Source organism: Anolis sagrei, chromosome 2 (assembly GCF_037176765.1).
Source record: "Anolis sagrei isolate rAnoSag1 chromosome 2, rAnoSag1.mat, whole genome shotgun sequence".
In the NCBI taxonomy this organism is placed as follows: Eukaryota; Metazoa; Chordata; class Lepidosauria; order Squamata; family Dactyloidae; genus Anolis; species Anolis sagrei.
In genome coordinates, this window is record NC_090022.1 from 235,588,053 (window position 1) to 235,660,141 (window position 72,089).

A 72,089-nucleotide genomic window follows, 5' to 3' on the forward strand; every position below is an offset into this window, starting at 1 on the left:
GCAAAACAACTGAGCATGCGCATTGGCGCCCAGTCGCAAGTTCCCTGGGCGCGCACACAGCCTTTCGGCCAACATTCCCCCTGTGGAAGCCATGCCCACTCCAAGCACCGCCGCGCCGCTTCCCGCACACACACCCCCCCCTGCTGCACGCACACACACAACCCCATGCTCCATTACTCCCCCCGCCGCCGCACACACACACGCAACCCCACGCTCCATCACTCCCCTGCTGCCGCACACACACACGCAACCCCACGCTCCATCACTCCCCCGGCAGCCGCACACACACACGCAACCCCACGCTCCATCACTCCCCCCGCCGTGGCACACACACATGCAACCCCACTCCCCCTGCCGCGGCACACACACACACAACCCCACGCTCCATCACTCCCCCCGCCGCCGCACACACACACGCAACCCCACGCTCCATCACTCCCCCCGCCGCGGCACACACACACGCAACCCCACTCCCCCCGCCGCAGCACACACACACGCAACCCCACTCCCCCCGCCACGGCACACACACACGCAACCCCACGCTGCATCACTCCCCCCACCGCCGCACACACACAAGCAACCCCACTCCCCCCGCCGCCGCACACACACACGCAACCCCACGCTCCATCAGCAGCTCAGCAGTTTAAGCCACTGTGCCACCAGACTTTCTTAACTCAAGACATGTGGTAGACATACAGCTGGCAGCGGTTTTCCTCCTAGAAGCCTCCCAGAAACAATGACATAATTAGTGGATGTTCCATATCATTACCACCACTGCTGTTCAACCAAAATTGCGAAGAGTGATAGGAAATTTCTACCGGGCCATGAATCTAGATGATCTTCAGCCAGTCACGACCAGTCTAATGTACCTTGTTGAGATTAAAAATGAGAGAAGAGTACCTTGCGGGAGCCCCCTGGAAAAAGAGATATTACAAGAAGACAGCAAAATTCTATAAACTTTTGGTTGCCCCCCCCCCCCCCCCCAATTGAAGCACTGGATAGTGCCCTTATTTCTATTCTTGATATGTCATTTCTGACTTATCATGGCCCAAAGAAGAACCTATCATGGATTTTTCTTGGCAAGATTTGTTCAGTGATTGTTTGCTTTTGCCTTCCTCTGTAGTTGGAGAGTCAATCTTGTTCAAAGTTACCCAGTAGGGATTTGAATTCTGGCCTCCAAAGTTGTTTAAACTATACTGGTGCCCTACTTTTTATTACTCCATACTTAATGAGAGAGAGTGGATACCACAGAAGAGACAGGCAATTGCTATCCAACGTTAAGGAGAATATGATAAAATAAGTAGGACACAAATACTGGATCAAATATATATATTTATTTAAAAAATAATAAGTCTCAAATATAGCACTGGAGTCCACATAGCAGCAACCAAAAAAAGGCACAAGAGTGTAGAAACAACAAAGATATAATTGAATGTCTTCAAAGCAGCCGATGACAGAAATTTGGAGCACAACATTGGGACAATTCAGATTACATAAATCACAACATGCCAAGTTTTTCTGAAGGTTGGAAGAAGGACAGAAGATAAAAAACGGACATACTGTAACTCCTGTAAAATGAACGGCTGCAGCTTACCTGTATCCACCAGTATATCTTTACTATTAGAAACTAGTGCTTTCCGAGCAGGATTTTGGAGCCTTTTGATTTCTTGAAATGAAACATAATCATTTACAATTTGAGATGTTCGGAGATACTGTCAAGCAAATATGCACAATACAAAGATCAGGACCAAATGAACTTGTTTAGCAATTTATGTACTATAAAAGGGCCCCTACTTCATCACAGTAGACAATAAATCCACTTAAAATCCAGTTTCTGCCTCCTGCAGAATTTTGGGGGTTTGTAGTTTAGTGAGGCTCTTAAAGGCTCCTCCCTAAACAACAAACCCCAGAATTCCGCAGGAGGTAGCAACCAGATTTAAAGTGGATTTATTCTCTAGTGTAATGAGGCCCCAAGATTCATACACTTGTTCAATGTGTATGCTTTAGTACAGACAAATCACACATGCTGACTTTGCCCCCTTTTTCAGTGCAGAAATCCCTGTGTGCATTTGGTGCTGCTCAATCCAATAATTAATGAGAGCTCCACCTCTCTCTTGTAAGCTCCATAGCTGCACAACATTAGTGATACGGGCATCAGTACAAAAGTTAAACATATAGGCAAATCAAAAGAAAGGTCCACATATTGTATGAGGCAGTGCCATGTGACATTTGATGTAAATATGACAAGCTACTTAAGAACTGCTTCTGAGAATTTCAAAAATGAAATTATCTTTTTAAAAAGTTAGTGTATAAATTCCCACATACCCAGTGTAATAAACGTTATGTAAGTATATAATTCAAAAGAAGGATCCCACAATAGCATTTAATTATCCAGCTCAACGATACCAGGACCTTTTGTGTATGTGGAAAAGATATTTTTAATATTTTCATTAAGAAAAGTTAAATTAAGAATATTCTTTAAGTTTTCATATTTTTTTCATGCTCATTAGCATTATACAATCAACTTTCAAAAAATAGCTTGTTTTAGAGAACTATGGAAAGGAATAAGGCCCTTTGATGAACGGAAGCAAAAAGAATGTAAAATACCAGTGTAACAATGATCTCCAGTTTAAACAATGCATAAAAATAGAGCTGAGTTCTGTACATACAGTCTGTGTTTAGTATTTCCATATTTGTGATTTTGTTTTAAATTCTGGAATGACTCAGGGAAATTGGAGGCCTCAGTTCCATTCGATGATGCCGAAGAACCTTTGGAGTGCAAGCCAACTTATTGCACAGTAGAAAACAGGAGCAGCAAACATCCAACTCTGCAGGCCTCAGTTCAGCACAAACTCGGCAGCTTCCCTGATCAGTGAGGCAGCTTTGTCCAGTTCCTCTTCTGTTTGTTCTACTGTCACTACAACTCGAATGCTGGTAGGGGCAAAAAAAAATAAAAAAAAAATCAAGTAGTAGTAGTAGTAGTAGTAGTAGTGGTAGTAGTAATAATCTTCTCTCTCCAAAGGGACTCACAATACTAAGTAACACCTTATTACAATATATATCAGGCACGAGCACACTTTGACCCTCCAAGTGTGTTGGGACTTTAATTCCCAGAAATCCCAGCCAACTTACCAGCTGTTAGGAATTGTGGGAGGGCCAAACGTTTCCCATGCCTGATATATATGCTGGTGAGGGTTGTTTTGGTGTGCTATAATAAAGACATAAGACCTGGAATATGCTCTATATTGGGGCTTCTTAAAGTTTTCCACTTGCAACCCTTTTCGGCCCAAGAAATTTGTACGTGACCCCAGTATGTAAATCTGTAATATAGGTATAAAAACCAAACATTTACTGATAACAAAGCTTGCTACACAGGCTGGTTAACCTTTTCATGAAGAATCTTCTGCAGAGTTCGTTGTAAACACTACACAACAGATTCATGTCCAAAACTGCCATTAGGAGATGTTCAGAAAACTTTTACTGTTGCCAAATTTTTGGAACCCCAACACTGAGCTAAAGGGACCCCATTTGGGGTTGGTACCCACAGTTTAAGTAGTGCTCCTTCTTTGGAGGCTTTTAAACAGAGGCTCTGAATGTGATTTTCCTGCTTCTTGGCAGGGGATTAGACTGGATGGCCCATGAGATCTTTTCCAATTCTATGCTCTATACAAGATTATCTATGAAGCTTTCGATTTGAAAATTCAATTGGTGCAGAATATTGCAGCCAAGCTTTTGATTTCTTCACAGTATTACTGTATTGGATACATAGGGAGGGCTTAACTTTCCTGTGGTTATTTTCCTGTCTATGCCCCTAATAAGTCACTTCCTGTTGTTTCCCCCTTGTTTTTAAGTATGTGTCATTTGTAAGTCAAATGTTTGTAACTTGGGGGCTGCTTGTATTAGATTATGAGCAGCTGAGTTCAGCTTCATTGTATGACATGCTGTTTGATGTTCTGCTTTGTCTCTCAAGTAGATGAAATTCCGTTATTTTATCAATATGTCTTTAAGGACATTATTTTTTAAAATAGTCTGATGGAGTGAACATTGATTCTCACTACATTAGTTTTATATATATATATTATTTTTAGTGTATTTTATCAGGGTTTTGTATTTTATGATTTTTTGCTATTTTGTTTATTAAGTTATAGTTGGTTGTTATATACTGTCTAATATGCCTTCTCTTGTAAACTGTTTGCCATATTCGTTGGAAACCGCCCTGAGTCTCTTTGAGGAGATAGGGCAATCCATAAATAAAGTTGTTATTATTATTATATTGATTTTTAAAACAAGTATCATGTGAAGTAGTATGAAACACAAGTTTCATACAAACACGTGAAAGGCTGCCCTTTTGATTTCTTGCTCATAATTGGACTTTTGTTTGTTGTGCTGTCACAAAAGAATGACTCCTATGGTCAGAAATAAATATGGTACAGTAAAAGATATATTTTATTTTTATTGTAATAATTTAGTGGGCCCACAAATCAGCTTATTGTAGATCTTGCAGATTGAGGGACATGTCTTCCTTGACTGAGTCTATCCATCAGTAATGTGTTCTTCCTTCTTTTCCTATTTTCCTTGACCTTACTAAGCATTACTGTCTTTTTAATGAACCATGTCTTCTCATGGTATGTCAAAATACAGCAATCTCAGTTTAGCCATCTTGGCTTCTAGAGAGAGGTCAGGCTTGTTTTGTTCTAGGACCCATTCATTTGTCTTTTTAGTAAACCACTGTACTCTTAGAACTTTACTCCAGCAGCACATTTCACATGCATTTATTTTCTTCCTATCCTGCCTTATATGCCTAGTTTATGTCTCCCCTAACTATGTCTGTATTGCTTTTTATCAATCGAAACATATGGATTATAACAATTATAATTCTGACTTGCTTATTGGATTATGAGCAGGATGTTTTCATATCTAGGAAGTGCATCTATATCACAGCAATCTTAAGTAACACCTGTAACTGTACCATGGCTTAGAGAATGATACAATACCAATCTACATGGCAACCAGCCAACTTTCAAGAGAGCCTGTCTATTCAGTAGATCAATTTGTAATAATATAAATTGACCCAGTGGTTAAGATGGAGACTACAGTAAGCTATTCACCCTAGTCCACTGGAGCTGAGTAGAAAGCTAGTAGCAATAGTGGTTGATTATTGCTCAGACCATAGTTTATTTGCATACAAAACAAACTGATATTTTTTAAAAGTCTAATATAGAATAGAAAGATGAGGATCTACTAACCTGGGTGATGGGAGAAATTTTTCTTCTTTTTCCAGGTAGCGAGCCTGAGTTAATGCAATACCTCTATTCATACACTAGGAGAAGAGACATACAACCCAAAACACAATGAGTATCCAACACCATATACAACAGATTTGCCAGCTTTTATTCTTCCTTCACCAGTGCTCATTATTCCTTTCTTCAAAATAAGTCAAACCATTGACTCGATTTGCACCCAATGCTAAATCATAGTGTAACAGCTTCGGTTCATCTCTTCACTCTCCTCTGCTTCTACTTGCCACTAATTATGGTTTCTGATAATATTTGAGCTCAGAGAAAACTGGTTTCAGTTAACCCAGGCATGGGCAAACTTTTGCCTTCCAGGTGTTTTGGACTTCAACTCCCACAATTCCTAAGAGCTGATAAGCTGGCTGGAATTTCTAGGAGTTGAAGTCCAAAACACACAGAGAGCTTGCTCATGCCTGACATAACCACACTCTACTGAAGATGTCAGCAACTGTAAGCTCTCTGATGGTCTGAACTTCAATTCCCAGAATCTCTTATCATTGCCCGTGTTTAGGGCTTCTGGAAGTTCCTATTCAAAATCTCTGGAGGGCCAAGGGGTTAAGACCCATTCTCCTACTGAAACAGGTCAACTTCTGAATATATTGAATAATCCTAGTTTTCAATCCTCTAATTGAAACTGCATCAGAAGGAGAAGGGCAGCATGAGCCCATAAACATGAGGCTTGTGCATTTAATGTTAAATCTCTCCAATAGGCCACACTTTTTAACAAGTCACATCCCTGCTTTTCCTTAGCAAAACATTGCTTGAACTGAGAGCTTGTAGTTTACTGCAATCATGACCTTGCCAAGCTTGCTAACTTGAGGGACCTCCTATCAGCCTGCACGAGCCCTGAAATCATCAGGAGAGGCCCTTCTCTCTGTCCCACTACCTTCACAAGTATAGTTGGTGGGAATGAGTGAGTGCCATCTCAGTGGTGGCCCCATGGCTCTGGAACTCTCTCCCCACCGAGGTGCATTCAGACCCCTTATTATTGTTCTTTCTTTTCCAGGTTAAAATCTTTTTATGGAAGCAGGCCTTCCCCCACAACCCACAATAAGCAGGCTATCTCAGTTAGACAAGGCTCACATGGCCAAAGATTTGGAGCTTCAAGACTTTTTAGTAAATGTTTTTAGGACAACCTCAGTGGTCTGAGGCCCAGGGATTTTTAATGATAAATGTTGTTCTTTTTATGCTTATTTTATATAGTTTATGTAATGTGTTTATGCAATGTGTTGGTTTATATGTTTGGGTTGGAGGGATGTTATTGTGTTTCTGTATCATGTTTTTGTTTTTCACCATTTGTTCGCTGTTTTGTGTCCCACCCATGGGAGAAAAGCAGGATAATAAAGCTTAAAAACAGAAGCTACAGAGAGGGCATACAGAAACCAAAATGTGATTCAGGTATCAACATGTCCGAATGTATCTCCCTCTATGAACCATCAAAGAAGTTAAGATCTTCTGGGGAGGCCCTGCTCTCAGTCCTGCCTGCTTCCCAAGTGCAGTTCGTGGGGACGAGAGACAGGGCCTTCTCAGCGGTGGCGCCTCAGCTCTGGAACTCTCTCCCCAGTGAGATTAGATCAGCGCCCTCCCTCCTGGTCTTTAGAAAGAAAACAAAGACATGGTTATGAAACCAAGCTTTTGACCAGTGAAGTAAGTACAAGAAGCAAATATGGAATATGTGCAGTCGACATTGGGAATGGCCAGGTCTACGTACTCAGATCACATGTTTTTAATGTTTTTATTAGGTATTTTAATTCTTATATTTCAATTTTTGTATCTTGTGATGAATTGTCCCATTGATTTTATACTTTGTAATGGTGTTGATTGTAATTTGGTGTACGTTTGTAAGGCATTCAATTTTGCCACTATTTCTGTGTAAACCGCTTTAAGTCCCCCAGGGGTGAGAAAAGGAATATATAAATACTGTAAATAATAAAAAATCTAAAAGATGAACAGGGAATAGTGCTAAAACAGATCCTTTATTGTAAATTGAAAATTACTAGTTTCAAACACAGAACTATGTTAGTCTATTTTGATATAAAATACAGGAAGAGAGAAAAGAACCATTTCATACTATGTGAAAGACTAAACAAATTGTTTTTCAGATTAAAATCCACTCACATTTTATCCTTACCATTTTTAGTAATGATTGATATTTTCCTCTTACTAATTTAGTTAATATTGAGTACTTAGGACCAAAGTAGTTAATTAAGAGAATTAAATTCTCTAGTAGTATGCAGTAGTTCTTCATGGAGGAGAACTAATGGGAATTTTAACTATAAAACCTAACACTACTGGCACAACAGCCCCTCCACTGTACAGGGTGATTTCAAACCGTGGAATTTGTCATGTTTGAATTCACAATTTTGATCTTCAGAAAAATCATACAGTACACCCAGTACTGGGACAGTGTTTCTTCAAATTTCAAATCCAAATCACTGACAAGTGAAATCTCATCTTAGAGGCAAGTACCTTAGGCTTCCTCCCTTCTCCTTTAATACTATCACCCCTAAACAACATCTCCCCTCAGGATCAATTCAGTCTGCGGTTGGACAGTTGTGTTTTGAAGCAATGTTGTCTAGGGAGCATGCTATTATCACACAGCAGTTTTAAGCATCTGGGTTGTGTTCCTCTTGCGCTCACACTTAGGATTTTCCATTGCCTTTGAGATGCCTCGTTAAAAAGCAATCAATCATATTTAACGTGTCCCTTGGCTACTTTTCAAATGTCATTTAACCCCAGTAGTTACAACAGTTCAAGGAGAACAGAGCTTTTTCAAATGGTTAGGAAACTAGCGTTTTCAAAAAGTAATCTTACGTAGTCTACAATCTCCTTCAGTAACCTCATATCGCCCTCTCGAATTCCAGTGCTTTCCTCCAACTGGAGATGCAATGCAGGAGAAAGCGACTGTCCCACCAGTCGCAGTCCAGGGATCCTATACAAAACACATACCCCAAAATCAGTAATCATGTATTTAGTAAATGAACAAAAATGCAACATTTGGAAAGTTAGAATTAATTTTGGCCTACTCTATGTTGGACCACTCTAACAACGACAGTGTCAAACTACACAGAGAAGCCATTCAAATCCACAAGCATGTGGACAATTTCAACAGAAAAGAGGAAACCATAAAAATGAACAAAATCTGGCTACCACTATTTTAAAAAACCTCTAAAATCAGGACATTAAATAAAGAGCAACACTCAAGAAACAGGGGAATTCCAGACAAGAATCAATCAGGGCAAGCTAACACATCCCAACAAAGGATTTCCCAGGCAGCAACCAGCCAGGCTTTGAAGCTACAAGGCCATTAAATGTTAATCAAGGTGGCCAATTGCAACATTCACACTTGCCTCCAACAGACAAGAATTCTTTCTCCCACCCTGGACATGCCACGGACCTCACAACCTCTGAGGATGCCTGCCATGGATGTGGGCGAAACGTTGGGAGAGAATGCTTCCAGAACGTGGCCATACTCACAGCAACCCAGGGTTTATTTTGTTACAACACTGAACTGCAAGTAATGAACCACTTCTTTTAATCTAGTATTAAACAGCTGGAACAAACTAGCCAATCAAGTCTAAGCTTGGAAAGTACATTGCTTCAAGTTCCCAGTACTGTAAGAATTTGTTCTGAAAGGCATTTAATGAAATTTGGATAATGCTATAAAGGAAACTACTATCTAGTTACAAGCCAAACCATTCAAGCAATTCTATGTCTAATCAACAATTCATTAAGATTTTAATATAAGCATGTAATGAGCATAAGCTTCTCAACTCATCATAAAGGGTGTTTATTAAACAATCACTAAATGTTTTTCTTTATATGAAATCAGGACCAAATCCAATTGTTTAGGTCGTATAAAGAAGAAGCTTGATGCTAATGTTGCACGTTTAATTTTGGCAGACATAAATTCAAATATATAATTTGCACAGTCTGTTTTAGAAAAAAAAAAGATAATAGTGCAAAGGAAGTAGTTGTGTAGTCCGGAACTCCTTGGAACCCATGACAATTCAAAGCTTTGATGTTTGCAGGTTTTGCCCAAACAATGTTTTATAATAAATAAATTGTGACTTTCTAGTGGCTCTGTACAAATCCCAAGGGTTATCTAGCTTCTCTTTGTCTGTTACTTAAAATAAACCATCACTTGAGTTACATATCTAACAATAAGCAAAGCCAAGAGCCAGACATAACTCTTTCAAACAAAAGGTCAGTTAATGCTTGTGTCAGAAGAGAGGGGCTAGTCTTGTCTGTATGCCAAGCATACTGCAAAGGCTACTTAACATTGGCAAACAGCATCTTAAAAATATGTGTCATCTATTCACAATGGAATGAATTGCTAGATGATATTTATTTTAAAAGAGGATTAGGGTTTAAGACTAAAAATAGTATTAAACATATAGATAAAATATATATCCCTGGAGAAAAATGAATGACAGAATCCATAGAATTTAAGAATAAACACTGTTGCTTAAAATATTCACTGTAATCCTAGAATCATAGTGATGGAAAAGACTCCAAGGACCAACTAGTCCAACCCTCTGCTATGCAGGAATATACAAACAAAGTACTCTCAACAGATGGCCATCCAACCTCTTCGTATAAAAACCTCCAAAGATGGAGACTCCATCACATTCCAAGGCACCATATTTCATAGCTGAACAGCTCTTACTATCAGGAGGATATTCCTAATGTTTAGGTAGAATCTCTTTTCCCTTAGTTTGAATTCATGTCTATGGAGCAGCAGAAAATAAGCTGTCTCTTTTCTCAATAGGACTTCCTTTCAAATATTTACCAAGACCACCCCTTACCTTCTGTTCTCCAGGCTAAACACACCCAGCTCTCTAAGCCATTCCTCATAGGAGATGGTTTACAAACCATTTTGATCACTATTCTCTAGACTCATTCCAATTTACTATTATCCTTCTTTAACTGTGGTGCCCAGAACTAGATACAGTATTCCAGGTGCAGAATAGAGCAAAACAGAGTGTTCTTTTGTTTATAATAACAAAACAACAACAACAATTTACTTATATTCTGTCCCCTCTCCAAACAGGACTTGGGGCAGCTTACGAAGAGTAAAATACAGTGCAAAACACAGAAATAAAACATAATACATAAACGATAATACCAAAACATAACAGAAAATAAAATACAATACAAAATCAAGGCAAAAATAAAAACATAACAATAGCACAATAGAAAATTAGAACCAATTAAAACTTTTTTCTGGATTTAAACATGCTGTCAACCAGAGGCAAAACCAGTTCAGGCCAACTGGCATTAGTGCAGTTATAAACCACCAGGACTTTTACTTCCTTCGATGTAAACACTGTACTCCTATTGATGCAGCCTACCATCACACTAGTTTTTTTTAAGAGGCCATATCTTAGTAGATCTTATTCAAATGTTTGCACAACTGTAATCTTTAGGAGGCATTACATTTTCAGTTAAGATTTCAGTAATAAAAAAGAACACTTACCCTTGCAAAGCTTTATGTATTTGCTTACATTTTTGTTGTAAAACTTGAAAAATGCCTAGGGAAAAACAAATAATTTGGGTCTCAGTTTTAGTATGTAAATTGTGAGCAATTTAAGAATCTATTTTGGTCTAGTCTTGGGGTTAGAACTTCACACGTCATAAGGTAATTATGCAACACCTTATCAGAATACTGAGCACTGTAAAGGCGGGTGTGTGTGCATGTGTGAAGAGAATTGATTGAGTGAAATGATGATCCTACCCCTAATTATTTACTCAGTTTTCCACCCTTTCCATATTCACAGTACTTTTTCAAGATATCAGTCAGTTTATTTATATAAAATGGGATTCAAGGCAGCTTATCAAATAAAAAGGGACAACAAAAAGTTAAGATTGACATAATAAACAACATAATTAAATTCAAATTCAGTTGGCCCTCCAAATTTGTGGGTTTCACTTTCGCTGAACTAGCCTGACCTCCCTGCCTCAATCCTTCTGCTGTTCCACCTCTCCACCGCAATCCTGCCAAGAACTCCAATCCCTCACATCCAGATTTTAAGTGCCTTCCTTTCTTCATCTCTTCCTTCCCCATACTCCATTGCCCATCATCCCACCATAAGCCTCAATCTGAAGTCAAAGCCTTTCCCTGATAACCTGTCTCTTCTCCCATTCACTCCTTTGGCTTTCCAAAACAACCTTAAATTCAGGCTGAGGCTTGGGGTGGGATGATGTCCAATGGCATCTAAGGTGTCCTGGTAGGCAGGAGTGGAGATGGGGAGAGGAGTAGGGAGAAGGAGTGAATACTTTTTGGGATTTTGCCATACTCAGTAAATTGGTACTATTTGCAAGTTTTGCTACAGTATGAATGCCTCTTTTCAGAAGACATTAGGCAATTCTTGGAAATTCAAGTGTGTCAAAAATGTTAACTGCCACTGCAATATTTTGCAGAATTTATGCATTGTATCAATGACAAGACACAGATTTGAATTCATTTCAAGAAGTTTTGTATTGTTGAAATGCATGCAAATAAAATTTTGGAGAAAGATACCTGGATTTTCTTCCATGATATTGAGGCCCTCAATGGCAGCAGCAGCTAATAGAGGAGGCAAAGAGGCTGAAAAGCAGTAACCCTGGCCCGAGAGTCTCTAGATGGAAAGACAATGACACGGGAGAAAATATGTCACTATCTCTTGTAATGTCAGCAATTAGTTTTTTTTTTTTTTAAAAAAAAGTGAATATAAACAACACAAAGATAAAAGCATTTGTAAATATTTGGTTTGTCCAGTCCCAAGATCTAATTTTAATGTGATTTAAAACATTTTAATATTTGTTTTGTTATAATTGTTTTTTATTTGTTCGTTGCCATAGGACCCTTTGCAAGCTGGGAGACAATATGTTTCTATGTTCACCTTGGCAATGCCTCTACATGTAATGGCCTGCTGCATCAGGATTCTACCCACTAAGGAATACAATAGAAATCATTTCAGACTCACATTTCTTTGGATTTATAGTAGTGGCATGAGCTTTGGTGCTGCCACTGCTTCTCCTGTACAGATTCCAGGAAATTCAGTTATAATGGGGCAAAATGCTTAAAGATATTCTGTGTCCAGTGAAACCTCAAATTCTCCAACCATCCCACCAAGTAACAAATGTTGAGGCTCTAACCTCTTGAGAGCATCTTCTGAGCCACGCAGTTCTCAGCTGACAAGATGAACAGCACATGTGTTCAATTGTCAACAATATTAGGAGTCACATGATATATATCTCTTATCTCTGTTGGTCACAGCTTATTACTGGAATCTAACTCCACAACAAGGAAATATCTTTCATTTTAGGATTCTACTCGTACCTGATGGTCAACAACAAAAGATCGCCCACAGCAAAATCCTCCAATAGATGCCAGAGCATTTTCCATATTTGCACTTATAAGATCAATATCATCCATCTATTGTACAAAAAAACAAACAAACAAAAAAAAAACAGCTATGAGTTAGACATTGTATGTTTGGCAACCATCCGTACAGTTGTAAGAAAGGAAGAGCTGGCTTCTATAGTATTCAGATTATTGCAATTTTTAAAATAGCTATGAACCTTTGATCTAGTGAATTACATATGAGAACAGTAGGTTAAGAGAAGATGCAAGTCAACATTGCTAGAAATAATCATCACTTCATTTAATGTATCTTCTTTCTAGTCATAAATATTGAAAAGAAGGAACTTTATTTGATGCTGTTCTCCACGCTACCCTGAAATAATTTAGTTTGGTCTTTCACCCAAGTCTGATTGTATTATAGATGAGTTTCACAAAATAATTATGAAGGAGCAAACTAATACCTAAGATTCAAGAAAGAAAGATGTAAAGCACTTTTCTTCCATGCAAAAGAGTGGTCAACATTTCCTTTCAGTGTTAACCCTCGACATCTCAATAAGTGTTGTTCCAACTGCCCTTCAGTCTTTCAAGTCAAGGACTATAGCTATAACATGACATTTATTTCAAATGTTCCTCTGAATGGTATTAAGTATATTCTTATATTAACATTTCCCCACATCTATGTCACAGAAAAATCAGATTACTGACAAACTTGTAGACTGCCTAGCCAATTGACAGAAAAGCAACATGATACATTGCAACATGTCACTTAAGCAAACATGCTTTACATCAAAGGTGGAAAACCATTTTTAGTGCAAGCACCAAATTCAACTTTGGGGAAGTTATCAGGGGCCATATTCCAGTAATGTAACTGACAAAGCAAGAGACGACAAAGTCAACACACCGCATGATACTTGTATTTGCACATTCCAACATTTCCTTGGATTCTTGAAGCCACGGATGATAGCAAGCTCTATATTTTGATGATATGTAAGTTGGAAGTTCTTACCTTTCTGCCTATTGATCTACTCACATGTTTTGCTCCATGCAGTCATGCCGGCCACATGACCTTGGAGACATCTATGGACAATGCTGGCTCTCCAGCTTAGAAATGGAGACGAGCACCCCCCCTCCCCAAGAGACAGACATGACTAGACTTAATGTCAAGGGGAAACTTTTACCTTTACTAGGTTGGAGGCCCTAGAGGTCCACACATACTTTCAGGAGGTAATATTTTTTGGAAAGCAGGTAAGTGAAACCATGTATAAGGAATCCAAGGCTAGGGGATAAGGGCACCCCTCCCTGTGCTAGCAACTAAGCCTTGGAACAAATATTTCAGTGTTTCATAATGGGAAAATACCAAAAAGAAAGCAGGAAAACCACCAAACAATAGTACTGTGGCTACCTGGGAGGTCCAAATTAAAAACTCAGGGGGGCAGATTCAGTGCCTGATTTCCCACCCCTGCTTTACAATTTTGTTACCATTTATAGTTGCCATTTCTAAGAAAAGCCAGCAATTATGGGATTATCCATGAAGAACTATATGCACATTTTATATGTCCGTTTGAATGGCTGCAAAAGTTGCTACTATTAACAAAACAGTGTATACCAGAATTTGCTCTCTCCACATGCCTTTGCACAATAATCTATTCTTTTACTGGGAAAGAGTCACTTACATTTATTCCAAAATGTTCCGTAACTCCTCGCCCGTGTTCTCCCAACACTCCAAAGGAAAGACTTTCTTCCAAAAATATTCTCACTTTGTATTTGTATTTTAACTTCACCTGCGGATATATTTAATTTTGAAATGAATTAAGAAAGCTCAGGAAAAGGAACCATGCACAGACTGCCAGATTATGGTGACCACTCACAAACCAGGATATATTTACACTGAATATGTAAAGCTTCTGACAGACTGGCTGGGTGACCCACTGAACTATCTCCCAGAATTATCCTATCATGACTGTTTAAAACCAATGTTGCTGCCATCAGGTGTGCAGCAATATTGAAAACACTGTGCTCATGCACTTTAGAAGAATGACATGCTATTGTAGTCATGTATGTATGTAGTTAAAATGTTTTCAGTCATGACTTTACAGCACTGATATTTTTCTTTAAAAAAAATCAAAAGTAGGGAAATACTTCATTAAGGAAGATGCAGAATATTATCCAACAATGTATTTTTTTGCAACAAGTCAGGAACAGAGCTCTTCATTCATAATATGGCAGTATTGATACATAAAATAAGAACTGTCTCTACTCACCAATTCTGGAAGGGGACAAATATCTCCAGTATTAAAGAACAAACCTTCAACCACAATAAATCTTCGTGTTACTCGGGCTTTTCGAGGATTCTGTAGACAAAGTTTTATATGAATGCTTCTTAGCAGTAATTTGCTCCTGTTATTACCAGCTTAAAGAATGCAATACAAATTCTGTCAATGCAGATACTATACAAAAGTCTGTTTTATGCTTTGTTCTATGTTGATATAATGTATTTGATAGGTTATGTTTTATCTTAATTCTAAATGTTAATTTATAATTTGTTTTTATATGTTGGGTTATTATATTTTGCTATTATGTGTGTATTGGTTGTTTTATTCAGGCATTGAATGTTTGGCTTTTTGTGACTGGAATCTGCCCTGAGTCCCTTTGGGGAGATAGGGCGGAATATAAATAAAGTTGTTGTTGTTGTTGTTATTATCATCATCATCATCATCTCACTTTTCTAGAAAATGAAGGAACTGAGGTTTTTGCATTGAACTGTGTGATAATAAAGTTTTTGATTGCATGTATTTTATTTCTAAGACTGATTAAACTTATACAAAAATTGACGAAATACATCTATAATGATATTTTACTGCTGGCTCCTAAACATTACGGCCAGAGTAATGAAACACAGCAGTGAAATCTATTTCAACATTCAATTTACAAAATAGCTCAGAAGAGAAATAATGAGCAATGAAGCTATTAAAATACACTCCTTTTTAAAAAACAGAAACAAATCAAAAACCCCAGTCTATTACAAACTAGCTTTTTAAAAAGGAACTGTACCTTTTGATCTTCTATCTCTTGTTCTTTTAGTAGATGTTCAAGATCAGCCATATCATTATGTTTAAAAAACTTAATGTTACTTCTGGATGCCTGTAAGCCTTTTTGAATAGCGAAGCAGACTGATTCATCACTGTAAACAAATGGAGTTCTGTCAGTGGATTCTTAATTTAAGCTGCCCCTTTGAAGCTGATCTTTTTCCACAATGAACCTTAATATGCAGCTGCTCTAAAGAGTTTTGTCAATGCAAACAATCACACCTCAACTACAAACACATGGACAAGCAAAACTACATCTGGGTGCAACAATAAACTATGGTTCATCATCAAATTAATGAGCCTTGTGTTGTTGCATTCCTTTTCTGGTATTGCCATAATAAGAAAGAAACTTTTATTTCAATTTATTTCATTAATTATAATTTAGTTGTGTCAAAATCCTGATTCCAGTTAACTATGATTTATTCAAACAGGCCAACTGTTTATAAACCATGGTTTGAAGAGATCTGTTTTATGCAATAATTTAACACCAACCATAGTTCTCTCCCCCATAGTTGATCAAAACTTTACAGAATGTGGGAGATTGAAATGTATATGAGCCAGGGGATGAATCAAATTATGAGAAAATCTTTGATCATTACTTCTGAATAAAGCCAGTACAAGTAGTCTCAGTTACCAACATGCAACTTACATACAACTCCTAATTACAATGGGGATAGGACAACAGGGAGCACAAGGAAATCTACCTCTAGGAAGGGAAATTCACTCCCGTATTATGGGGAAAGGGTGTTTCCACTGAAGTTTGATCACCAATCCTTGTTTTCACACCAAGCCAATTTTTTCAAAATCCAATGATCAGAGATAGAAAGTGAGGTGAAATCTGAACAGGGGCACAGGCAGCAAAACATTACAGGGGTGTTAACCCTTCCCTGTGCTATCCAAAACAAACAAATAATTGCTGGATTAGGTTCTTGTGGGTTTTTTCGGGCTATAGGGCCATGTTCTAGAGCAGTGGTTCTCAACTTGGGGTCCCCAGATGTTTTTGGCGTACAACTCCCAGAAATCCCAGCCAGTTTACCAGCTGTTAGGGTTTCTGGGAATTGAAGGCCAAAAACATCTGGGGACCCCAGGTTGAGAACCACTGTTCTAGAGGCATTTCTCCTGACGTTTCGCCTGCATCTATGGCAAGCATCCTCAGAGGTAGTGAGGTCACAAGAACCTAGTAATTCCAGCCATGAAAGCCTTCGACAATTGCTGGATTTACACTTAAAATGTACCTCTATCAACTTGCACACAAATTCAGCTGCAGAACAAACCCACAGAACCTATCTTGTTCATATCCTGGGGAATGTTTGTACGGGGACTGTTATAATAATAGTCATGAACAACTTGCTTCATTACAGTTGTTCTCAACCTGTGGGTCCCCAGGTGTTTTGACCCACAACTCCCAGAAATCCCAACCAGTTTACCAGCTGTTAGGATTTCTGGGAGTTGAAGCACAAAACATCTAGGGACACACAGGTTGAGAACCACTGGACTGGAGCTTGATCAATACATGAGAGGTAGTATTTGTAGTACTGACAAACTGGGAAGTATTCAGTCTATTTGGGCAGGGAGGTGTTCTCTTATAAAGTTAGGTTGACACTTTGTGAATGCTACTACATCTATCCTGGGTTCTGGGTCTATGTAGTATTATTTGAAAAAACTGCATTTTACTATGTTTACTACTGCAGATATTTTCTTTCCTTGGAATCCATACTGTCCCTTGATCATTCATGTTCTGGGACCTTTTGACACTACACAATTATAGTGTTATGGCTTCATTCAAACTGAAGCAGAAACATCCAATCAAATTACGGGATCTACAGTTTAGGAAGGGATATATAGAATTATCAGCCAAAAAGTTCTAATTCTTCCTACTGAAGTACCAACTCCGGGATTCTACAAGATGCTGCCAGTTAACTATAGCTGTGTAGTGATATCACGGACCGACTTTAGGCTTTACTCCATGTCTATTCCAGTGTCTGAAATATCCTGTGTGGGCAGGAAGGAAATAATATATTCTGTAACAGTGCTGAGATAGCATAATATCCTTCATGGAAAAGTTATTCTGGCTAAATTGCCGCTTGCCTTTTGAAGAACTGCCAAGTCATTCCTTTTTTAATGTAACTACCCAGATTTCTGATTGCTGCTGTCATTTTTGTAATCTTCTAACTGTAGCTATAAACCTGCTCTGTTGTTTTTTTATTGGTTGTTTTGGAATTAATTTATATTTTGTTGTCTTAAAGGTTTTAAATTTGAACCAAACCAAGGTAGGATTGAAATTCTGAGTGTACAGAAGGATGAATGAGTCATGGTCAATAATTCCTATCAAATCACTTTATCAATATATTACATGAATCCCACCTTCTTCTTAGCCTTAGCTGTTATCCATCCACACATACTTGGCAGTATGTATTATTAGCCTCATTCTGGCTTACTTCTAATAGGCATACAAAAGTTTGAGGTTCTACCAACTGGTCCAAGCATAAAGAGCTCAGCCAGACTGCTCTAGATGAGATTTTTGTTTAACTGTAGGCAAGAAAGGAGGAAAGCAAAAGGAAACAGGGATAAGGGGAGATATGCCCAGTTAAATGCGCAATTCCAGAGGTTCGCCAGAAGAGATAAGAAACTATTTTTAAATAAGCAATGCATGGAAGTGGAAGAAGACAACAGAATAGGAAGGACAAGAGACCTCTTCCAGAAAATTAGAAACATTGGAGGTAAATTTCAGGCAAAAATTGGTATGATAAGAAACAAAGATGGCAGGGACCTAACAGAAGCTGAAGAGATCAAGAGAAGGTGGCGAGACTATACAGAAGATCTGTATAGGAAGGATAATAATATTGAGGATAGTTTTGACAGTGTGGTGAATGAATTAGAACCAGACATCCTGAGGAGTGAGGTGGAATGGGCCTTAAGAAGCATTGCTAACAACAAGGCAGCAGGAGACGACGGGATTCCAGCTGAACTGTTTAAAATCTTAAAAGATGATGCTGTCAAGGTGATGCATGCCATATGCCAGCAAATATGGAAAACACAAGAATGGCCATCAGACTGGAAAAAATCAACTTATATCCCCATACCAAAAAAGGGAAATGCAAAAGACTGCTCCAACTTCCGTACAGTGGCCCTTATTTCTCATGCCAGTAAGGTAATGCTCAAGATCCTGCAAGGAAGACTCCAGCAATACATGGAACGAGAGTTGCCAGATGTTCAGGCTGGGTTTAGAAAAGGTAGAGGAACAAGAGACCAAATTGCCAATATCCGCTGGATAATGGAGAAAAGCAGGGAGTTTCAGAAAAACATCTACTTCTGCTTCATTGACTATTCTAAAGCCTTTGACTGTGTGGATCATAATAAATTGTGGCAAGTTCTTAGTGGGATGGGCATCCCAAGCCACCTTGTCTCTCTCCTGAGGAATCTGTACAAGGACCAAGCAGCAACAGTCAGAATTGACCACGGAACAACAGACTGGTTCAAGATTGGGAAAGGCGTCCGGCAAGGCTGCATACTCTCACCCAACCTTTTTAACTTGTATGCAGAACACATCATGCGATGTGCGGGGCTGGATGAATGCAAAGCTGGGGTGAAAATTGCTGGAAGAAACATTAACAACCTCAGATATGCAGATGACACCACTCTGATGGCCGAAAGCGAGGAGGAGCTGAGGAGCCTTCTAGTCAAGGTGAAAGAAGAAAGTGCAAAAGCTGGGTTGCAGCTAAACGTCAAAAAAACCAAGATTATGGCAACAAAAATGATTGACAACTGGAAAATAGAGGGAGAAACCGTGGAGGCCGTGACAGACTTTGTATTTCTAGGTGCAAAGATTACTGCAGATGCAGACTGTGGCCAGGAAATCAGAAGACGCTTACTTCTTGGGAGGAGAGCAATGTCCAATCTCGATAAAATAGTAAAGAGTAGAGACATCAGACTGGCAACAAAGATCCGCCTAGTCAAAGCCATGGTATTCCCTGTAGTAACCTACGGATGTGAGAGCTGGACCTTAGGGAAGGCTGAGCGAAGGAAGATCGATGCTTTTGAGCTGTGGTGTTGGAGGAAAGTGCTGAGAGTGCCTTGGACTGTGAGAAGATCCAACCAGTCCATCCTCCAGGAAATAAAGCCCGACTGCTCACAGGAGGGAAAGATACTAGAGACAAAGTTGAAGTACTTTGGCCACATCATGAGGAGACAGGAAAGCCTAGAGAAGACAATTATGCTGGGGAAAGTGGAAGGCAAAAGGAAGAGGGGCCGACCAAGGGCAAGATGGATGGATGGCATCCTTGAAGTGACTGGACTGACCTTGAGGGAGCTGGGGGTGGTAACGGCCGACAGGGAGCTCTGGCGTGGGCTGGTCCATGAGGTCACGAAGAGTCGGAGACGACTGAACGAATGAACAACAACAAGGCAAATTCCTTTTAACTGCTTTTGTCAATTTCATCTCTTTGCTTGGCTGTAACTTATGGAGACACTGTCAAAGCATTTGAACAGCTGTTAGTAATTTTAAAGAGTTTATTTTGAAGCAGCAATTGATGGTTAAAGTCATGTTAAAAGCATTTTGTAAGTGCATAAAATGGTACTTGAACAAGCACTTAAAATGTTATTAAGATACACCGTTGAAAATGACAAGATCAAATAAGCAATCTTAAGTTATGTCTAATTGAAATTCCTAGTGAAAATTGTGCAATTGTGAAATTCCCACCTTTCCCCAAGGTCTTTTAAGGCAGTTCTGTACTTGTTAATATATCCAAGTTTCTCACTTAATCATTAATATTGGCTTCTAAATCAGGACAAAAATCTGATAGTACATGCTTGCTAAAACAGACAACAGAATCTTTTCATTACTAGTTAATACATAGATTAGAAACATCCCTTCCAAGTTACAGAATCATACACAGAAATATAAATGACAACTGGGTTGCACACTGATGTTGCAACCCAGTAGCTAGCAACATGATTTCAGTAACTGGAAAAGGAAATATATTACATGTAATATTACTAATAATATTGCATTATAGTAGTATAGTACAATATAATAATATATAATATTAATATTGTGCTATACTAATAATATAATATATTGTATGTACACATAATATTGATCATAATATAATTTAATACAATATAATACTAATAACTATACAAAATAATATAATAATATATTACATGTAATATAACTAACAATTCTGCATTGTAGAGATATAGTACAGCATAGTAATATATAATACTAATATTGTGCTATGTTAATAATATAATATATTGTATATACATATAACTTGTAAGCCGCTCGGAGTCCCCTTTGGGGTGAGAGAGGATGGAGTATAAAATAAATAAATAAATACCACAACTGATGTAATGGTTCCCATTGAGATTACAAGATACACAGTTTATATGCCTGTATCTCTATGCACTTTGTGATACAGTGACACTTGGAAGAGAGGTATGTTGTGCACCTGAATCAATATATGGTCATAATAGAACACTTTTATAATTGCTTCCCTAAAGGCTGCAATCCCAAACCCCTACTTCATCAGTATGAGCTCAAAGAGCATTTTCTCTTAACAGGCTATGAGCACATGTGGTCAAACAGGACAGGATGAGCTCTGGCTTGCATTGTATAGAAAGCTGTTTGCTTGGTGAATGGGGAATAGGCTATTCATATTAAGCACACACTCCTACCCAATATTTTATGATTAAGAGATACACACATAGAATATTGAAGCCAGAAAAACTGCTGCAAGAGCAAACAGTTAAAACCACAGCAGCATCTTCTTTGGCTACTGCAGTCAGAAATTACTAGAAAATACTTTGTGGTTCACGTGAATGCAGTTCAGTGCAGTAGCAAGTGAACTGGCCCTCAAACTATTACTGTTTGTCTGTGAGAGAACACAGAGAAGGAAGAAAAGGAAGCAACAGAAGTCAATGAATTTCTACAATATCTGCACCAGAAGTTTACTCTAGTATCAAGAATATCAAGAATACATACACAAACACAATGTCTCCTCGTTTTGAATAGGCAGGGATAGCACTGGCAATCGTAGCAAACCCATAGGAATATATGATAGCCTCCTCAGTTTTCATAAATTTAGCAAGCCGATCCTCCAATTCTAAATGTACATCTGTTTAAGAGAAATAATTCATGCAATTATAAAGAGAACATTCGTTTTCAGAGAGTCACAACTCCATTATTAACACTATGAATTATACATTTTGTCACCCATTTTAAGAATGACTCAGAAATATTTTACATCTTTATGTTACTTCTGTCCACTGTAGATGCTAGCCTAGAAATAAGGGCACATCAGAAGTTGAGATGGCCCACAATGTTCATAAAAGTAGCCAATCCATTGCTCCAGTTGTAAATCATTCACTTCTACCACAAACCATATGTTTTTTCAAGTTCAGGCCTGATATCCAGATGGAGATCTAGACAAAACATTGTTGACTCTGAACAAGGATAGAGTTTCGCCATTACTTTATCTTGCAGTATTAAAGAAGGTTGGGAAGTTTACTAAGAAAAAATAAGGAGGCATAGACAAAATACATAGTTTTTATATAGTCAGCTATACAATCATAGCACCAAAAATACCAGTGATAACAGGTCTTGCCTTGTAAAACCCAGGCATTCTGTGAATCCTGTGAAAGTCATTTTTAATCCATTGAATAAAACAAACTCCAACTAAGTCCAGAACTTCCAGAAAGACAGACCAGAAGGAAGATAAGGCAAATGTTTAGGTTGGATGTATTGCGGTACGTTCAGTATTTGAGGGAGGCAACAAAGCAATGTGAAATGCTATTATAACCTGTGATTAATAACAGACTGAAGGTTTCATAGAAAAATTTGTACAACAAAACCTCCCTGCCTTAAAGCTTGGATTCTAGCCTTTTGATTGCTATAAAGATACAGCATTTTCTTGATATCTGCATTACAGTGTGGAAAATAAGTAGCTTCAAGTGATTCATCCAGAAATCAGTGCCCTCTTGTGGCCTCTTTGGAAAAAAAAAACACAGCTTATTATTGAGCCAATTCCAATATTTAGTTTGTTTCAGCCAGTTCTTTCTATATGGCATTTTTATAACAATGTCAGTGAACTGGGTAAGGTAAAGATGTGAGAGGAGGTTTGAATCCTAAGTTATATTCTTGGAAGAATAAGCAAAATAGTAACAGCAATCTTCATCAAGATGACTGTAAAGATAACTGTAAAGATTCCCTATTTCTCCAGCCTAGAAAATTGGGTTTTGAGACGACTGCTGGGATTACCCTACTGACTCCTAAGGGTTCAAGAACCTGAAGCAACTGTTTCAAGAGATCAGGCTCGAGAAGGGTGAAAAGGAGGATGGTTGTAGGGTGTGTTTGTGCAATTACCTTAATTTGGAATTACCGTTTCATACACATACTCTCTCTTAAGATCATCAACTGAGGTACAGTGCCAATAATTTAATGAAGGCTTATGAACACACACAGTGGCTTTGGCCTGGTCCAATGTTGGTGTATGACAGATGATTGTAAAGGAAATGTGGCAATCTATGGTATGTGGGAGCTTCCTCACTCCCAATCTAGCCCAGAATGCGAAAGTGAAGAGAAGCCTGTTCCTCGTCTCTTTTTAGCAGCCCCTAAACCCCACAGGAGAGCTGGCATAGTGTAGTGGTTTGAGTGTTGTCTAGGATGCTGCTTCTTAAACTGTGAGTCCTGACCCCAAATTGGGTCCCATTAGCTCAATGGTGGAGCCTCCAGTGGCACTATGGGTTAAACCCTTGTGCTGGCAGGACTGCTGACCAATAGGTCAGTGGTTTGAATCTGGAGAGAGCAGGTTGAGTTCCCTCTGTCAGCTCCAGTTCCCCATGCGGGGACATGAGAGAAGTATGGTAAAACATCAAACATCTGGGCGTCCCCTAGGTAACGTCCTTGCAGACAGTCAATTATCTCACACCAGAAGCGACTTGCAGTTTTTCAAATTGCTTAAGTCGCTCCTGATATGGGAAAAAAAGCTCATAATGGGGTCCTGGAAAATTTAGACACAGTAAAAGTTTTCTGAATGTCACCCAGTGGCTGTTTAAAACATTTACATAAGTCTGTATTCAATGTTTACAGTGGACACTGCAGAAGATGCTTCAGCTGTACTTCATAAAAAGGAAAATCAGGCTAGCTAGCAAGTCTTGCAAATGCTGGTTTATTATCAGTAAATGTTCGATTTGTGTGCCTGTGTTATATATCTATATACCTGAGGTCATGTAAAATTTCTCAAGATGAAAGGGGTCGCAAGTGGAAATGTTAAAGTATCTCTGATCTAGGGTACTGGAGACTAGTATTCAAATCCCTGCTTAGCCATGGAAACCTACTAGGTGACCTTGGAAAAGTCCTACACTTTCAGCCTCAGAAGAAGGAAATGTCAAACCTCCTTTGTATATATTCTAACAAAAGAAAATCCCACAATATATTCACCTTAGAATCATCATAAGTAAAAAAATGACTTGAGGTCACACATCAACAACAAAGTCTCAAAAATGTTATTTTTCTCTAGGTAAAAAAGACACACAGATACTGATCAAAAATATTTTTCTGGTAAGGAAACAACATTTAACCATGTTTTTTCAGCCAAAAAACTCAGATGGACAAATCAGAAATAGATTTTGTCTGATTTTCAGCTGATTTTCTGAAATAGCATGGAGGTGAATACTGGCACTTGATTTCACCACATTTTCTCTCCCTGGTATAAACATGTTGGTGGTACTAGATGAAAAACAAAGCAAGTGGTTTTCATGTGAAGTTATATACATTCAGCACTGGCTAACACACATGACATACTTACCAAAAGTTCCATAAAATCCTCTAGGGCCACAAGAACCAACCCCATATTTTGCCAGAGATGCCTGGGCCGCGTTCTTTAAAGAAGCACAAAAGGAAACATACATTAACTTTTCAGGAGAAATGCAATAATTTCTAGTTTTTCCTCAATTGTAATATTGACACTTTCATACTACAGAAATCTATTCACATACAAATTTAAAGGCACAGTGGCCCTACAAATAAAGAATCTTGAAGACATGGTTTAGTAAAGGAGTGTCCAAACTAAGGCCCATGGGCCAGATACAGCCTGCCACAGTAATTTACCCAGCCCCTGCCCTAAACGTTAGATTTAGGGTCACCGTAAATCTGAAAACAACTCGAAGGCACACAACAAGCACAATCTTAATTAAGTTGACTATCTCATCAGCCAGAAGCAGGTCCACACTTTCCACTGAAATACTGGTAAGCTTATATTGGTTAAAATTGTTCTTCATGTTCTTTCATATTTTTTGCACTACAAATAAGATATGAGCACAGGAATTTGTTCCTTTTTTTCCCTTCAAACTATAATCCCCCTCTCCCAACAGCCTGAGGGACCATAAACCTGTTTAAAACATTTGAGGACCCCTGGTTTGGTATCTTATTGGATGATTGCCTAATGCCTCCATCAAATACATAAATATTTATCAGAACATAAACAGTAGTATGAAAACTGAATGGTATTATGGTCTAGATTCAATGACAGTAGTCCTTTTTCAGATAGAACAGAAAAGTATATTAGGGAGCAGTGATGGACAACCTACAACTCTTGGTCTTATTTCAGAAAAACTCTCTGTTCAGACATTAGTTCAGATTTTTAGCAAGAGCAACATGCCTTCTTGTCATACCACTTGCTTTGGAAGAAGGAGGGCAAGAGAAAAAGGGTCAGGAAAAGAGAGGATGGGGGCCCGACCCATTCAAGAATGAAACCTTTAATAGGAATACTGGACAACCAAAGATGATATATAACAGACCAAAGATGATATATAACAGAAAGGGAGTATTATGGGATAAAGTTCATTTCTGAGTTGATAAACCACGGTTACATCAAAATACACATTGTAAGTAATACCCACATTTCAGCAGCCACTCTGAAGCCACTTACCTTGACCCTTTCATTATCCAAAAGGCCAAGAAAATTAAACGATGCAAAATTTATGCACTGTTTGCCATTCACAATAATTTTATGGGTTGGAGGCCTTGAAAAGATGAAAATTAAAGATAGTTTTTCTTAGTAAATGGACATCATTTAGTAAAATTAAACATAACTTTGCTTGGTTTAACACAGAACATTTGATTCTGAGATATGTGCCCTACACAATTCTACACAGCACTGGAGTTGCACAATCTAGCTAAATACATGCAGCAACAGCAATAATTGCCCAAACTGGACAATATCTATGGAAATATTTCTGGTTTACAAGAGGGTTGGGCAAATCATTTGGATACAGTAGAAGTTTTCTTTGAATGTTATTGGACCGCAACTCCCATCAGTCATAAAAAATGACACAATGGTGAAGGATGAGAGTGCAACACCATCTAGAAGGCCACAAGCTGTTCATCCTCATATAAAAACTGACATCTAAATTTATTGCTTTCTTTTTCTGATAACAAAAGGCAGTGAGCAGTTTTAACAAAACAACCTTAATATTACTAGCAGGTGTTGCACTTCAAAGGTAACTACAATACTGCTGAAGCCTTTGTACTTCTTAAAAAGTATTTAGAGTGTTTGGGAAACCTATAATGTATATGCATGTATGTGTTTGTGTATATGTATATGTGTGTGTATAATGGGCCCTATGGATCCATAAGCTCCAGATCTATGATTTCCATCAGACATACATTGTTATGTTCTATACACAAAATAGCAGCGACATGAATGTGTTTAAGTGTCCATATATATCTTGCTAACATTTAATAAAACAAATCATTATCATCCAGCTTTTTGGCATTCGTTTTTGAGCTAAACCACTGCCTATCCAAAGGGCCCATTGTGCCTGCATGTGTGTATACATAGCTAGATAATGTATTTTTAATGTTTCCTAAAGGTTGCATAATAAAAAAGACATTGGGCATACGCATTATACATATAACAAAGATGGAAAATGTGGTAAACAAAGTTTTAAATGTACCACTCAGGAAATTTTAGCATGCTTAAAAAGTCATCAAGTTTTATTGCATGATTCCTAAAAAATGCAGAATAGATTGTACTTTTATGGAAGGAGAGCTGGATCAGTTTGAAAAACTAAGCCTTAAAGATATGAGAGAGAGAAACCCAATGAAGTAACATTAAATATGTAGAACGGAAGTAGGCACTGTAGTGTTTCCCAGATATTTTGGAACTCTCTCCCCAGGGACATCAGGTTGGATACCTCCCTCCCGTCCTTTAGAAGAAAATTGAAGATTTGACTTTGGGACCAGGCGTTCGATTAGTGGACAGAGGCAACTGGAAAGACTTAGGATACCTGCGACATTGAATTAACCCAGACTTGGATTTGGTTTTAACTGGCATGTTTAATCTATTGTTCAATGAATTGTTTTAACGTTTTTAATGTATTTTGGACTGTAATATGGTGATAGGATCTCGGGGGGAGAAGGGTGGGGTAGAAATGCATGAAATAAATAAATATTGAACTTACAAAGAGAGGGACCATGGTGCTTGTAGCCCATAACATGAAAGGTGTCAGGTTGCCTAACTGTGATTCAAAGGAAATGACAGTATCTTCCTGCAAGCATTCTGCATATGTTTACTGATGTGCAGTACAATTAGTATTGCAAATTATGCCATGGTTTGCAGCTAAAAACATCCTGGCACAGAAGTTTTCTAGACACAAACATGTATCATCCCTCTATATTGACAACACTGTCCTAGACACAAACATTAGGGCTGGGCGGTTTCGTTTCGTTAATTCGTAATTCGTTAAAAATTCGTTATTTTTTTGTTAACGAAGCGATAACGAACCATTCTGGAGCAACTTAAAAACGAAACGAATTTTTCAATTCGTTTCGTAAATGCTTCGCAATTTTGTTATGTATTCGTTTCGTTATTGGTTTGAGGTCGTTTCGTTATTATTTCTGCATGTCTGGGGCAAGTTTTATAGTTGTTTTTTGTTTAATTAGTGAAAAAAAATTATAATATCACACCAACAGTCAACAACAGAGGGAGAGGGAAGCTTCAGAAGTTTTTTTAGCGTATTGCGCGATTGCGGCCGCCATTAACGAATCGATTCGTTATTGTTTTGTAATTTTTTTACCATTTACGAAATTTTGTAAATATCGAAACGCAAAAAAACCCAAAAAACTAATCAATTTTAGAAACAAATTTTTCCATTGTTACCCAGGCCTAACAAACATGTATCATCCCTCTATATTGACAACACTGTCTAGGGCTTATGGCACTGGTTCTCAACCTGTGGCTCCCCAGGTGTTTTGGCCTACAACTCCCAGAAATCCCAGTCAGTTTACCAGCTGTTAGGATTTCTGGAAGTTGAAGCCCAAAACATCTGGGGACCCACAGGTTGAGAACCACTAGCTTAAGGTATATTGGGATCTTTGTGAGCACTGTGATGGTGTAATCTTTTCTGCATTCTTTTAAGTGTTGAAGAGCTGGGTAGCTCAGTCTTCAGTGTCTACTAGGTGAATCAATACATCCCTGTAATCCATGACAGCTGCCCATTCCTATACCAACAATCAGTAACTTCTTCTGTCAGTAGAGTTTAAATAGCATTTATATCCTGTTAGCAAAAATATAATATTTCAGAAGAAAGACCCATGCATGCCATTTTAAAATCTTAGTATATGCTTATTTTTTCTGTTTAATCACTTCATTTAACTATTGAAGGGAAAAAAAACAGGATTCCTAAATACATGTGGCCATGCACATTACAATAATAACATATTGTATGAATAAAAGTCTACTACACAGAAATTGCAATTAGTCTTAGTCAAGTGTCATTCAAAATAGTATTGAATGAATCCAAGCTCATAAATATCTGTTAATTGCTGAAAAATTCATTTCTTAACAAGTAATAGTTGATAAGGCCAAATCCAAGTAATAGTATTAAGTCCCAAGGCTGATATAAATCAACTAGGTTTATAACTAAAATGATGTTTAGTGGCTCACAAGTTTGTAGTTTCAATATATTAAAAATTAATGTGTGATAAAAGTCACATCAGAGGCAGGATTTTGTGGAGAACTTGGAAATATGATTTCTTTGGTAATAGATTCCAAAGTTATTCCAGAGCTTCCTCTCCCATGCAATCTTCTCAAACTCTAGTGGTGCCTCACATTAAAAAAAGATAAAGAATTATTATTATTATTATTATTATTATTATTATTATTAATTTTATTTATACCCCACTAACATCCCCGGTGGCGCAGTGCGTTAAAGCACTGAGCTGCTGAGCTTGTTGATCGAAAGGTCGCAGGTTTGATTCCGGGGAGCGGCGTGAGCTTCCGCTGTCAGCCCTAGCTTCTGCCAACCTAGCAGTTCGAAAACATGCAAATGTGAGTAGATCAATAGGTACCACTCCGGCAGGAAGGTAACGGCGCTCCATGCAGTCATGCCGGCCACATGACCTTGGAGGTGTCTACGGACAACGCTGGCTCTTCGGCTTAGAAATGGAGATGAGCACCACACCCCAGAGTCAGACATGACTGCACTTAATGTCAGGGGACTACCTTTACCTTTAACATCTCCCGAAGGACTCGATGCGGCTTACAAAGGCAATCTAAAAAGCTAATGTAAAGAAGCAATCTAAAAAGAAGCAATCTAAAAAGCTAATGTTTAAGGCTAGAGCCTTACATGCATGTATTTGGACCACGTTCCACTAAAAACTTAATTCCATAGGGTTTTTTGTGTGTCAGGAGCGACTTGAGAAACTCCAGGTTGCTTCCTTGTGTGAGAGAATTGGCCGTCTGCAAGGATGTTGCCCAGGGAACGCCCGGATGATCTGATGTTTTTATCATCCTTGTGGGAGGCTTCTCTCATGTCCCCGTATGAGGAGCTGGAGCTGATAGAACGAGCTCATCCACCTCTCCCCGGATTCGAACCTGCGATCTGTAGGTCTTCAGTCCTTCAGTCCTGCCACCACTGCTCCAATTCCAGGGTGACATGCACAATACACAACATTTTCAGATATTACTTCAGATACAAGAGCATTAATCCTCATTGCACGGGGAGCAAAAAGGAAAAGATGTAAATTTTAAATGATATACTGGGAAGCATAGAATTAACTTGTGACAAAAGCCACAACTGAAACATCAAACAGAGCTTGCCTTTCAACAGGTTTTAAATAGGTTTTTCACTAGGCCCTACTAATTGCCTGGAGCTCTCTTTTCTTGATTCTTTATAATGAAAAATTGCTGCAAAATGTCCAAAGCAGAATATATCAAAACTTCATCACTAGTAAATACTTTGCTTTGTTCTGGAATTAGGAAAGCATTAGGAGTTTTTGTTTTGTATTCACTTAAATTCCCTCATATTAACCAATTTAGTTAAGCAGAGACATCTGTTCATAATTAGGTCGAAATTAGGCAAGCCTCTACTATTTATCAAGCAGCATGATGCAAAAGCTCATCAAATATTTTTGTGCCTACTTGAAGTATTTCTGAAGTCAGTCGCATGCCAGAATTTCAGTCTGTGCTGCAACCTGGTTCTCAAAATCTGCAGGAGAAGAAATCACAGTATTCCTTGAAAGTGATCAGGATTAAGAGCAATCCTAATTACATTTAACAGGAAGCAAGCACCCTTGAAATTAGCAGGACTGACTTTCATATAAGAGCTGGGTCCTTAACTGTAACATGACATTTCTTTATTTTTGATTTACCCTGAAACAACATTGTAGTTGAGAGCTGGATGGTCTTTTGATACAGGAGGAACAAGAGGTTCTGGCTGCCATTCTTCAATTAGTTCTTCCTTTTCCTAAAATAGAGATAAACCAAAATATTGACCATCATCCACATGTTTGTATGAAATTTTGTTTCATACTACTTCACCCGGAATTTTTTTTTAAAAAATTCATTGTTCACTACCATTAGACTATTTTTAAAAAGAACGTGTTTAAAGGCATATTTATAAAAAAAATCCCCTGAATATCATCTACTTTAGGAGACAAAAAGAACATCTAACAACATGTTATACAAGGAAGCTGAACTTAGCTGCACAATAATCTAATATAGTATAGTTCTGCCTACTAATTAAAGCCTTGTTTTAACTTGACAGAGATCATATATATGTGGCCCTCCATATTCTCCTGGGCTACAAACACCATTATTCCAAATCAGTGTAAGGTAATAATGAGAGATGCTGGGAGTTGCCATAAGTTCTCCATCTGAGATGTGAAGTGTCATTTCCTATCTTGGGAACTACTGAATTAGAAGACAAACAAAAATACGTGGGCAATCCTTGACAAAAACTCAGATGGTGATCTGGAGATATAAATAAAGCAATAAAAGGAATGATGATGATGATGACTATTATTATTATTATGCTGCTGTAATCTTAAAAGACATCATGCTTCAAGGCTCATTTCACTTTTAAAGCAGTAACTATTACTATTCATTTCAAAAAATGTAAAAATCATTATGTAGTCACCAGGAAATTCCTGAGGGTTCAAAAGTAATTAGACTGGAGGCCCAGAAAAGAAATTCATCAACTCTATTCTAGTTATATCTGTGAGTTAAAGAATATACTGTCTCACAAGTGCCTCCAGCAGAGTTCTATCTAAAACGTTAAGTGAAAACTAGTGTTCATATTAGAATTCCTAGTGTCACTAGTGGACTCAAATAGAGACCTGCTGGATGAGATAACAGCATCTACTGCACACTTATAGCCACCAGGATCAGAAGTTTTTTAAAGCAAGACAGGAAGTTAGTTAGTTTCTACTGGTTTTCTGATGTTAAGGAATGACTCTTTGGAGTCCAAATGGCCCAAGGGGGCTTAAAAACGTGGCAAAAATGCTCATACAACTCACAGAATGTGTTTGGCTGTGAACAATGTTCAGAGATCTCCTGGAAGGCTATTGAGGTATCCAACCTTTAACAGATGTGATCTTGATCTATTCTATCTTTAAATTCTTAGAGACATCAGGATCCAGAATCCTTCAAGTCTGTTGCTTGAACAAGGATTTACAAATAAACCAAGTTGGGCTATTAAGCGGGCCAAAATCCTTTAAAGAAAAGCTGGACTTTCATTAAGTGTTATATTTCAGCATTAAGTAATTTAATCTGAAGGGCAACCACAGCAGAACTCTATCAAGTATTAAAGTGGTCTGAGATGCTGTAAAAATGGTTGCCATGATATTGGTAGTGAGAGCTACCCATTTCAGATTTAGAATTTTACAAATATAATCTTCCTATGAATTAACACATTACAAATTACATCCCGTGTATTTATGACACACAAAAATCAAAAATTAAATGTTAACTGTAAGATCTAGTACAGCAATATAATACACAGTCCAAAGTAATAATCTTTGCATTAGAAGAGGATTATCAGCTCCCAGCTATCTTTTTCACATAGGCTTCCCTATAGCAAAGCTATTTATAATAAAGAATAATATAACACATATACATATCATTGTGTCATTTTGTGGAATTTCCTGAAACTAATGGGAGTAATACATATAGTTATCATGATGAGGCTCTTATTTCAAAAATTACATAGTCGCCATTAGTTCTTTTTAAAACAACAAACCTTAGGTGTGAGGTCAGATCTCTCCTGAAGTTTGTATGTTTTTGAAAAAAGTAGTCTTATTATCCATAGAATCAGAATGCCTTCCAAAATAAGATGGTATGTTGGAGCCTAAAAGTTAAGCAAAAGTAATAATTAAACATTAATAATATTACTAAGATTGCAATCTCTTTTTAGAATCTTTACATTAAATTCATATTTTTGCTAAACTCAGATTCAGCTTAGAACACTGCTGTGACTGTGTTATAACTGCTTTCAGGAAGTTTAGTATTAGCTTATCAAAGGAATTTTGAGGAGAAAAATTGGAAGGAGGAAATATGTAATCTCACACACACCTTAGTATAATGTGGAAATAGTCAAAGAGTTTGGAACTATAAACGTATATATAGGGGGGGGGGGAGAGGGAGGCAGAGAACACACTTATATAAGCGTATTGAAACTAATATGAACTACAAAAGATTTTATATGTATTTTTATTGTCTATTCCCGAAATCTGTTGTTAAAGGCTTTCATGGCTGGAATCACTGGGTTGTGGTGAGTTTTCCAGGCTGCATGACTATGTTCCAGAAGCATTCTCTCCTGATGTTTCGCCTATATCTATGGCAGGCATCCTCAGAGGTTGCTTGCCATAGATGTGGGCAAAACGTCAGGAGAGAATAATTCTTGAACATGGCCATACAGCCCAGAAAATTCCCAGCAACCCAGTATTCCTGATATGGTTTGTTGATTTATTCCATACATTTTTAATTTACTAATACAGATGACATATAAAACACTAAAATCCCAGGTTCATGGTGGCACGTTCAGAATGAAACCCATGATTTACTTAACAGCTCACCATACACACAAAAGGCTCACTAGATTTATAGAAGACAACCTGAACCTGTATATGTTTATTTAGAAATATGCTTAATTGCTAGTTCACAACTTCAACTAATGGTGGATCTACATTATAGAGTTAATACAGGTTTGACATTGCTTTAATTGCTGGCTCTGTGGTATGGAAACATTGGAACTGTGAGTTTAGTAAAGCACCAGCATTCTTTGGCAGAGAAAGCGAAAAACCTTGTAAAACTACAAGTCCTAGGGTTTCATAGCATTGAACCAGGACAGTGAAAGTGCTGTCAAACTACATTAATTCCACAGTATAGGTGCACCTCTTGTTATTTGACAATCACTAGTCAGTAAAAAAGGCATCCAGATTTAATTTACCTCTTAATAGCACATGTCCAATAATTCTTTAACAGCAGGGATTTTCATAATATATACCCAAGCACCACTATATTCAAAGACTAAGTTTCAGGGCATTCATAGGATAGTACTCCAAACTGCTCTGATTTGAGATTAATGAAAATTAAATTTATTTTAGCAGAATATTAGCTAATATAGCACGCTCAGCTACAACATGATCAAAAAATCTCCAGAGTAAAATAAATAAAGATATAAATAAAGGGTAGCATTCTTCAGATAGGGTGCAGAAATGTATAGCTCTGGAGGAAATTCAGATGTCAAAGTAATGATCAAACATTTTTCCTCCACCTTGCCACTAAAGTACGACTGGTGGGAACGAGAGAGGGCCTTGTCTGCGATCACCCCCCATCTCTGGAATTCCCGCCTTAAAGAAATAAAAATGGCACCCTCCCTTGCAGGTGCTGTAATTTCATTTCAACTGAACTTTTGGTGTTTCTGTAAACTGAGTTCTATGTCAATGTTTTTTCATGTTAAGTTACTTGATAGGCTATGTTACCATTTAATTTGAGGTTGCAAGTTTAATTTGACCGTAGATGCTGGTGCATTTTGGGACTTGGTTGGGTTGTTCTTGTACTGTATTTGAATTTATGATCTTGTAATGGCATTGAATGTTTGCCTTTCTGCTTGTTGAAATCTGCCCTGAGTCTCCTTAGGGAGATAGGGCGGAATATAAATAAAGTTGTATTATCATAGTATTACCTTACTGACACAAAACACAGTATGACACAGATATGTATGTTGGATTTTGTATCACAAAATCACAAGTTGAACACTTCCCAAGTGTCTAGGACTGTGCAATGTATTTTTGAATGATGCGCGCAGATCCAAGTAAGGTGGTCTTTTACAGTGGACAAATTGTGATTTAGTCAGTGATGATGATGATGATGATTATTATTATTATTTGAAACACAATAAGATGAGTCCACAGCAGACACTCTGCTGGCTGTTGAATTGGATCACACGTCCGACACTTCCCAAGTGTCTAGGACTGTGTGATGTATCGGCGAATAACGCTTGCAGATCCCAGTAAGGTGGCCTTCTGCAGCTGGCAGATGGTAATTTTGTCAGTGCCTATTGTGTTTAAGTGCAGGCCAAGGTCTTTAAGCACTGCACCCAGTGTGCCAATCATCACTGGGACTACCTTGACTGGGTTGTTCCAGAGTCTTTGCTGTTGGGCTTGGCCTCATGTAAGCCACCCCGAGTCCCCATTGGGGAGATGGTGGCGGGGTATTAAATAAAATTATTATTATTATTATTATTATTATTATTATTCAATCTTTAAATCCGCATATCGTGTCAACTTTTCCAGTTGTTTCTCTGCAATCTTGCTTATTATTATTATTATTATTATTAAACATTTGCTCCTGAACATTTATTTAATACATATCCCATCTGTCTCCCACGGGGCATCTATCATGTAGAATCAATGCAGTTTGTCACCACTCTAATTGTCATGTCTTAATGCAATGGAATTAAGGGAGTGCTGGTGCCTCACTAAACTGCAACTCCCAGGATCCCATAGCATTGAGCCATGGCAGTCAAACTGCTATAACTACAAAGTGCAGAAGTACTTTAGCTGAGATCCATCCTTTTATCTCCTGCCCTGTTTCTCCAAACAGGGACATGCCAAACTGACTTGACAAAGCCACACGTCCAGGCACCGCCTCCTTATGTGTAAAATGAAACTGCTGTGATTACACACCTTGCACGCCCACACAACTCAAACTCACCCCTTTCTGAGATTTCCCTCCCTCCCTGCCTTGATAACTAAGGTCCCTTCCGCACAACTAAATGAATTTTCACATCATCTGCTTTGAACTGGGATATAAGGCAGTGTGGACTCAGATAACTCAGTTCAAAGCAGATATTGTGGGATTTTCTGCCTTGATATTCTGGGTTGAGTGGTGGTGTGGAAAGGCCCTTATAAGGCACAGGAACCCAAAGGCACCAGGTTCTGTCTGGTCTTGGAAGTTCAGCCAAGCCAGCTTTGATTAGTCCTTGGGAGTCCTGTTGGATGTATTTCAGGAACTGGCAAAACCAGCTCTGAGCATCCCTTGCCTAAGAAAACCCTATGGGATGCATATAAGGCCGCCATAAGTTGATAGCAGACCTATTAATGGGGGGAGAGGAATCCCTGAGAATGGCGCCCTCATCCCCTTGAAGCCCTCGCCTCTTTTCTTTCGGAGGGAAAGAAGGCGAAGGGCCGCCCGCGCCTTTAAGGCCGCCCCTCACCTCGTAGAAGGCCTGGACCATCTCCACCAGCACCCACTGCTGCCCCATGCCCTCCGCCGCCATCGCCACCAGCTACTTCCGGGTCTCGGCGAGCCACGGCGCAGGCGCGCGTTGACGTCACGCCGGGTATAAAACAAGAGGGAGGCGCTCACAGGGAGCAAGAGAAGATGGGAGCATCGTCAGTGTTGTCTCTTTGGCCTCGCAGTCTGGCTGGGGTTGCTCTGTTTAGGAGGAAGGGATGTGATTCTTAAAGGGACAGTGACATCAATGAAGTCTGACACCAATTTAACTATCATGGCTCATTGCTTTGGGAATTGTAGTTTTATAAAGCCTTCAGCATTCTCTGCCAAATAGTCCTGGTGCCTCCCCAGGATTCTGTAGTGAAAGTGGTGTCAAACTGCATTAATTCCACAGTGTAGACGCCCCCTTAGTTCGGCAGGGATTATTTACTGGTTTGAGTATCCCTATGTGAAATACTTGATGGGTTCAAAATGTTTTCTTATGTCTGCCAGGATTTTCTTGGCTATTCCATTTCACATTGTGTGCTCATTGTTAGTTTTGAATCAAGAAAGTTTGCTGAAACTTTTTCTTTTTGCTCTTACAGGAGAAATATTCTCCTTTGCATGTTATTTCTATCCCCGCACCAGATAATATATTTTTGTCAGTTTGTTTTGTTAAAAATGTAATACAAATCATAGAATCATACAATCAAAGAATTGTCGAAGGCTTTCATGGCCGGAATCACTGGGTTGTTGTAGGTTTTTCGGGCTATATGGCCTCTAGACCATGGCCGTATAGCCCGAAAAACCTACAACAACCCATACAATCAAAGAGTTGAAAGAGACCTCATGGGCCATCCAGGCCAACCCCCTGCCAAGAAGCAGGAATATTGCATTCAAATCACCACTGACAGATGGCCATCCAGCCTCTGTTTAAAAACTTCCAAAGAAGGAGCCTCCACCACACTCCGGGGCAGAGAGTTCCACTGCTGAACGGCTCTCACAGGAAGTTCTTCCACATGTTCAGATGGAATCTCCTTTCTGGTTGCTCCTGACACGATAAATAAATAAAACCAGATATTATGATATAGCATTAATAATGTCCAGGAATACATCAGCTTCAATAACTTGGCACATGGGCCCCTTCCACACAGCTAAACAAAGCCCTACATTATCTGTTTTGACCTGGGATATATGGCAGTGTGGACTCCGATAACAGATGGCCCTTCCACACAGCCCTATATCCCAGACTACCAAGGCAGAAAATCCCACAATATCTGCTTTGAACTGAGTTGTCTGAGTCCACACTCAGGACCCTTCCACACAGCCCTATATCCCAAAACATCAAGACAGAAAATCCCACATTAGCTGAGTGTGCATTCAGACAACCCAGTTCAAAACAGATACTGTGGGATGTTCTGACTTTATAGTCTGGGTCAGGGGTCCTCAAACTAAGGCCCGGGGGTTCATAAGAGTTCATAGGGATTTGACAAAGAGTCCATGGAAGTTCCTAAAGGTCTTAAAAGTTCTCAAAAGTTGATAAAAGTTCCCAAAAATTTATAGAAGTTGGAAAAAGTTCATAAAGTTTGGGTTACAGGGGCGTTGCCATGGGGCCAGTGTAGGTTCCCACATGGGGGAGAAATAGGGGATTATGGGATCATTCCAGCCTGAAAGATACAGCCAATGTTGTAATTATGCCTTCACACTTGATATATGCACCAGGAAGTCAGTGCCTGCCAGCTCCTTAGAAGTTACTTCTGAATAAATGTGCTTAGGTTGAGTGTGTTAATCATGAGTCAATGATCAACTGTCTAAACTGCAGAATTTATGCAGAGTGACACCATTTTAACTACCATGGGCCATGGCTCAATGCTGTGAAAGTTGTAGTTTTGCAAGGTCTTCAGCCCTCTATGCCAAATAGTCTTGATGCCTCACCAAATGACAACTTCCATGGTTCCATGCAGTTGAGAAATAACAGTTGAAGTGGTATCAAACTTCATTAATTCTACAATGTTGATGCATCCCTAGTTATACTTATTTATATTTTTCTTTCCTCCCAGGATGGCCCCTGTGGTGACTCACAACAGAGCAAACTTCCCCTTTTTTGGTAAGTAAGCAATAATTTTGCTTCTGCAAAGATCAAGGCATGTTGTTTTCATAATTGTGACACAGACCTATGTGTAAGAATGACCTATTAACCTTGACACTGACAATATTGGGCATGTGTGTTTCACACATTTACAGAAATGTTATTCTTTGGTGGATTTATCTCATAGATAGATAGACACATACACAGCAGTCACTTTGGGGATAAACTTGTAAAAAAGAAAAAGGAGATGGCGGCCTAAGAGAGGAGATTAAGCAAATACTACTTCTCTCACTCCAAGGACAAGGCAGTTACAGTTGGGATAGAGGGAGGGCTTTTCATCTGATTCTGGTCATAGGCATGATGGAGTTGTGCCTGCCTCTTCTCATCCTCTGAGGCCAGGACAGTGCCAGTTGGAATACATGGAGAGACTTCTACTTATCCCAACTACTGCCATTTAATGTGAAGTCTTTCTATTATCCACACCTCTGCCTCCAGTGCAAGGACCCTATTCTGGCCATCAGTTGTGAGGACCTTTTAGAAATTACATCCTCATCACACATCAATGCTCTGTCATCAGACAATGTACCTGATGTGAACTTTCCAATGTAAGCATTCCCAGAGGATAAACATGTAATTAAAATGATTTATTAAACAGAAATAAACATAACATGACAAATAACTTATTTTATACATTTAAATAAAATTCTCATTTTTCTTACACACATATGTCCTAGTTAACTCTGATTCTTGCTCTCCTAACCTCAGATCCCTAATTTGTGCTCATACAGAACAGCCTTTTAAAATTATCTCAGACATTGCACCAATTATCACACCCAACATATAATTCTGTCACCCCTCTCCATAGATTCTTACTTTATAATATCTAATATATATGCTATCTTAACATAGGATGGGTATCCCCTACCTTAAATGCTTGGGACTAGAATGTTTTGGATTTGTATAATAATAATAATAATAATAATAAGAAGAAGAAGAAGAAGAAGAAGAAGAAGAAGAAGAATCATCATCATCATCATCATCATCATCATCACCACCACCATTTTTATTTATACCCTGCCACTAACTCTCAAAGGGACTCAGAGTAGCTCACAAAGCACTCAAAGGTGCAAACACCAAAATACAAAGTGCAAAGACAATACCACAGAAGGAATAACAACCAACATAAACATCACAATCCCCCCCCCCCCCGGTTAATATCTATAAAATGTAACAATAGCTGCAGGTATAAAATAATTGCAACCAGTATCAGTCTCATAAAGTGCACAGTGTAATAGTCTCTAGGTCTTCAAATGTTAAGAGATTCTAAACATGGCCAAAGGCTTGCTTGCAGAAATAACCATGTTCTTCAGTTGTATACAGAAGGCTTGGAGAGTGGGGGCTAGCCTAATCTCTCACGTGAGGGCATTCCAAAGTTATGGGGCGCCACCGAGAAGGCCTTCTCTCTCGTCCCCACCAATCACACTTGTGATGGAGGTGAGACTGAGAGGAGGCCTTCCCTGGTAGATCATAGTGCCCATGCCGGTTCATAGAAGGAGGTGCAGTCTCAAAGATAGGTTGGACCTGAAGCATATAGGGCTTTACAGGTAATATACCTACCTACTGAGATATCTTGGAGATGAGGCCCAAGTCTAAATGTTTCATATATACATTATACATACAGCCTGAAAATATGTTTATAAACAGTATTTTATTTAAATAATTTAAATTTTGTGCATGAAACCAAGTCTGGATATATTGAGTCACGAGAAAGCAAAGGTGTGAGTATCTCAGCCAGCCAGAATATTGGAATTTTGGATAAGGAATGTTCAATTTGTATCTAATAAATGAAATAACATTTTCCACTGAAAAGTCCAGAACGTCACACTATTGTGAGGTGATACAACTGCTTCTTATCCTGTAAATGTGGCTAGAAATTCAGAACTCATAAAGCAAGTCCTCTTCTGCTTTACTTGCAAATTTTCAACTGCAGCGACATTTTCTGACTCACCTGTGAAATATTTCTTAAGAGAGCAATTCATCTGGGATTAATGATTATATCACGGATGTGATGAATTACCCGTGTAACAGCTCTCATGCGCAAAACATCTAGAAGTTTATGAAACACTGTAATTTCAGTTATTTGTAATAACATCAGATGGGGGAAAAGTGTTGGGAGTAGGGAGGGCTGAAGCAATAATACATTTCAGCTGGTCGCCGACGGCAAAACAAGCAGAGAAACAGGAACGACATCCTTTAGTTTTTAGCCCAGTCACACCCTCCACTTCTCTGGCTGCTTTGTCTTAGAAACAAATCTCTGAATAAATTATATGGTCATTAAAAATCATGATCAGACCTCACTTCCTACATGAAGCTGCTTCTGTTTTTATAAGTACTCTATTCCTTGAAAACAACTGTGTTCTAATGTGGGTGCTCAAAAAAATTGAAAAAATGGGTAGATCCCACCTCCAAATACCAAGAGGGTGAGTAAAGATAGTCTAGAAACTTTAAATCCTTGAATGTAAATATTGGAGATTAAAAAAAAAAACCCAGAAAATTTAATACAAGAATGAGGACCAGCCAAAGAGGAGTTGATAAGGAGAGAAGACACCAGCATGCAAGAAATTCCTAGGCAGATCTGTGTAAAGTTGAAATGAGCAGGATCTGAAAAACTGGGGGCTTTCCACACAGCCCTATATCCCAGAATATTAAGGCAGAAAATCCCACATTATCTAAGTATGGACTCAGATAACCAAGTTCAAAGTGGGGCTTTCTGCCTTGATATTCTGGGGTATAGGGCTGGAAGGCCCCTAGGAGAGAACTGTGAAACTAACATATCAGGAATTTCAATCATTAACCTTTCATTGCAACCACAAGTGTAGTCTACAACTGATGTAAATAAAGAAGATTTATCTGGACAGAACTGTAGTGAGATGGAGAGCAATCTAAAGAAACTCACAGCAACCCAATCTAAAGAAAGGATCAGATCCTAGGAACTGGAGGGTGAAAAGTACAATGTCTATATATAGTACATCTTTCTGCAATGCTTAAAAGCCAGAGTGTTATGCCATGCTTTCCCACCATACATATACTCTCTAGCTTTCAATATTGAATAGCTGTTTAGAAACCGCATTCCAGAGAGCTGATGCTCAAGCCTTGAGATCCTTAAAATGCATTTGTCAGCCAGGAAAATGCCAGTCAGTAGACCCTGCCAATTTACTGGAGTTCATAAAGGTGTTGCTGTGTTTACAGACCCATGTAATCCAGACCAGAAGGAAAGCAGGAATTCCTTCTGTTTATGGGTAAAGCATGCATGAAGGTGATGGCAGAACACTTCAAGTCTGACAGGCAGAGAGAACTTTGCATCAGTTTAATACCCACAGCCAAAGCTTTACAGAGTATGATCCTGGAATATATGACTACAGTATAGTTTTTTTTTCAGTCTTGTGAAAACCCAAATAAGTCCCAAACAATCTTTTTTAAATTAGACTTCACATATGGCTTGGAGGCCCCAGGGGTGCAACGGGTTAAACCACTGAGCAGCTGAACTTGCTGACCAAAAGGTCGGTCATTTGAATCCAGGGAATGGGGTGAGCTCCTGCTGTTAGGCCTAGTTTCTGCCAATCTAGCAGTTTGAAAAAAAAAGAAAATGTGAGTATATCAATAGGTCCCACTTCGGCGGGAAGGTAGTATTCCATGCAGTCATGCTGGCCACATGACCTTGGAGCCTTCTACAGACAAGACTGGCTCTTCAGCTTAGAAATGGAGACAAGCACCAGCCCCCAGAGTCAGACATGACTAGACTTAATTTCAGGGAAAAATCTTTACCCTTACCTATGGCTTGTTTAATAAGAAGACACATTTGCTCATTCATGAAGGCATCAATCCATTATAGGCACTTTGTAACTATGAACTTTTGAATTATCTGCTGACAAGCTATCATTTTAATATGAAGTAAGACTTTGAAATGTAACAACGTATTTATATTATGTTACAAAAGCCAGCACACCAAAATAAACAATTGCCAACACAGAGACCATTTAAGGTGCAACAAGGTAGAACTACCTCAAGAACTCCAGCCAAGCACCGAGGGCTAACAGTGCTACGGTTGGTCTTTAAAGCCATTGAACAATCTTTATAAGATTGTAAAAAAATTTCAGTTGGTATTAAAATAACATAAATGAGCATTGAAAAGCTTAAGGAAAGCAGAGCTCTTTTTTGGTGCTAGAAAAATATTAGTGCAGGTGCTGGGCAACTTTCTTTAGAAAAGTACCACATTTGGTGGCTGGCAGATTGGACAGGGACGAGTGAGAAATCTTCATCTTGCAGAAGGTACATTACTGGCTTCAGACTGAGGAGGTACTTAGAAAGGACTTTTCATAGATTACGTGAGGGCATGAGAAAAGATACCAAAGTGCTATGCTCTTTCGACCTTTAATGTTTACAGTTGAAACCAAATATATAGTTAGTAAAGGGAAGAAAAGGATGCCAGTTAGAAATATAATACCTTGGGAAAGACTCTTTATGAGTAGATAATGTACTTGTTCCATCTTTCATCAAGTTGTAAATATTCCTTCTTTAGCTTGTTTTTGAGACCCCCATGCACTCTAAACAGTACTGATGATGATGAGAAGAAGATGTATTTTTCTTCCTCCTTGGGACGAAAGAGCAGTGCTGCGTCATTCATTGCGGAACATTGGGGTTAGACATTCTCAAAGGCTTGTCCAAATATCCCAAGTCTTCAGTTCCCTTCGGAAGGAGGACAATATGGGGTCTACCTAATCTCCCTGGGGTGTTCCAAAGCCAGGGAGCCACCACCTAGAAGGCCCTCTCTTTCATCACCACCAACCACGCTTGTGACAATGGCAGGACCATGAGGAGGGCCTCCACAACAGATCTTAATGCTCACCCAGGTACATAAAGGGGAATCTAGTCACAAAGATAGGCATGGCCCAAACCGTTTAGGGTTTTCTAGGTAATAGCCTACATTGGGACCAGAAACTTATCAGCAACCAGTGGAACTGTTTTAATAGGGGTGTTGTCCACTCCCTATAATTATCTCCAGTTAGCAAACTCCCAAACACTGTAGGAGGAAAAGGGAGACAAAACTGTAGAGGTAATTGGCAAAAATCACATTCTCCCTTTTCTGGAGGAAACACCCATGGTGCTGGAATCGAATCTGGAGGTATAGTTGACTTTGGCTGGATCTATTCTGCCAAATAGTTTGAATTGCATTATATGGTCAATATACCCCCTTATTATGCAGTATGAACTGCATTATATGGGTTTATACTGCATTATTTGGCAGTGTAGATCTAGCCCCAAACATGTCACTAGAAAGGAATATAATCTGCAGTAGTAATTTTTTTCCACTAGAGAGCAGTTCTGCATTGTAAATTATAAACCTTCCTAAATATAGGCTTGCAATAGGTCTTGGTAGTCAAGTTTGGAACATATAAAGTATTTCTTTGTGATGGGTATTCTCTGTTAGTGGAGGCTGTTTACCCTTTTAGAGAGGACAATCACAAAAACAATGATTTTTAGGCAACTTAAAAATTATTTTAAGGCAACTTTCTTCCTAAAATTTAAAACATATAGTTGAATTTCAAATACCTAGATATGTGAAGCAAACTTAGTAATTACTAATTTTGATTTCAGATGCATGTAACCGATTCGGGCTATTGCTTCACTAGGATTCCTGGAAGCTAGTCAGCGTCTGCCCAGTATATGGGCTTCACTATATTTAATAGTGCATTCAAAGAGAAAAGCCAACAGGTGGATCTTATTTTATTGGTACACGTCCAGTTTGGGACGTATTAAATTTGATTTATTTTTCTCCCAAATCAAACCCCAAGTATTTGCTGAGAAATGAACTGAAAAGACCTTCCCACATGCATGGGTGTAATTTCCCCCTTTGAATCCCCCCCCCCCCCCCCCGTTTGCTGCAGTTTTTCCTACCAGAGAGAATTTTGAGATAAAGTTAATTTTGAAAGTGTTTATTGTAATTGTTTTTGTAAAATCTTTCTTCCAGAATAAGTAGGAAATCAGTGCCCCAGCATTAAAATAAATAACATGCAAGACCATTTACATGTATGCTTATTTTTATTTTTCTAGGAAGGGTATAGCTTTTCTCAGATTCTCAGGGAGGTTTGTAACCCTAAAACAGGACCAGAAAGATACCAGAACATTGGGAAATTGCTTCACTTTCTCTTTTTGTTCTGCTAAGCGATAACCCTTATATCTGCTAATTTATTCTTCTTAACTACCTTTGTTGTGCCTTTTACAACCCTCCCTTGAGTGACAATCTTTCCTTTGTATCTTGCCTGTGGATATCTAGTACTTGGTCATGTCTTGTTTACCTGTTACAGTCCCTAATCATGTTTTCCTTTTCATCTCCTCACATATATCACTCCGATACAGTATAGCCTCTGCTTCCCACCCTATCCATTTTGGTGAGATGTTTACTGTTTGGTTTGAGATGAATTCAATCTTGGGATTCATCTCTGTCTTTATAATCTGTCCTTGGACCGAATCTTGTAAATTGCCCATAGTCTAACTCATGACAACTGTCACCAAAAGCAGGGCAGCCATGTGCACCCACATGTTTGGCTCAGAAAGACCAAACTTAGCATGGTGATAGCAGGCTTGCAGAAATGCAGATCAATAACAGTATTTGGCAAACAGCACCAGCCTGCTGTAATTGTGGTTCTCCAGCCTTGTGAGAATCTATTTTGAATAAGGCAGGTATGTGCAATTGTGGCCCTACAGAGGTTTTTGGATTGCAACTCCCATAATCTTAGGCACCATCTATATTGCCACTTAATGTGGCATAAAAAATGCATCAGCACGCAGGGGATATATGACCACTCCCCTTTTAAAAGGTGGAGTTCTCCCCAAAACTGTCTAAACTCCAAATGCAACAGGAATCAGCATTTTAAATGCTGGTTCCTGTTGGATTTTTAGCTGTGTAGAAGGGCCTTTAATCAATTGTTATATGGGCTATCATTGATAGGAATTGCAGGCCAATAACACTGGGAGGGACAGAATTTTCCACATGTGTTGCACCGCTAAAAGATCAAAAGAGATAATTCTAACTGCACATCCTGTCAGCATGTGTTGTGACTATTACCTTTTCTAGCTGACCTGCAATATATTTTATTATTTATTTATTTACAGTATTTATATTCCACTCTTCTGACCCTGAAAGGGACTCATATAAGGCAAACATTCAATGCCATTATACACTGACAAGACAGAGAACTGTACATAGATTGAGGTATATATAGACTTATCGGCGTATTGGAGGCTGTGCTTGGTTCCAGCCACGGGGGGTAGGGTGTTGTTGTTCTACTTTTCCTCCTTTTATTTGTCGCTCCCCTTGATTGAATCGTTGTCATTTTTTGGCATTTCCTTATGGGTATCTTAAATACCTCCCCGCTTTCAAAGCAGTACCCATTTATCTACTCACATTTTTTTTAATTGCTAGGTAAGCAGACTGCAGCCAGGAATCAGGAGATGTTTCCTTCTTGGGAGGAGAGCAATGACCAATCTTGATAAAATAGTGAAGAGTAGAGACATCACACTTGCAGCGAAGGTCCGCATAGTTAAAGCAATGGTATTCCCTGTAGTAACTTATGGATGTGAGAGCTGGACCATAAGGAAGGCTGAGTGAAGGAAGATTAGACACTTTTGAACTGTGGTGTTGGAGGAAAATCCTAAGAGTACCTTGGATCACAAGAAGATCAAACTTGTCCATACTCCAGGAAATAATGCCCAGCTGCTCGCTGGAGGGAACGATATTAGAGGCAAAGATGAAATACTTTTGCCACATAATGAGAAGATAGGAAAGCCTGGAGAAGATAATGATGCTGGGGAAAATGGAAGGAAGAAGGAAGAGGGGCCGACCAAGGGCAAGATGGATGGATGGTATCCTTGAAGTGACCGGCTTGACCGTGAAGGAGCTGGGGGTGGCCACAGTCAACAGGGAGCTCTGGCATGGACTGGTCCATGAGGTCATGAAGAATTGGAAGTGACTGAATGAATAAACAACAGAGAAGCAGAAGCTGGGCTAAAGGCCAGGTGTTCACCTTGACCTGGGCTTCAAACTGTCAACCTTTCAATTAACTGCAGCTGGCGGTTAGTCTGCTATGTTAAAACCTGGCCCTTTTTACAGAGTTTTTGTATACATTACTGCTTGAGTTGTCTGTTAGGAATGGGAATCATGATGTTCCCAATATTGTTAGACTACAACTTCCATCAGCCCTAGCCAGCATAGCCAATGATGAGCAGTGCTGAAGGTGCCATTAAAAAATATCCAATGAATCACATAATTCTCACTCCTGCCTTAAGCCAACATAATAATGTAGTGTGAATCCAGTCGAGTCTTAGAAGAGTGCCTCCATCAGACAGACATTCCTTCCTCCTTTATGGTTTGACCAGCAGTAATTGCTACCTTTCCTTCCCCCTGCAAACATGTAATTGGAAGATTGTAATGTGCCAGTCTTGCAATTTAGTTGAGTAATAAAAATTATTGAAAAATAGTAAGAAATTGAAAAAAGGTCATCGTAATGAAATTCTGGAGGAGTGGAAAAGAGTCAGTATTAAGACTGACCTAAAAGGAAAGCACCTGCTCCTTTTATAGGCATCTGGAGAAATATGTGGGACTTGACTTAGCTCTGCATGGGCAACAGCAATAAGTACAGCTGTCAGACTGCTCATTGCCCAAAGGCAATGACTGTTGTAATGAGAATTGGCCCCTAGTATGAGCATTTGTGATGAACTAAATGCAGATATAATTCAAACATAGGGTAAGGGTATAGCACTCTTAAGACATGGCATCAGGTTTTTCTTTAGAATAAAAACAAAAATTAGAATTATTTGGAGTAGTCAGGCCATCCTTCTGTATAGGGAAGAAAGCACAAATCCTCTAACTGGTATTTGGTGTAAACCTTGCTTTCATTCCACACAGTTCAATGTCCTACAAGCATTTTAGACAGCTAAGTCTAGCATTTATAACTGCCCCAAGGGTCTATCCAAAATAAGGCAACAAAAAGATGCATAGTCCAAGGGGACTCAGGGTGGATTCCAGCATATAGAGACATATATAGACACAAGGCAAACCTTTGATGTCTTGAAACAATGAAACACAAATACACATATAAAGCTAAAGGCTTCCCCTTCATCACTGGCTCTGGGAGTGGTGCTCATCTCCATTTCTAAGCCGAAGAGCCTACATTGTCGTTTGAAAACTCCTTGGTCATATGGCTGGCATGACCTCATGGAACACCATTACCTTCCCTCCAGAGTGGTACCTATTGACCTATTGAAATTTGCATGTTTGCGAACTGTGAGGTTGGCAGGAGCTGGGGCTAACAGCGGGAACTCACCCGTCTCACGGATTTGATCCGCCAACCTTCCGGTCAGCAAGTTCAGCAGCTCAACAGTTTAACCCGTTGTGCCACCAAAGCATAATGGGTTAAATTGGTGGTCCCGATCAGAATAAATGTATTGAATAAATAGAATCTTAGTAAGTCAACACTTTGATTCAGTATATCTTCTCTAGTTAGAATTAGCAATTCGATTTAGGTTATTGTGACTAACTCTGCAATTGTTAACTTATTTGCCAGTTGCTTCAGTGGATGATTAAACAGGCCATAATTGCCTAAGGATATCTCTTGAGAAATATCTTACCACAGATCTAAAGAGAAATAACTCAAGGATGAATAAGGGATCTGAAGAACAAAGTAGTTCCATATATTCCAGTAAGACCTGATGTAAGCAGAATCTCTGATGAAGCATTCCATTATGTATTAATAAGCTTAGCTGATTAAAAGAATGGATGATGAGAAGGCTCCAGGGAAGTAATGGCCAACTACGACAGTAAAACAGAGGCCACACTCTTTTATAAATAGTGATCAGATATATTTTGCTATATGATGGCCAGACTCGCGTGAAATCACAGTACTGCACAAGATAGAAATGCCACATGTCACTTGGATGTCTCCAGGCAGTCCCCAAGTAACAAACATCTAACTTACAAGCAACTCATAGTTAAGAATGGGGACAAACAACAGGAAGTAAGAGAAATCTACCCCTTGGAAGGGAAATCCACTGCTGAAAGAGTTATCATCCTTATAATTTTTACCTTAATTGATGCTCTCAGTATGGCTTCCATGCTCCTAGTCACTTATGTCCCTGCAGATATATGCACCTTTTATAAATAATGGCATTTATGTGCCCCCTTTGTTTGGTATGTTCCTTTTGAATAGATTATACTCCTTATTTATTGCTTTTGAGTCATTCATCTCATCCCAATAACTTACAGTAATGTCTGTTAAATCATATTTGCCTTTTTGTGTTAAGGGTTGAAGTTCATCTTGTTCATTTCCCTGTGTGTATTATCATCATTTCCCTGTGTGTATTATCATATCTGTGTATTACTGGAGACATCTGAAACTATGGGTCTGAGTTGATTCGGGGGAGGGGGGGGGGCTGACTTTGATTCAAAGGGGGGGGGGCTGAGGATCTACCCTAGCAAACCCTTTCTATCGTTATCCCAACGATGCATATGGGATATATTGAGCATGATGATCAGATCATGATATGAATAAACATAACAGCTTAAATAATGTACCAGTAAGGCCTTCTTGCGGACCACCCTGAGAATTTCGGGGGGGGGGGGCTGAAGCCCCTCAAGCCCCCCCCCCCCCCCCCCCCCGGCTACATGCCTGATACCAGTTTAACTGCCATGGCTCAATGCTATGGAGTCATGGGAGCTGTGGTTTTACAATGCATTTATTCTTCTCCACCAAGGAGTTCTGATGTCTCACCAAACAAATCCCAGGAATCTGTAGCATTGCAGTTAAAATAATGTCAAACTGCATTGTGCTGATGCATCCTGAATCACTGGCAAATAATTTCTTCATCCCATTAATTATGTGCAGATTCTCTAAGTAATCAACAAGAGCACAAACCTCATCCTAGCATCTGGATGAAATGTTAATCAGTTACACAACTAGAACTCTTCACAGCAAACACATGGGAACCTATGCTTTAATACAGATGGAGAGGATAAAGGAAATCAGCTACACAATGCAAATTGCACACTGCAATTAAGAATAAGAGAATATAGCATATGAGTCCACTCAGCATGAGTATAAATTGTTTATTTGTAAGTAATGCAATATTTATGGCCATTTAATTTAGCTGAATTTACTTTTGAGTAGACATGAATTACAGATAACTAGACATTGGTATCAATCCTAACTATCACTGCCTATAAATGATTTTGGAATAATTTATGCCAAACTTGCAGGAGTTTGACAGATTCTTTCTTGCATCCTCTGGCTGTTTTCTATGTTAAGGATTTATAGAAGTGACTTTCTGTGTTAATAACATGGTAATATAATGGACCCCTTTCTTCCTCAGGTATGGTGGGCACTGAGCAAACAGACTGTGTTTGGTTTGGCAGTGTTCTGGTCCTCACTGCTACTCCAAGGGAGACAAGGCTGAGTCTGAATATTGCTTCATTGCCGTTATTAGTGAGGTCATATCCTGATTATATTCAATTATAGCTTAATCAAATGGGTGAAAGAACACACATGTTCTGTCTTGTAGACATAGAGTTCCATGAAAGAGATAGTTGCTTTTTACTTCAGAAACCTTTGTAATCCTAAAAAAACCTGATTCCTATGATATTTTACTTGAATTACAGTCCGATTGTTATATCAAGATAGCAGGGGATAACAAGAAAGGAAATCTGTGGATTCAGTCTGTAGTGATGAGTCAGAGGTTTCTCCCACACAGCATGACATTAGGCTTATTAGCCAAGTTGGTTATGTTTCCAGCCACTACAAAGACATTTCCTTGCATCTATATTGATTTACCACTAGTGTTAATTTGAGCGGTTTTGGCTGAGCTGCTCACAAACAATGAGATCAAACGCAGAAGCAGACAGGTCTTATCTTCTATGTTGTTGTTTGGTCTGCACCAAACAACACATTTAATGGCTGTTCACTGACTTCTCTGAAAAAATGTGCATGTTGTGCCTTTACACTATATGGAAGAACGACAGAATTGCAGGGGTATCACCCGTGGATTCTTATACATATCCAGAAAAATTTCTGAAATTATAAATTTCATGTATACATGTATGTATGCCTGTGGGTTTAGTATATTCATGTGAGGTATGTTCATGTGCCAGGTATTACCTCTACATATATGCAGAGGAAATGTCTCACACTGATACAAGAAAACAAGGAAAAGACACAGAAAAAGCTGGGTAACAACTATGTTCTTCTTTTACTTAGATCCAGAGATTATCAGATATGTAACCTAGAAACATTGTAGGAGTTCCATGAAAAATTATTTTAAAATCTTTTTTAAAAGTCCATGTCAGAGTATGAAGATTTTATTGAAATTCAGTGTACCTCTGCTATAAAAATGAAATTTGATTCTGTGCCTCTGAATGACTTTTGGGTAGGACTAATAGACTTATAGTTGTCCCTAGCTGAAAAGGCTATCCAAGCAATGCTCCCCTTTTTGTCCACTTATGGATGCAAATGAGACCTTTAAGCTTATGCTTAAACAAATTTTAGGAGTAAGTTGAATGGCACCCCGGATTCATGTATCCAGCTGTCAGAAATAACACATAATTTTAAAATTATTTAAAATACAGAAATGGAATTCATTCATCACTTTAGGTGTGAATCTAATATTTTCCTCTACCAAAATACAAAAACCATATATATTTAAGTATAAGCTGACCCCAATATAAGCTGAGTTGCCTAATTTATATATATATATATCTGGTAGAACTTACTGACTCAAGTATAAGCCAAGGGTGGGAAATGCAGCAGCTACTGGTAAACTTCAAAATAAATATAGATGCCAATAAAATTACATTAATTGATGCATTAGTAGGTTAAATATTTATTTATTTATTTATCTAAATTATATTATTTTTATGAATATTTTCATAAAACTCGAATTTAAGATAAGACTGTCCAAATCTGATTAGAACATTATTCTAACCTTCTTCAATGTAAATGTACTTATGTATCCTTCCAATAATAATAATAATAATAATAACAAAGAGTAAAATAATAAATGTAATAAAATAATAGAATAAAATAATGGAAATGTAATAATAACAATAATAAATAGAGCAAAACAATTAATGTAATAACAACAGCAATAATAAAGTTAAAATATAAATATAATAATAATACAGTAAAATAATAAATGTAATAATAATACTAATAACAGAGTAAAGTAATAAATAACCTTGACTCAAGTATAAGCCTAAAATAAGGGCTGAAAAACTAGGCTTATACTCTAGTACATACAGTATTTGTGGTTATAGCCAATGTTTTCTTGTACCAAAGAAAAGGTTTGTGGTTATATTTAAAATGTTTTCTCTTTATTTTCAAACCTACTTCATTATACAAAAAATTCGGGCAATAGAAGTAGATGGAAGAAGGTTCACATTGCTTAGGATTCCATGGGAAATTTGTGGGTTCACATTGCTTAGGATTCCATGGGGAAACCAGGGACAGAATTAGGGTTCTATCATTCTGTAGAAAAAAAGTCCTCTGACAGGTTCCATTATTTATTTATTTACCTTATTTATACCCCACCTTTCTCAATCTCGTAGGGGACTCAAGGTGGCTTACATACATAGGTAGCCATTCAATGCCATGCTAACATACAATCATAAAAATAAATATATTAAAATAATCATTAAAAAACATATCAAATCTTTAAAACACTTATTAAAATCACATTGTCTAAAATCGTAGTCCAGGCCATTCCAAAATGTCATTGCACTATTATTCTCGTGGGATACTAACTGAACACTTGATCCCACGTCTTTAGCCTTTTCCTGAAGGTCAGGAGGGAGGAGGCTGATCTAATTTCGCTCAGGAGGGAGTTCCACAGCTGAGGGGCCACCACTGAGAAGGCCCTGTTTCTCGTCCCCACCAACCGCATCTGTGAAGGAGGTGGGACTGAGAGCAGGGTCTCCTAAGAAGATCTTAACCTCCTAGTTGGCTCATAGAGGGAGATACGTTCAGACAGGTAAACTGGGCCGGAACCATTTATATTATAGCACTATATCTAATGATGAAAAACGTTTGAGAACTACTAACCTAAGACTCTTAGGCTGAATCTGCACTGCCCTATATCCCGGAATCTGATCTCAAATTATCTGATTATCCCAATTTATCTGTTCAAATCTGATAATGTGGAATCAGATTCAGGGATATAGGGCAGTGTAGATCCAGCCTCAGTCTTCAACTTCATAATGGCCTGCCCTTATAGACATCACACCATTCTAGCACTATATCCCACTTCAGACGCCAGAACTTCATAGTAGGAAACAATGAACTTTGTAGTTTCACGAAGTGTTTGAAATTCTCTGCAAGGGACATTTGTTACCTCACCAAACTACACACCTCCAGATTCCACAAGACAGGAATGAGATGAGGTGCTGGTGGACTGTTCTACTTTTAGGTGTCCAAATCATTGACTCATGTTTAGTCTTAACTGGCTTTTCTACTTTGACTTTGGGAGCAAGGGCAAGAGATACCCTTTGCTGTTCTACAATCTTAAATTTTAGTGGAAAACTGTCCTCAGACATGTTTTTGAGTTCAAAAAACCAGTTAATTATGTTCTATCTGGCACTTAGTTTAGGTTTGAAACTTCACTTTAGAATCAGATGTTCCCAGCTGCTTTTAAAATTTAAGCTTACATGTGTTATAGATGGTTATAATCACGTATTCGTTTTTATTGCATACACTGAATTGAGAACTTTTAGAAGACACAAAAGGGGGATATAGCTTTAAAAATAAATTAAATATTATTCAGCTCTTGAGAGTACATGTATTAAAATAAAATTGTCACTCATTATTTTAAGTGATTGGGTGTAAATTTGTTACTTTTAATATAATTAATGTTGAGATTTTCTTTTTACTCATTGCTTCAAAATGTAATTTACTTTATCATTTAAGAGATATATGGGGCATGCTCCGCACATGTCTAATAACCACGATGGCCATAATTTTGATTCCCCCAAAAGATGCAAGGGCAATACTAGTTTCCAATGGATTGGTAAAAATACTTCCAGATTTGCAGTGAAGAGAGTAAGCAAAATAAGATAATTCCAAACAAAAATGCAGAGTGGAAACCAAAGCTGCCTTCATTGCACATTTGCCAGAGTGAAAGCCCCAGTGGTTGAGTGCTTTCAAGCCATTTCCAACTTATGGCAACTCTAAGGTGACCCTACTTCTAAGGCAAATTTTCTCAGCCTTCCTAATGCCACGACCCCCTAAATACAGTATTTCACTTTGTAGTGACCCCCAACAATAAAATTGTTTTCGTTGCTACTTCACAACTGTAATTTTACTACTGTTATGAATCGTAATGTAAATAATCTGATATGCAAGATGTATTTTCATTCATTGGACCAAATGTGGCATAAATCCCAATATGCCCAAATTTGGTGGGGTTGGCAAAGATTGATTTTTGTCATTTGGGAGTTGTAATTGCTGGGATTTATAGTTCACCTACAATCAAAGAGCATTCTGAACTCCACCAATGATGGAATTGAACTGAACTTGACAAACAGAACTCCCTTGACCAATAGAAAATACTGGAATGGTTTGGCGGGCATTGACCTTGAGTTTTGGAGCTGTGGTCCATCTACATCCAGAGAGCACTGTGAACTCAAACAATGATGGATTTGGACTAAACTTAGCACAAATACTCAATATGCCCAAATTTGAATACTGGTGTAGTTTGGGGAAAATAGACCTTGGCACTTGGGAGTTGTAGTTGCTGGTATTTATAGTTCACCTATGATCAAAGAGCATTCTGAACCCTACCAATGATAGAGTTGGGCCAGACTTCTCACACAGAACCCCCATGACCAACAGAAAATACTGTGTTTTCTGATGATCTTTGACGACCCCTCTGATACCCCCTCACAACCCCCCTGGGGTCCAACCTCCAAGTTGTGAAACACTACTCTAAAGAAATATGCAAATTTGAGATCATCAATAGTAAAAAAAAAAAAAGGGGGGGGGGGACATTGTTATAATCCAAAAACATGTTAATGTTTTTGTTTTTGCAAGGAGCAAATGGCAATTCTCAGCTGTTTCAGCGAAAAACGTTGTGGTGATGACTTTGCTTATACTGTTCTTTTCCCAGCAGCCCACACCCAGTCATCAACTTAACATGACTCCTCTTCTACCATTTACAGTGAATTCTCCACACTGTTGTGTAAGAAACGCAGCTTGGCTGCAACTCTAATGAAACAGAGGTTAAGGCAATGCAATAATGTTATTTAAAGTTTTCTGCCAGCTGGAAAAATAAAATACCAGACTTTTTATGGCTTAACAAAATGTAACTTTTTAGAATTGATTACAGTTTTGCTAGCACAAGTCTCTTTTGATACTTTTGACTCGTGGCAGGGCTTCGAATTGAGGGTCTTTTTGCTGATCTAGCAAATACCAGCACATCCAAGAAGGAAGATTCAACCTGAATATTGGCTCCATTCTGCTGCCTTTCCTCCCTATTTAAATTCAATGGTTTTCTCAAAAGTACATTGTGTATTTGTGTCACTAACTGATATGTGTATAAGGTATTATTATCAGAGCTGGATTTCAAACAGGAGCTGAAGAATTAGGACCACCCAATAAATCCAAGACTGAACTGAGATTTACATTATGAACGAATAGTTCCAGATTCCTCTTGATTTGTTTGCTACCTTAACACATCGTGCAAAATCACTACATTCTTTCAAATCGAGGATATGAAATACCTAGACTTCAATACCATCTATTTCACAAAGAAAACCAAGCCATATGTGACCAAGCAACATCAAAAGGTGGTCAATAGGGGAGAGGATGTTACTGATGAAGAATAGGCAACTAGCAAATCTACAGAGAAGGGCAAGTGTAACTAAGTTCAAACTACTATTTAACTTTGAACTCAGCTTGCTGATTTGTTTTTTTATGAGAATATAGAGGAAGCTGTATTGCCACGTTCATTGTAGTGATTTATTGTGCATCCACACTGCAGAATCAATGTGGTTTGACATCACTTACATAATTCAGTACTGTGGAACCACAGGAGTTGTAGTTTTACAAGGGCTTTAGCAGGCATGTAGCTGGGGGGGGCTTGGGGGGCTTCAACCCCCCCCCCCCGAAATTCTCTTGGTGGTCCGCGAGAAGGCCTTACTGGTACATTATTTAGACTGTTATCTTTATCCATATCATGATCTGATTACCATGTTCAATATATCCCATATGCATGGGGGTATTGGGGTAACGATACAAAAGGTTTGCTAGGGTAGACCCTCTTTCACTCAGACTCAGCCCCCCCGAACCAAACTCAGCCCCCCCTCCCCCAGAAACAAAATCCTGGCTACAGGCCTGGGCTTTAGCCTTCTCTCCAAATAATGCTGGATTTCATAGCACCATGCCAGTTAAAGTGGTATCAATCTGGTGTAAATGTACTCTGTCACAGTATAGCATGTTGAAACCAGTGTCTTTTCAGCCAATCGGCAAGCTTTATGTTCATTCTACAAGCTGCAACATTTGTGTTATTGTTCATTCTTCAAGCTGCAAGTAGAAAAGCTAGAAACCTGACCAAAGGCTTAGCAGCTGCTCACATACATGTGTCTCTAAAACAGCGTTTCTCAGCCTGAGAGTCGGGACCCCTGGCGGGCGGGGGGGGGGGGGGCGGGGGTCACGAAGGGGGTGGCAGAAGGGTCACCAAAGAACATCAGAAAACACAGCATTTTTTCTTTGTTATGGGGGTTTTGTGCGAGAAGTTTGACCAAATTTTATCATTGTTGGAGTTCAGAATGCTCTTTAATTGTAGGAGAACTATAAATCCCAACAACTACAACTCCCAAATGTCAAGGTCTATATTTTCCAAGCTCCACCAGTGTTCACATTTGGGCATATTGAGTATCTGTGCCAAGTTTCGTCCAGATCCATCAGTGTTCGAGTCCACAGTGCTCTCTGGATGAACTACAACTCTCAAACTCAAGGTCAGTGCCCACCAAACCCTCCCAGTATTTTCTATTGGTCATGGGAGTTCTGTGTTCTAAGTTTGGTTCAATTCCATCGCTGGTGGAGTTCAGAATGCTCTTTGATTGTAGGTGAATTATAAATCCCAGCAATTACAACTCCCAAATGACAAAATCAACCCTCATCCCCAACCCCAACAGCATTCAAATTGGGGTGTATGAGGTATTTGTGCTAAATTTGGTCCAGTAAATGAGAATACATCCTACATATCAGATATTTACATTACAATTCATTAACAGTAGCAAAATTACAGTTGTGAAGTAGTAATGAAAATAATGTTATGGTTGGGGGTCACCACAGTATGAGGAACTGCATTAAGGGGTCACGGCATTAGAAAGGTTAAGACCACTGATCTAAAGCTTTCTGAGTTTAGACATTAACCATTTTTATCAAAACAAAGATAACATGAGCTTAAATCTCTTAAAACAGGACACAAAAGCTTCCTCTTTCTTGTTGAGTGTAGATGCCTTCCTGGAAGAAGGAGTGAAATTATTTTTGCTTGGAATTAAAATCCAGTGTCTCTCCAGCATACTGGAAAGTAAACATTTGTCTCGGTAAAAGCAAAGTCATTCTTCCCCTCCATCTTCAATGTCACAATGCTTTTCCTGTTAAACTGAGGGGTATGTGCATTTTGATAGTACTATTAACCAGAAATATGTTGCAGCCTTCAGGGGATCATTTGTGTAGCCCGAAAATATTCTCTTCCCTTGGATTTAGAGTCGAAATCCATCAGTGATACTGCAGCGAAATGAGACAGCTGTGCAACTCAGAGGAGTGATTACAAGAAGCAGTTTGATTTCCATCTTTTCAAGTGGGAGGTTTGAACCACCTGAAAAGATAAAAGCAACAAGAAATACAACTTGGCATCAAAAGCTTTGCAATTCCTTCCTGAAACTGTTTGGAGATTTACAGTTGACATAACTCCCTGACATTTCAGTCCTGCCCATCCAGTGTGAAATTAGGGACGGCTATCCTGGATGTAGAATCATAGAGCTGGAAGAGACCTTGTGAGCCATCCTGTCCAACCCCCTGCCAAGAAGCAGGAAAATCGGATTCAAAGCACCCCCAACAGATGGCCATCCAGCCTCTGTTTAAAAGCCTCCAAAGAAGAAGCTTCCACCACACTCCAGGGCAGAGTTCCACTGCTGAACAGCTTTCATGGTCAGGAAGTTCTTCCTAATGTTCACATGGAATCTCCTTTCTTGCAGTTTGAAGCCATTGTTCTGTGTCCTAGTCTCCAGGGCAGCAGAAAACAAGCTCCCTCCTCCATATGACTTCCTCTCACATATTTATACATGGCTATCATGTCTCCTATCAGCCTTCTTGTTGTGTCGGCTCCACTGGCTGCCGGGCCACCTCGGAGCTCAATTCAAAGTGCTGGTCTTGACCTATAAAGCCCTATATGTTTTTGGCCCAGTTTACTTGTCTGAACGCATCTTCTGTCCCGCCTTGCAGTTTAAGATAATCTGGGGAGGCCCTGCTCTTGCTCTCACCAGCGTCACAAATACACCTGGCAGGGATGACAGACAGGGCCTTCTTGGCTGTGGCCCCCTGAATGTGGAACTCGCTTCCCACTGAGGTAATATCGGCTCCATCCCTCCTGTCATTTAGGAAGTAATTGAAGTCGTGGTCTGGGACCAGGCTTTTGGACAACAGACATAGATAGCACTTTGGACATGGAATTGGGTATGGAATTGACTGGATTGATGTTACGGTTATCAATACTTTTTTTTTACTCTTTTAATGAATGTTTTACTTATTGTTTTAATTGTTATTATATTGCTGTGTTATATGTAGTGGCATCGAATTGCTGCCAAATGTAAGCCGTCCTGAGTCCCCTTCAGGGGTTGAGAAGGAATGGGATCGAAATACCTGAAAATTCTCTTCTTCAGGCTAAACATGCCCAGGTCTTTAAGCTGCTCCTCATAGGGCTTGTTCTCCAAACCCTTGATCATTCTAGTGTGTGTTTGATTTATTTATGAAATTATTTTTTAGTTACCTCCTAAATACCCTTCCAGTTGGTGCAGAAACTTCAACATGAAAGCATGAGTTGAGCATATTGAAATGAAACCTACTATATTATTTTTTAAGTTAATCCTGTGAACTGCTTTGGGTTCCAGTGTTCGTGAGAGAAGTCAAGTATATACAAATGAATGAATGGAACCCACTGTGTGAGCTTGCATCATGTGATGGGCTGTGTCAGTAGCAGTTTCTTAAATGTGTAGAAACACTGATTTTATTGCATGTGATGAAGCCCCAGGTTTTTGTAGTCACATTGAATAGGATGAGCATCTCATGCTGTGTCAGCCTCTGCAAAACATGAGTCTATGTTTCTCTTTATTAAAGGAGAGGGAATTTACTGTGAAGAAGAGTTCTCTATATCAAAACACAGCATGGGACAGTCATGAAATTCAATTTTAAATGTAAGCACTACAAATCTTCAGACACATGTTTTGTATTAGGTATATGTGACTGCCAAAGCTGTCAAATTTCATAAAAATCCACACTATATTATTTTAACCAATGGAGTTGAAATGCCCAAATTATGTCAAGTGTGAAATCCTGATGGATTTTTTTTTTTTTTTGCTATGGACGCAGGGGAAATGTAAAACTGAATATATGCAAGAATTTGTCCCTGAATTATAGGGCTTTTTAAAATTATAAGTAATAAAAAGTTCAGCTGAAGATTTGGACCAGTATGACCAGCCAGATTTCTTCTATGTTTATTAGGTTCCATCTACTGCCTGCAGTAACTGGCCAAGTACCAAAGAATTCAGTCTGAATTATGTAATGTATATCCAACTAATATTTTCCAAGGATGCATTAGCAGGGAAATCTGTTTTCCCCTTCACCATGAATTTTTTTCAAAGGCAAGTTGGGAGAGGGAGAGCTGTTTTAGTCAATCTTGCTGATCACTAGTTGACCAGGTTTCAAAGGCAAAGCTTTTACATGTGGTTCATTTCAGGCATATGGGGAGAGTTGTGTTTCAAACCAGTTCAGTCATTTATGTTGGAGTTCCAGCACCCTGTAGAGCAGAGGTTTCCAAAACTTTCATGTCAGTGACATGCTTTTTAGACAATTATCCTCTCCTGACATGGTAAATCCGTTTAACTAGCAAACTTGAGGTTAAACAAACCCCTTATAAGAGTTTCATACAATACAATATAATATTGTTAAAACCTTGTGCCAGCAGGATTGCTGACTGACAGGTCAGTGGTTTGAATCCGGGGAGAGCAGGTTGAGTTCCCTCTGTCAGCTCTAGCTCCCCATGCGGGACAGGCGAGAAGCCTCCCAAAAGAATGGTAAAACATCAAACATCCGGGCATCCCCTGAGCGGCATCCTTGCAGAGGGCCAATTCTCTCACACCAGAAGCAACTTACAGTTTTCAACTCACTCCTGACACATGCGCACGCACGCACGCACACACACACACACACACACAATTAATGTAATATAATATAAAGTTTCATATACCCTTTACTGTATAAACGGGGTGTGGAAATGTTTCCTTTACACTTCTTATGTACTACAGTTGATTCTTTTTTTAGTTTCCTCTATGCCCATGTCACCAATCAAAAACATTGTCAACAAATTTTCTTTTCTTAATTAGAAACCTGTTATTTTTTATTGTAATTACCACAACTCAAGCAACAAAAATGCTCTGCTTTGGCCAGGGGAGAGGCTTAGTTCTCCCTCCAGCCAAGCAATGAACCTAGTTCTCTTTTGGCTGCCAGAAAGTCTTGGCCCTCCCTCTTCCACATTCTCTTCCTCCTCTTCCCTGCCTATCATAAGGCCACTGCCATCAAGGCAGAGAGCTGAGAACAGCAAAGAGGAGGAGGATGACTGGAGGTCCTGGGCTTGGTGCTGCCTGAGTAGCCGCTACTATTGTCGCTCCCACTAGTGCTTCCTCCTCCAGGAGCAGCTATTGTGCTCTCTCACTAGGCAGGCTGTTGTTTTTTTTTGGGGGGGGGGGAGCATTTTCCATGTGACATACTTGTAGACTACAGGTGACATAGTAGTGTGTTGCGAGACACAGTTTGGAAAGCTCTGCTCATGAGGTGTATTTACCAGAATGGACCCTCAGCTCTAGAACTCCCTCCCTAGGGAGATCAGACAGGCTCCAGCCTTGTCCTCTAAAAACCTGGATGTTCCGGTGTGCTTTCGATTATGCAGCTCATCTGTAATTTTCTATCCCCATTGAGCTCTGCACTTTACTTGACCCTCAATGGTCTACCTCAACACGTTTTATGATAATATTTCCTGCCCAATCTGCTAGCCTGTTACACTTTTCTCATGCTCCAGTAAAAAGTATTGCACTCATTGAATGTACCTCATTTATGCTCTCTTTCCCAGCCATATTGCTTTTATGTGATTTATAATTGTGCTGTATTGCTTTTATATGATGTTTTTAATTGAAGTGTTTTATTTCTGTATTTCAATTGTAATTTTTGGGCTTGTCCCTTGTAAGCTGCCCTGAGTCCCCTAGGGGAGATGGTTGGCGGCGTATAAAAATAAAGTTATTATTATTATTATTATTATTATTATTAAAGTCTATTGTCAAAAATGCAATCCTTTTCTCCTTGTAAAATAGCAGAAGCTAGAACACTTAGTTTAGGGATTACATATTCCAGAATCCTCTGCTAGAACAACTATGGGAAATAATTATGTTGATATTCTCATTGGGATAGTGCCAAATGCATATATTAACGGTTGAGGTGCTATGGTTTGATCTGGAGCAAACTTGGCACACAAACTCCCATGTCCAACAGAAAATACTTGGGGGGGGGGAGTTGGAGGGAAGTACCCAAGGTGATGGGAGTTGCAGTCCACCCATATCTAGAGACCACTGTGAATCCAATTGACAATGGAACTGGACAAAACTTGGCACACATGCCCATCATGACCAACTTTAAATACTGGCAGGGTTTGTGGGCAATGATGGAGGATGATAGGAATTGCAGTTTACCCACATTTTTATGCATTTTCTAATGGTACCATGATCTTTGGGGTACAGCTAGACTTGGTGTTTACCTTCTTTCTGGAAGCTGATTTTCACTTGGTGTTTAGGAATACTGAGCTGAAAAAAGCACTGATTTTAGAGAAGAAAAACAGGCATGTTTTAAGTAAAGAAGAACCCCATATATGTGCTTAAGAATATATTTGCAGGCATCTGTGATCCAGACTTTTGTGGAAATAAAGCAAGAGGTGGCCAAAGGGTGGGTTTGGAGAGGGATTGAGTGTTTGCTAAGAAAGGCTCTGCCAGTTTTCCTATCTTAATCCACTAATAATTCAGTTGACTCTTCATCAGCAATACATATGGCTGGATTATATAGAGATAGGTCAACATCTAGAATAGAGGCAAGTGAAGAAACAGGACAGACTATTTATCTGACACAAGTGGCAAATCATCCTTGCTTTTTTGGCAGGGGTAAACTCCTTATGTAATAAATATCAGCCTTTTGTGATGAAGTCCTAGAATAGATGTATTGAATCAATGGTATCTGCCTACTCAACAAGTTATAATGGTTCTACTCTAGTGGAGATTAAACAACTGGATTCAAGCCAAATTATATTACAGGCACATCTCAGACAAAGCATCAGGTTAAGAAGCTCCTTTCTTGGCCCCTGCCACACAGCCCTATATCTCAGAATATCAAGGCAGAAAATCCAAGAATATCTGCTTTGAACTGGGTTATCTGAGTCCACAGATAATGTGGGATTTTCTGCCTTGATATTCTGGGATATAGGGCTGAGTGGAAGGGCCCCTTGTCTTCTGTCTATATTGTATACATATATAATAATGATAAGAATATTATAATGTAATACAATATACTACTACTACTACTACTACTACTAATAATAATAATAATACAATAATTATATATTTCATATTACATGAAATAGTACTAATCATATTACAGTATAGTTACTAATATTGTGCTATGCTAATAATATTGTACTTACATATAACCTTTGGGGTGAGAAGGGCGGCATAGAAATGTCGTAAATAAATAAATAAATATTTATCATAGTGGTAAGAATCACTTTGCAGAACAAGTTGTAGATTTAGGAAATGAAAATCTACGTTCAAAATATTGTATATAAGGAAAAAGAGCTAGCTAATAGCATTGAGCAAATTATCTTTTTGGCGTTTCCCCCATTAGTGCTAATGGAATTCAGATCTTGCTGAATCTGCTAAACGATTACTGTAATTTACTTTGGCTGGTCTAATTTAGAAAAGCGGTGAAAAATGAACATTAATTTTAGAGGCGTTTCTGGAGTGTTTAACTAATGAGCAAACCAAGTTAAAAATGCTTGAAGCTTGGCATTTTCCACACTTCTCCTTCTCTTATAGTAAGCCCAACTCAGCTAATGTATTTTAAGATTCTGTCTTTCATTTTATGATTACTCCTTAAGTTGGTTTACAGAAGAAATGGCTGAAGGCACTTAAGCACTTCTTATTTTTACATTTTGATCCTTCTAATGCAGTGGTTCCCAACCTGTGGTCCACGGACCACCAGTGATCTGCAAGGATGAAAATATGGTCTACAGCCTCACCATTAGTACACTGTTGCCTCAAAACCACATGGCAACGAGAGCAACTGGTCTCATGAAACCCTCTTATAGTGCCGAGGCAAAGGGGATGTTGGGAGAGAAGAGGCTGACTACCCACAAAAATTTACTACTACCACATCAGCTCTAGATTATTAAATATGGTTTTCCGTGGGCGAGCAAATGGCAACTACTGGATAGCATAAGTTCTATATCAGAAACTAGAGCTGATGTGGTCTATCCAATGCAGTTTTCTGAATCATCACCCCAAATAACCAAACCAAATCTAAAGTTGACCAAAAACCGATTCGTAACCCTTTTGGTACTAATGTTGGAGAGTGGTCCCTGGTCAAAAAAAAGTTGGGAACCACTGTTCTAATGGCAAGAAATGACAGATATTAAAACTCTGCAATGAAAATAAATTATAGCATAGAATGGGATAGACCATGCAACTAAACCATGGAAAGTTAAAGGTGATAATTAGATGCATTTCACAAAATGCAGTGATTAGAACTAATTACATTTTTACATGTAATTAGAAGTATTTACTAGCCACATTACTTTGAGGTAAATATTTGGAGTCCCCTCCCCATTTTAAGCCATTTCCTTATCTTTGTAAGATGATTTGGTTAGTTTAAGGAACCAAAAAGTAAGCTAAAATTAACAAGTTGTGACTAATATGTTCAATTACTATATTTAATGTAACAATGGTAAGTAACTTTTTGGATTTATAATGAATTCTATAACAAATTCCTTTTCAAATGTAATTGTCTAAGCTCTACTTGCACTAGAATCCAAAGGTCTCTAAGTAGGAAAAAAAGAAGAAGAAAATGTCGTCCCTTTAAAAAAAATGATTTAATCAAAGAGGTGATCAGTATTTTCTGCTCAGATCTTTTGCTAATACATTATGGCTGTGACCAAACTGCAGAATTATTGCAGTTTGACACTATATTGATTGCCATGGCTCAAAGCAGTCTAATTCTGGGATTTGAGGGTTTTTTGAGATATTTGCGCTTCTCTGTCAAAGAGCTCAGGCGACACAACAAACTACAACTCCCAAGTTTCCACAGGATGGAGCTATAACAGTTTAATGAACTCATCACATGGGGGCAAAATTGACAGCATGTGCTGGTTCTCCTTTTCCTTTAAAACGCAGCCCTCTGGCTCCCATTGCATGACACACTGCCACTTCCAGGAGGGCTCCCTCTTAATGGAGAAGGCAAACTAGTGCATGCTGCAGTGGCAACATGGGAGACTTACAGTGTTGCCTTGGATCAATGAGGAAACCCAGGCAGTGGACATCCCCCCCCCCCCCCCGTAAGATGGGAATATTGGTGAGTTGGGCGATGTGGGGTGACAGGTTCTCCATGCCCCAAATGTGCATTGCTGGAATTGCCATGATCCGTGGCGATTCTGGTAGCACATGTGAAGAGATCATAAGTGTCAAACTGATATAATTATGCAGTGTAAATGATCTTTTAGTGCTATCACTAAGAGATCATTCTGACAGACTGGTTTACACAGCTTCTTGCATTGCCACAGCAGTTCGATATTCAATCCTAGATCTTCCTTAATGGTATAGTATCATTATATCACTTAATATGTGATTATTTCATACTGATTATTTATAGCTGAGTCAAACTAGTGAGAGCACGGCTGCCTGACCATTTATTGAATTTCCAGTGCAGCTGCAAAAGTAGACAACAATTTATTGCAGCTTTAAAATTCCACTCATGAACCTTGGTATGCTTCTCCAAAGACATTTTCCTGTCTTAAACTACCAGCAATCCTTGCATGCCCAGTCTCAAATGAAAGCAGACCAACATAACGGAGTGCCTGACAGGTACTTTCTACACAACTGCCAAGAGTGAGGTTTAGATACTACAATATCTTTGTAAATGTGTACACACACGTGCACACCCACATAGTATATTTGCCGTCCCCTGCCACACATTGCTGTGGCCCAGTCTGTGTATATGTGTTTTGTGTGTGTCTGTATACGTGGTTTTGCACATGCGTTGTAATGTATTTTTTATTTTTTGTGTCCAAATTTGGTGTCAATTCGTCCAGTGGTTTTTGAGTTATGTTAATCCCACAAACGAACATTACATTTTTATTTATATCGAAGATTGTTGGTGTGTTACTATATTTTCAGCTCCTTTTTGTAACCTCTTACAGAGATTTTTCTTTGTGCTTTTTGTGAAAATGGGAATAAAAATCCTAGGAAACTCAGTGTGCAGCTGAGGGTGTTGTAGAATTAATGCAGTTTGACACTCAACACTGGGGAGTTTTGAGAGTTGTAGTTTTACAAGGTCTTTAGCCTTCTCTGCAAAACAGTACTTTACCAAACGACACATCCAGGATTCCTTAGCATTGAAGCATCAAACTGCATTAATGTCATAATGTAGGTGCATCCTTTAATGTAGGTGCATCCTTTAGGACAGGCTTAAGATTAACATCATAGCTCAAACATGTACAACTTTCACTGTACTGCATACTTTGTCTAAAGTATGCAGTACAGTGAAAGTTGTACATGTTTGAGCTATGATGTTAATCTTAAGCCTGTCCTAAAGCATAAGAAACAAATGATTCTGGTGACACTCCAGCACTGAAAATATTTTTGTATTGCTTCCCTTGGTGCTTTTGTATTCAAGATGCTAAATATATTCAAGATGCTAAATTTAACATATCGACTATGTCAGAATGGAGACTTGAAGGTGGGGTTTCCTCATGTTACACAGTATGCAACAAACCTGTAGGATCATGTTGACATTCCAAAGAGGAATAAAATTTTCTTAACTGTCCGCCTGAGCGAGTTATGTCAGTGCTCTGTCAAATTTCTCCTTTTTTCCTTATTCACAGAGAAGTCCCCCCACCCTCGCGTGCTGTATAAACGCACCAATGGAAGCAATACACGCCAGAGTAATTTAGAGATGATTGGCATGAACTGCACTTTGTCTTGGGAGCTTCTATGAAGCCGCTGGGGCAAAGGTGATAAAAGAGGTGGCTTTTGCTTTCAGGTCCCCCAGCTGCACCCAAGGAAACATGTTCGACGTTCATTAATATTTAGCATCAAAAGTCCTTTGATATTTCAAATCCTCATTCCCCCGTGCTATTAATTACTGAGTTCCTTTCAACTGGCAAAGAATTAGAAGCATGCTTTACATATGCCGTCTTCTGATAGCATAAATTAGTCTTCAGTTCTTCAGTAGGAGGATGAATGGATGACCTTACTAGAAGATCAAAACCTTTTTTTGCTAGTGAAAAGGTCAAGGAGGTGGGGCTGGAACAGGGAAGGTCTATGGCGTTTAGAACAATATTCATATAGAGCATATACATTCAGGACAAACTCATATTTCAGAATTCCATAATGAAGTCTATATTTTGAAAAATTAAAATGATGTTCAGTCAAGTTTTGATACATTTAAAGGGGCTGGAGTCCCTGTTTGAGGCCAGAAGAATGGACCTTAAGATGCCAAAGTTTACCCATCCCTGGTTTATGCTCAGCAACTCAACAGAGCTGCAGTCTAATAACACTAGCTACTTCATCACACTAGAGGAAAAATCCACTTGAAATCCAGTTTCTGCCTCCTGCAGAATTCTGGGGTTTGTAGTTTAGTGAGGCTGTTAAAGGCTCTTCCCTTAACTACAAACCCCAGAATTTTGCCACAGGCGGAAACTGGGTTTTAAGTGGATTTTTTTCTCTAGTGGGATGAGGCCCTTGGAGGTCTCAATCTTGATCTTTGCCAGTTTTGATGCAAGTAGGCTAAAAATGTTTTATTTCTTAGAGTTTGAAATCTGAGAGACTGCTTGTATTTTGGATGATTTTGCCTATTTTTCCTTTATTGAAAGAAGAAAGAAGAAATATTTTAAGCCCAGTTTTTCTATTTGTACAGGGTGTTTCAGGAAATAGTTTCTGATGTCAGCTCATGTGGGAAGTATAGTTCATCCTTTGGCCTGGTAGAAGTTTGTTACAGGCTGAGCTCTAATTGGGAATATATTTTATCTATCTATCTATCTATCTATCTATCTATCTATCTATCTATCTGTGAGATGATTTTAAATGTCGATATAAATGATTTTAATGTTTCTGTATGTGTATAATCTATTTATTCCCTGGCATTGAATGTTTGCCATTTATATTTTGTGTTCCACCCTGAATCCCCTTCAGGGTGAGAAGGGTGGAATATAAATGCTTTAAATAAATAAATAAATAAATAAATAAATAAATAAATAATAAAATAACCTCTTGACAGTGTAAAAGTTTAATGTCTTGCATGGGAGGTAAAATAATTCATAAGTAATGTGTCTAGACCCCTTAACTCAATGTTACGGTTGCGAAAAGTTTGGCAATAGCAAAAGTTTTCCGAACATCACCTAGTGGTTGTTTTAGACATTGTGTTTATAGTAGAATCTGCATAAGATGCTTTAGCTGTATGTCATAAAAAGGAGAATCAGTCTGGAGAACAGCAAGCCTTGCAAATGCTGATTTGTTATCAATAAATGTTTGATTTTATACCATTTTATGTATCTGGAAATATGTAAAAATGTATTAGGCCAAAGGGTGTAGCAAGTGGAAAAGTTTAAGAAGGTCTGAGTCCCCTTGGGGAGAAAGGGCGGGATAGAAATAAATAAATAAATAAATAAATAATAATAATAATAATTATTATTATTATTATTTTACTGACACAAAAGCACAGTATTTCACAGCAAATGAGATCTATATGCTGGATTTCATATTAAAAAAACCCAATAATAAACGCACCAATAGAAGCAATATATGCTAGAGTAATTTAGAGATGATTGGCATGAAGTGCACTTTGTCCTGGGAGCTTCCATGAATATTATTATTATTATTATTATTATTATTATTATTATTATTTGAAACACAAGATGAGTCCACAGCAGACACTCTGCTGGCTGTTGAATTGGATCACACGTCCGACACTTTCCAAGTATCTAGGACTGTGTGATATATCGGTGAATAATGCGTGCAGATCCCAGTAAGGTGGCCTTCTGCAGCTGGCAGATGGTAATTTAGTCAGTATCAATTGTATTTAAGTGCAGGCCAAGGTCTGTAGGCACTGCACCCAGTGTGCCGATCACCACGGGACCACGTTTACTGGCTTGTGCCAGAGTCTTTGCAGTTCAATATTTAATTCCTCATATTGTGTCAGCTTTTCCAGTTGTTTCTCTTCAATCCTGCTGTCACCTGGGATTGCAACATCAACAATCCATTCTTTGTTTTTTAACATGATTGTGAGGTCAGGAGTATTGTGTTCCAGAACTCTGTCTGAATTCAGAAGTCCCAGAGGAATTTGACATGTTCATTTTCTGTAACTTTTTCCAGCTTGTGATCCCACCAGTTCTTTGTCACAGGCAGTTGGTATTTGTGGCACAGGTTCCAATGAATCATCTGAGCAACGGTGTTGTGCTTCTATTATTATTATTATTATTATTATTATTATTAGTAGTAGTAGTAGTAGTTCTGGTCTAGACAATGCAAAATCTATCTTGCTCCCTAAGAGGAGTGAATATTTATATATAAATTACTATGCTTAATATAGCCTTAAAAAATAACTGAGAGTCTGTTCATTCTCCCATTTAAAAGCCACGAGATTCTAATACTGAAAAGTGCTTAATAGAGTGTTGACACCATACTGTTGAACAATACTGTTGATCACAATAACAATGCATCTGATATCCCAAATTGTTTTCCTGTAGATGTGTCGTCATGATCCATATCTAAACAAACACACGAGGGGCATTTTTTAAGTAAGGTCCATTTGAACATAAGTACACAACGAAAGTTTGTTTCAAAAAAGTAAATTTATTTTCAGAAAGTACATACTTCACTCTATTTTTCGACATAGTTGCCAAGTTTGTTCAAGCACTTATCATACCTCTGAACCAATTTTAAAATACCCTCTTCATAAAAACTTGCCGCCTGCTCCGATAACCAAGAGTTCACTGTAATCAAAGAAGGGCAACCGGAGCGGTCCTCATCATGGACGTTGTCACGGCCATCTTTGAATTGTCATACCCACTTACGCACTTTGCTTTCACTCATAACAGTATCACCGTACACTTCACAAATCTGTCGATGAATTTCTGCAGCAGGCAGGTTCCTTGCTGACAAAAACTGTATCACTGAGCGAACCTCACATGCGGCGGGTGAGTTGATAGTCTTAAACATTTTTAAAGCACAGAACTACTAGTGTCCACAACAAAATGGACCTTACTTTAAAAATACCCCTTGTACGTGACATGAGAATACAACATCTCCTTTGAAAACCTTATTTGAAAAATTGTTCATATTTCACCACCTGCATTTAGTCTATAGAAATGCAAGAGAGTTGATCAGGGATGTTAGATTACAACAGAGATCACCATCTGTTCACTGCTGCTTAGCTATGTTTTTAATCTAAAAATGGGGATTTCCATCCAGCTGGAATATGAGTTGAGGAGATGCATCAGTGGGAAGAATGGGCAAGAAACCCAGTCCTGAAATAACTCTTGATGTACAAACCTGCTACCATAACGGACCAGCTTTGCTCAGTGAGGTTAAGCATACATCCAAATAAAAATCACAGTTACAAAGCCTCTAACAAAAAGTTCCTTTTAAAAAGGTCTTTATGCCTATCTTTTCCTCTGTCAAGTAGAAGGATGTTTTTAAGCAACATTGGCATTAGAAATATTGTGAAGAACTGTACTGGTTTTTACTGGCATTGAATTTTTACCGGAATTGTAAGCTGCCTTGAGTCCCTTTGGGTGAGAAAGGTGGGGTAGAAATGAAGTAAGTAAGTAAGTAAGTAAGTAAGTAAGTCTGGGAAAACGCAAACTTTCAGGGCCAGGATGTAGCAGCATGTGTGGAGTAAACAGTGAAATAAAGCACTGGGATTGTAGTGGATCTTAACATAGCCCTTTGAACCTGTCTGTGACAAGCCAGGTAAGAAATATGACTGCTTTACCTAGCTCTCCCCAGCATGTGAATCAAGATTGGATCTATAAATTTGGTCCCAAAATGAAAATCATTAGAAAGTAGAGGTTGGTGAAAGAAAAAATTATAACCTTCAGGTGCATTTTCAAAGAAGTTTTCAGAAGATCCAAAACATTACTTACTTATGCAAGATTTGACTTACTTGATTATTTAATATCATATGTGCATTTTGTGCATTTGGATAAAAGGGTTGCTAAAACATATTGAATGTACTTCTTGTGTGGAACCTAATTCTACTTTTCTATATTTTTTCTGCCTCTGGTACCAAATTTCCTATTAAAGATGTAATGTCCAGAAAGAAAATCTACTTGATTAATTGATGTATATGTGCATAGAGATGTGAATTCCTTGGGTAATGGTGGGGAGGTGGGGAAAACCCAGTTTCCTTCATTCTTACAAAGCTCATCTTTCTGGGGAAAATGGATTATACATTATTTTCTTTAAGAATGATGGATAAAATGTGCACAAAACTTTATAAGAGGTTTTAAAAAAATAAATCTACATATAGTAAAGGCTTTAGCACAGCAAGTTAAACACCAGCTGTAGTCAATCTTGTCAGTCTAAAGACTGCCAGTTCAAAGCTGGGTCAGGGTGAGCTCCTGGCCTTTAGCCCAGCTTCCGCCAACCTAGTGTTTTGAATGCAAAAATGTGATTAGATAAATAGGCACTGCTCATAAAAAAAGTGGGGAAGGTATTCTGAGGCACCCAGAAGGAGAAACTTATGAACTAGCTCTTGGATAGGGAGATAGAGAGACAGCACCCCCCCCCCATCCCTCCCGGTGGCTGGAACCGAGCACAACACCTTTCAAGATGCTGAAAGATGGGGAAAGCTGATATATCTCTTATCTATATCTCTTATCTATATATATATAGAGAGAGAAAGCCAAGGATATAAATGCATTATTATTGTGACCTGGCTGTGTGGAAGGGCCCTCAGTGGCTTCAGAGACAGAGTCTGAGGCTCGGCCTCATGTAAGTCGCACCGAGTCCTTTGGGGAGATGGTAGCGGGGTATAAATAAAGATGAACCCCTGGTGGCGCAGTGGGTTAAACCCCTGTGCCGGCAGGACTGAAGACTGACAGGTTGCAGCTTCGAATCCGGGGAGAGGCGGATGACCTCCCTCTATCAGCTCCAGCTCCTCATGTGGGGACATGAGAGAAGCCTCCCACAAGGATGATAAAAACATCAAATCATCCAGGTGTCCCCTGGGCAACGTCCTTGCAGACGGCCAATTCTCTCACACCAGGAGTCACTCCTGACACGACAAAAAAAAATATCTATATATAATTGTCTGTCTATTTGTGTACAAAACAGCACAGAATGTTTGCCACATATGTATGCTGCCCTGAGTCCCCTTTGGGGTGAGAAGGACAGAATATAAATACTATAAATAAATAAATCACTATGATTCTTGATGTCATTTTCCTTTTCTCACTTCATCTTGTGATAATTCATGTTGCCTGCTTGACTCTAGAATGTGGGGCTATAAAATACTTTTGTCTACTTTACCAATGTTGCTCATTTGTTTGCAATGAGGCCTTTTTTGTTTACTCCTCAGATTGCTAAATCCAAGAGATTCTTTATTGTTTCAGTATCTTTTAAAGTGTGGGCTCTTGTAGCTCCATTTCTAACAAATATCAGCACTGGGATCCTTGGCCAGCTACTGAGCTACAACTGTGTAACTCACTATATCCTGCCTCCTGGCCCCCCACCCTGGCCAACTTAAGAGCCAGCTGCTGGGTTAAAAGTCATTTCATTAGTTCGAGAACATAAACTTCACCATATATAACTTAGTTGGGCACAAAATGGTTGACATATTAAACATTTAATTAGGAATCCGTTTTTAAAAAAAAGTATCTTCAGTTTGCAATTACATTCTAAACTAATTTCATGTTTAATGTAGCAAGCATTTTCTCTCCAATTAAGTTATATATAATGCATTTTTTTGTTCCTGATTGTAATGAAATGACAATCTGTCAAATGGGGATGGATTTATGGATTTTCTGAAAGTTTCCTTTTCTTTCCAGAAGAAATCTGAAATAACTGTTTTCTTCAGTGTTTCTGAAAATGTTATTGTTCTGGGTATGTGTGTGCATGTGGCTTAAGTTTCCTATCAACTTATGCCCTGTTTCCTCTGAATTTCAAGGGGTTTTTTTAAGGCAAGGAATACTCAGATGTGGCTTTGCCAGGTCCTCCTTCTGGAATCCATGCCTATGTATTTCCTGTGTAAGTGTAGCACTTGCCTTCTGCCAGTAGAGGGAGATCTAAAGACATTAAGAAAGGCTGACTTTTTCATGATGGCATCATACCATGCAGGGCAAGTTTTAAATGGGGACCAGTCAAAATCAGCAAAGGGTCATTTTCTTTAATGTACTGTTTCCAGAAAAGGTAATGCAGTTATCTTGTAAGGGAAGATATGGTACCTTTTTCTAAACTGCAGTCTGTATTAATTTAGCCAAGTATATTCCTATTTGGCATATTATTTCCTAATTTGCGAATTTTATAAGAAAACATATTATATTGATCTTTGGGTGTTTCTTAGTTTCTGACATATTTAGCAACCAACAGTGGAAAATAATAACAACAAAAAGCAATCTAAACAAATGATACTTAGAACTCATCAGTGT

General features: G+C 38.7%; 1 protein-coding gene across 1 annotated transcript; it reads right to left on the reverse strand.

Moving 5' to 3' along the window:
• Positions 1-1,314: 1,314 nt before the first annotated feature.
• SPTLC1 (serine palmitoyltransferase long chain base subunit 1) lies at positions 1,315-35,821 on the reverse strand. The gene is made up of 15 exons (XM_060762015.2): positions 35,730-35,821; positions 32,250-32,357; positions 30,382-30,476; positions 25,658-25,751; positions 24,536-24,608; positions 21,712-21,844; positions 15,694-15,823; positions 14,904-14,993; positions 14,316-14,423; positions 12,619-12,714; positions 11,818-11,914; positions 10,774-10,828; positions 8,109-8,226; positions 5,247-5,320; positions 1,315-2,931 (listed from the first exon to the last, which is right to left on the reverse strand). Exons 1-15 carry the CDS (start codon positions 35,790-35,792, stop codon positions 2,838-2,840), a joined length of 1,428 nt encoding a protein of 475 aa, XP_060617998.2. The 5' UTR covers positions 35,793-35,821; the 3' UTR covers positions 1,315-2,837.
• Between the last annotated feature and the right edge of the window lie 36,268 nt (positions 35,822-72,089).

What these genes read in the sequence shown, in the direction of transcription:
- SPTLC1 (XM_060762015.2), bottom strand. Translation starts at nt 35,792, where the DNA reads ATGGCGGCGGAGGGCATGGGGCAGCAGTGGGTGCTGGTGGAGATGGTC. An exon ending in GATCTGACCTCACACCTAAG is followed by an intron (nt 30,477 to 32,249) that starts GTTTGTTGTTTT and finishes TCTCTATTTTAG; the next exon opens with GAAAAGGAAGAACTAATTGA. An exon ending in ATACATAAAGCTTTGCAAGG is followed by an intron (nt 8,227 to 10,773) that starts GTAAGTGTTCTT and finishes TGTTTTGTATAG; the next exon opens with GATCCCTGGACTGCGACTGG.